This window comes from Muntiacus reevesi, chromosome 2, assembly GCF_963930625.1.
Source record: "Muntiacus reevesi chromosome 2, mMunRee1.1, whole genome shotgun sequence".
In the NCBI taxonomy this organism is placed as follows: domain Eukaryota; kingdom Metazoa; phylum Chordata; class Mammalia; order Artiodactyla; family Cervidae; genus Muntiacus; species Muntiacus reevesi.
The window spans coordinates 262,106,625-262,174,631 of record NC_089250.1 but is presented as its reverse complement, the minus strand read 5'-3'; the positions used below and the strand labels follow the sequence as shown (position 1 = coordinate 262,174,631).

Sequence of the window (68,007 nt, the reverse complement as noted above, 5' to 3'; positions counted from 1 at the left end):
GGGACCCCCCCAGGGGTGCCAGGGCATCCCTGGGGATAGTCTATCTTCCAGTGTCCCCATTGGTCACAGGTTGGGCATGCTTTTGTGGGGAGCCGTGGGTTTGGGCATGCCTTTGCCCAGTGTCCTGACTGGTTGCATCGGAAGCAGGGTCCGGGGGGAGTCTTAAGCCCCGTTCTGGGATGACTCGGGCCAGGCTGATCTCTTTCTTTAATTGCTGCTGCCAAAAGGGCATATTTAGCTTTTCTCTCACGTTCTTTTTCTCTCTTAGCCTCCTCCTCTCTATTATTGAACACCTTGAAGGCTACTTCTAGAAGGTCTCTTTGGGGGGTCTCAGGGCCCTTTTCTAGTTGTCGAAGCTTGCGTCTGATGTCAGGGGCAGATTGGCTGATGAACTGAACGTGAAGGTACAGAAACCCAGCAGGGGTAGTGATATCTAGGTTGGTATACTTCTGGACTGCCTCTGTGAGGCGTGCCAAGAATAAGGCTGGATTTTCGTCTGCCCCTTGGGTGACTTCCCTGACTTTATCATAACTGACATGGTTATGAGTAATTTTCTGCATTCCTCCCAGAATGCAAGTGATCATATGATCGAGTCTCCTGATACCTGGGTCACCGGGCTGGTAAGTCCAGTGGGGATCTAACTGAGGCACCGCCTCATCAGCAGCTGGGCTGTCCCGGTTTTGGTTATATAAATGATCAGCCTGGGCTTTTGCCGCTTGCCAGAGGCGGTCTTTTTCGTCTGGGGTGAGAGTGGCATTTAGGATATAATATACGTCACTCCATGTGAGGTTATAGGCCTGGGAGAGTCTCAGGAATTCTTTTCTGTATCTGGTAGGATTTTCAGAAAATGATCCTAACTTTTCTTCTATCTGGCTCATATCTGACAGTGAAAATGGCACATGGACTCGGGTGGGGCCCTCTGGTCCTGCCATCTCTATGTGGCGGGGGGGGGGGGGGGGGGAGGAGGGGGGAAGGGGGAGTCGAGGAGATGGGGTAGCGGGGCTGAGGGGGAGTCAGGAGAGGTTTCAGTGCCAGTAGGTGAGTTGGATGAAGGGGAAGGAGAGGGGCGGTGGGGTGGCGGGTAAGGAGGGGGCTCGTCCATCCGCGGGGTCGAACTCTGGGGGTGCAGAAGGTTGCGGTCTGTGGTTAGTTGAGGAAGAAGAGCCCTTTTGCTTGGGAGGCAAGGTGCATAGAAGGACCTCGTGGGTGGAGCAGGCCTGGCATAGGGAGGGCCTGCTCCGAAGGGCCCAAAAGACTTGGGCATAGGGGATCTCCAACCACTTGCCATTCGGTTTAAGGAAGTCAGTGAGATTTTGGAGAATGGTAAAGTCAAATGTGCCAACCTCAGGCCAGCGGTCTTGATTGTCTAATTGGTATTGAGGCCAAATCTGTGTACAGAGTTGCTTTAAGCGGTTAGCTTTGAGTTCGGTGAGTGAGAGTGGTTTGAGATTTTTGAGAACACAGGCCAGAGGGGAATCTTTTAGGACAGATTGGCCAGACCCCATAATTGAAAGGCAAGCAGAGGCTCCTATTGGGAACTCGAGTCATCACCCATAGTCGCAATAGAAGTTATGAGAAAAGAGCTCTGTGTCGAGGTGGAGCGTCCCCTACCGTCGCCTACAGAGTGGCCCTGGGCCAGGGGTCCCTGGGACCCGGAGAGGACTGAATTCTAGGGCGCCTCTAGAACTCCGTCCAGATCGGATCTTACCTTAATCTAGGGGCCGGCTTGAGTGGAGTGTTGCATGTAGAGCGGTCGAATGGCAAGAGGTCCCTAATCTGGAGGTCGTCAGAGAGAGAAAAGGGGGGTAAAGTCGAAGCCTGGGGGTACGCAAATCATCAATAAAGCCTTAGCACAAGGCTTGCACCGCTCACGAAGGCACTAGGTGTCCCCGAGGGGAACTTAAGAGCCCTGGCGGAGAAGTGAGCTTGGAGGATGTTTGCACTCCCAGACTCCGGGGAAAAGGGGAAAACAATGAGAGGGAGGGAGAGAGAGAGAGAGTGAGACGAGTGCCTCGCCCCCTTCCCGGGTTTCGGCACCAAAAATGTAGGACATAGTTCTGGCGAGGTGGAAAAGGAAAGACGACCTCAACAGAAGTAGGTTAACTTTATTCAGGCAAGGAGGGGAGACAGTCGGCCTAACGACGAGGTTGAGCGCTGAAAGGGATCAGGGAGGCCTCATACTTATAGGGAGGTTTGTGGAAGCAATAAGGGAAACGTCAATCAGGCGGGATATTTTGAGTATTCTTTTGTTGAGATGACACTTGTAGTTGGGCAGGGGGTGATAAGTCTTCTGGGCGGGTGTAGGGGGTGGTAGGTTTCCGGACAGGTGGTGATAAGTCCCAGATAGATGCAACTGGCCTGGAGCATCAGGATGGAACTAAAGTTATGTTTTGTTTTCTCTGAAGTTAGATGATTCAGCAATGGGCCTTTGAGACTGTTGTTCTCTTTTCTAGGCCCAAAAGACTCCTTCACAATTGAGCGCATGAAGTACACACACGATGCTGTAAAACCATACCACTGTCTAGTTCCAGAACCTTCTCATCACCCCAAAGGAAAACCCTGTGTATATTAGGCAGGCACATCCCATTCTCCCCTCCCCTAGTCTCTGCCAACACCTGATCTTTCTGTGTCCACAGATTTGCCAGTTCTGGATATTTCATGGAAATGGAATCATGTGCAATGTGTGACTTTGTGTCATTGACTTCTTCTTTTTCTGGTTTGGCATTCATTTATGCTAAAAAAAAAAAAAAACCTTTGTAATGGTATACGAAGAATACTAGATATCTTAAAAATTGCCTTTTTTCCCCCTTTTGAACTTTATTTTGTATTGGGGTATAGACAACTAATCAGGAGGGCATGGCAACCCTTTCCAGTATTCTTCCCTGGAGAATCCCCATGAACAGAGGAGCCTGGCGGGCTACTGTCCCTGGGGTCGCAAAGAGTCGGACATGAGTGAACAACTAAGCGTCGCACACAGCCGATTAACAACGATGTTGTGATAACTTCAGGTGAACAGCAAAAGGACTCAGCCATCCCATGTGCTTGACTTCTTTAAGGAATTTAACCGGATGCAGTTAAAAGCATTATTCTGAAACCATTGTGCACCTTCAGGTGTGAATGGGCAAAAGAGGATTTGGAGCAAACCTCTCAATGTTTCAATTGACTTTCGAGGAAAACAAGTGTGTAATGGCTAATACATGCTAGAATCTACCCAAGTTGCTTTTTCTCTTGTTTAAATATTTCTAATTTTTATTTATTTGTCTGTGCTGGGTGTTAGTGGTGGCATGCAGAGTCTTTAGCTTGCAGCGTGGGGGATCATTAGTTGTGATATGTGGGATCTCGTTCCCTGGCCAGGGATGGAACCTGGTTCCCCTGGTTTGGCAGCGCAGAGTCTTAGCCACTGGACCACCAGGGTGTGACAAGTGTAGGTGTGATGCTGAACTCACAGCATCCCTGGGGAAGGGGTTGGACATTATCCCCAAACTTGACAGTGAGGGCAGAGAGGCACAGCCAGGTCTGAGAACCACACAGACAGTGCTGGTGGCAGTCGGACATGACTTAGCAACTAGACATCTACAACCACCAGGGCCAGGGAAGCCGCCCAGTCGTGTCCGACGCGTTGCGACCCCCCGGACTGTGGCCCACCAGGCTCCTCCATCCATGGGCTTCTCCAGGCAAGAGTACTGGAGTGGGTTGCCATTTCCTTCTCCAGGGCATCTTCCCGACCCGGGGATCAAACCCAGGTCCCGCACTGCAGGCAGATGCTTTACCATCTGAGCCACCGGGGACGGCCCTACACAAGTGCCTGTACTTCTCCTGTGTTCATGTCTGTCTTCTGTCCGTCTGTCTCGGGGTTTCTGGGTTTCCCTTGTCACGCGAGTGTATGTTCTTTGGCTCTTTGTCTTGTCACAACAAAAATTTGGAGTGACGGACATTAAAGCCCCTGGCGGGCCACAGTTCTCGGAGGACAGACTGTGTTATAGTTCTCAGGTCTCGGACAAACCGTGTTATAGCTCTTAAATAAATCAGTGTTACAGCTCAGTGTTACAGCTCTATTTATTTAGATAATAGCAGGAAAATCCATCTTTGAGGCGTGAGGGCACGTCGATTCAGAGACGCGAAGAGAAGATCGCCCCATCGCGCGGGGGAGAGAGAGGGAGCAAAAAAAAGGGGGAGAAGAGGGCTTTGGCTCCTCTTTTTATATGTTTGTCTGTCCCTGGGCCTGCCTTATGTAAATTGGGCTTAGGCAGGAGCATTGTTTGTTTTACCTGAGGTTCTCACTCTGGTCCTCGGACCTTCCTTTGTTCTATTTTCGCGGGCTTTCCTTTCCAGGTCTTTTAGCCACCGCCATTTTTGACTCTTTTTCCCTATTCTAACTACCTAACATTCACCCTTCAAGAGATGGGAGGCCCAATTCTTTGGGAATAGGGGCGTCAATGTCTCTCTAGCTACTTCCTGCTGAACTGGGATGGCGAGGGGCATTGGGCCTCCCCCTCTTGCTAGTCTCAGGCCTCAGAGTCCTTATAGCAGTGTCCATCTAAGGGTGAGTGATGTTTTTTGTGGTTGACTGTAATTTTATCTTTGTTGAACTGGTGCTGCATGTCGTAGCTTGACCTGGGCAGAGACAAGACAGGTTAGACCATTGACAGTACATGGAACAACCATTAGCAGCATCAGTATGGCATAACAAGGACTAGTAGGGGCATTAACCAATTTTAAATTCACATCGCCAGGATGGCTCAAGTCCCTCCTTGTTCAGAGATCAGAAGAACTATGTCCTGTCTGTTTTGGAGTATTATTTTTGCCAAGCTGTGTTGGCCCTTTAGAGCTGTCTTGAGAAATCTTATCCCTAGAGACCAGATTTTTGGGTTGTTTATTAGAAGGGCACTCATATGTAGTTTTGAATAGGTATCTGAGATCTCCCAGCGGCTCACAGGTGTATTGAGTGTCTTCTTCTGTTTTCTTCCACGGCTTGGCTCGTGAGTAGTGAATCCAGGAGTCATGTCCTGGCACCTTGACCGCTGTGGGAGTAGAAAGTATTACAGGATAGGGGCCCTTCCATGTGGGCTGGAGTTGAGCCTTTGGGGACCCGTCTTTCTAGGCTTTAATTAGGACTTGAGTCCCTGGAGCATATAGTGGCAAGTCCTTAGAGTCTTTTGGGTCCTGGCTCATACCCCACAAGCGTATATCCTGTTGGAATTGCCCAACGGCCATGGTATAAGACTGGAGGGTCTGAACCTCTGGATCTAGGAAGAGGTCATTGACATAAACAAAAGGTCTCCCATATAGCATCTCATAAGGACTAAAACCAACCTGTTCCTTAGGGGCAATACGGGTACGGAGGAGAGCTATTGGTAAAGCCTCCTTCCATCCCAGGGAGGTCTCTTGGGTTATCTTTTTATCGCTGATTTTAAGAATTGGTTGGCTCTTTCTACTTTTCCTGAGGCCTCCAGGCACAATGGAGATAATAAGTAATGCCCAATGCTTTAGAGATTCCTTGGGTGATCTTAGAAGTAAATGATGTCCCATTGTCACTTTGTAATGACCTGGGCAGACTAAACCTTGGAATGATTTCATGGAGCAGTCTTTTTACTACCTCCTCAGCCTTCTCAGTCCGGGTGGCAAAGCCTTCAATCCATCCTGTGAATGTGTCTATCATGACTAATAGGTATTTATACCCTTGAGAAACTGGCATCTGGGTGAAGTTCATCTGCCAGTCCTCTCCTGGATAAGCCCCACGTCGCTGGATGGGCTGGGCCAGCTGGGGTCTTCTAGCTGCTTGCGGGCTGTTTAATTGGCAAGTGGGACAAGAGGAGACCACTTGTCTTATAGTTGTTTGGAAGCCTGTTCCTCTGAAAGACCTTTCTAGTAATCTTTGGAGGGCCTTTTCTCCTAAATGGTGGCATGTAAGGAGTTAACCAACTTCCATTGGAGGTTCCCAGGCAGAAAAAGGAGCCCCTCTTTTTGGAACCATCCCATATGATCTTCTTGAAAGCCCTCACTCTTAGCTTTAAGAGTTTCACCTTCAGTATATGAAGGAGTTTCTGGCAAGTTAGTCTGTGGAACTAAGGTGGCAATCCCTATTAGGTCATGGTTCTGTAACGCTGCTCTCTTAGCTGCCTGATCAGCTGCTTGGTTCCCTCGTGCCACTTCAGTGCTCCCTTTTTGGTGTCCTTTACAGTGGGAGACTGAAACCTCAGTGGGCAGATGGACTGCCTCTAAGAGTCTAAGGATTTGATCACCATATTTGATTGGGGACCCTCGGGTGGTCAAATGGCCCCTTTCTTTCCAAATAGCTGCATGTGCATGAGGCACCAGAAAGGCATACTTGGAGTCAGTATAAATGGCTATTCTTTTTCCTTTTCCCAGCTCTAAAGCTCGAGTCAGGGCTATGAGCTCAGCTAATTGGGCTAAAGTACCTGGTGGCAGAGGCTTAGCCACTATGGTCTCAAAATTGGAGACTACTGCATATCCAGCTCTTCTTTTTCTTTCCAAGACAAAGCTGCTTCCGTCAGTGTACCAGATTTCTTCAGGATTGATCAGAGGATCTTCTGACAATCCCTCTCGGGGTTTTGTCCAGTGGCCCAAGGTTTCTAGAAAGGAGTGAAAGGGGAGAGAGCCTTCGGGGGTAGGCAGGAGGGTGGCTGGGTTAAGAACCTCACAAGGGGATATAGTGAGGCCTGGATTTTCCATCAATATTACTTGATATCTGATAATTCTTTGATCAGACATCCATAAATGGCCTCTCCCATTTAGGAGTTGTTTTATTTGGTGGTTGGTAAAAATAGTTTGCCCCCAAAGAAGAGTTTTAGTGCATCTTCTATCATGATTGCAATAGCTGCAAGATTTCGAAGACAGGAGGGCCAGCCTTGGACGGTTGGATCAAGTCTCTTGGATAAGTAAGCTACAGGCTGGGGCTCAGATCCCAACCTTTGAGTTAACACTCCCAAGGCTATTCCCCCTCTCTCATGGACATAAAGTTGGAATGCCTTTTTTGGATCTGACAACCTCAAGGCAGGTGCCTGAGTTAAGGCCTGTTTTAGTGTAGCCTCTGCCTCCTTTTGAGGAGTTCCCCACATTAGTGGGATTGAATCATCTCGTCCCTTTAAGCTTTTATATAAGGGCTGGGCAATTAGACCATAATTGGGTATCCAGATTCTACAGTACCCAGTTAGCCCCAGGAAAGCTCACAATTGTTTTCGAGTCGTGGTGGAGGGCAACTGGAGGATTCCTTGTACCTGATCAGAGGACAGCCTCCTGGACCCATGTGTAATCTGAACTCCCAGGTAAATGACCTTTGTCTTGACCATTTGTGCCTTAGCACGGGAGACTGTATATCCCCTTTCTGCCAAAAAGTTTAGAACCTGAATTGCATGTTGTTGGGCACTTTTTTCATCTGGAGAGCAGATTAGTAGGTCATCTACATATTGTAATATTTTCCCATTAGGTCCCAGGTCTAGATCTAGGAGATCCCAGCTAAGGGCCTGTCCAAACAAGTGGGGGCTGTCTCTGAACCCCTGAGGTAATACTGTCCAAGTCATCTGTTGATGTTTTTCTCCTGGGGCATCCACTCAAAGGCAAAAAGATATTGGGATTCTTTAGCCAGTGGAATGCAAAAAAAATGCATCTTTGAGATCCAAGACTGTAAACCACTTGGCACTGGGTGGGATTTCTCCCAAGATTACATAGGGATTGGGTACTGTGGGATGGAGGGGGACTACAGCTTCATTTATGATCCAGAGATCTTGAACCATTCGCCAGGTTCCATCCTTTTTCTTTATTGAGAGTATTGGGGTGTTACATGGAGAACTGGTGGGGACCAATAGCCCACAAGCAAGGAATTTATTTATTAAAGGCTGTAGTCCCTCCCGAGCCTCTCTTTTGAGAGGATATTGTTTACGGTTAGGAAACCGAGTGGGATCTCGGAGGACAATGACGACCGGTTCAGCTTGGTGGGCTCGTCCAGGAATCCCTTTGTCCCACACCTGGGGGTTAATTTTGTCCTCCCATAGTCTTTGCTCTCTCTCTATTGGAGGTGTGATGAGTTCCTCAGTAGTAATCAGAAGCTGTAGGGCCCTAGGGGCTGAAAAGCTTCCCATCACAAGGGTGGTCCCCAGTTTAGTGAGTATGTCTCTTCCCATTAAGGGAGTAGGACACTCAGCGACCACCAGAAACTGGTGGGAAAATATTTGTCCATCCCAGCAACAAAGAAGTGCTTGGGTGAATCTTATAGTAGTTGCTTTTCCTGTAGCACCCAAAATGGTACAGGTTTGGGAGGAGTAGGAGATCAAGACAGAGTAGGTAGCCCCTGTGTCAACCAAGAAATTCTCGGACCTACCTGCCACATCCAGTTGCACCCTTGGCTCCAGCCCCGTGATGGTTATCTGTGACAGGCGGGCTGGCTGGAGCGGGCTGCTTCAGTCCTCTTGAACCATCGTGAGGGAATGCTTGGCGCTTGACCTTGAGACTCTTGGGTCCCGAGGGCAGAGTGTCACCCAATGTCCCAGTTGATGGCATTTGTGGCAAGCTGTTCTAGGAGACTTGTCACAGTTAGGACACTCTTTGGCCCAATGCCCCGCCTGTCTACAGATTAGGCATTTGCCTCGTGCCTTGTCATTCAAGGGCTCGGGGTGTGCCATAGGGCTTCCCTGGAGGGCGGCCAGCATCTGGGCATGCCTTGTCTCTTTCCTTCTCTCCCTCTCCTGGGCCTTGGCCTCCTTCTCCTGTTCTCTGTTATAAAAGGTATTGGTGGCTATCTGGATCATCTCATCTAGAGAGGCAGCAGAGTCCTGTTGCTGTAGCTGTTATAACTTAATTCTGATATCTGATGCACACTGGGACAGGAATTTGTCTTTTAAAATCACCTGTCCTTCGTAAGAGTCTAAGTCCAAATTGGTAAACTTTTGGAGGGCCTCTTTTAGCCTTTCTAGAAAGGCAATGGGGTTCTCATTGTACTCCTGAGTTATTGCTGAGACCCGGGTATAGCTGATTACTTTTTGCTGGGCTGCTTTCAGTCTTGCCTTTATACAGATTAGAAAATGATTTCTTTCCCAGATGTGCTCAGGGTCATTATAATTCCAGTTAGAATCGGAGGAGGGGACTGCAGTTTCCCCTACTGGGTATCTATCGCTTGACATGTGAAGCCCTGTTGTATACCTCTGGGCTTCCTTTAAGACCCTAGTATGTTCAGGGTCATCTAGTTATCAAGGATGCATCTCAAGGGCGTCTGCCAGGAAGTGGACTGGTTATTTCACATCTAAAAAACACTCACGTTAGGGAGGAAAAGAAAAAGAAAACACTAACAGGCTTTTTGAAGCTTATCTTACCCAGTACTGTGGCAACCTGAGAGCCAGGCGTCCCCGGGTCAAGATGCAGATCTCCAGGCAGGCTGAGGCGTGACAACCTCCTAGAGATTGAATCCCCGGGCAGGTCGAGGCGTGACGACCTCCTGGGACCCTTGGGACTAGCGGATCCCCGAAAGGCTGAGACGTGACAACCTTTCAAGGACCAGATCCCTAGGCAGGTCAAGGCGTGATGACCTCCTGGGACCCCCGGGCTGGAGTTTGGGCGTCCCCAAGGTCTCCAGCATGACCAGTGCTGGGTAGAATTAAGGGGTTGTAACTCATTGCTAGTTTGTCCACTGTGGATGGGAAGATACCATGATGTAAGCTCATCCTACCTAGTACTGTCACAACCTGAGAACCAGGCGTCCCCGGGCCAGGATGCAGATCTCCAGGCAGACTGAGGCGTGACAGCCTCCTAGAGATCGAATCCCCGGGCAGGTCGAGGCGTGACAACCTCCTGGGACCCTTGGGACTAGTGGATCCCCGAAAGGCTGAGGCGTGACAACCTTTCAAGGACCAGATCCCTAGGCAGGTTAAGGCGTGATGACCTCCTGGGACCCCAGACTGGAGTTTGGGCGTCCCCAAGATCTCCAGTGTGACCAATGCTAAGCAGGACTAAGGTTGGATATTATACAGTTCTTCTCTCCCAAGGCCAGCTATTTTCTAGTAGATTGTAGAGGCAACATTGTGGGCCCCGATGGGACTGAGGAAAGGAGCATGAAACAAGAAGGAAGGGGGGCAGAGCACAACCTTTGGAAGAATGCCATAGCACCAGAGCATAACGTAAACCGATTCAAGTCAGTTGGGTCCAGTCGAACAAACTTTAATCCCCAATCTGTAAGCCAAAAGACACATCCAGAGGTGGCAGAACAGCCCTAAATCACTGTCAACAGAGGGAGGAGTGAGTGGTTTTTCAATGGCTGGGATGATCTTCTCATTCATTAGCATATGAATTCGCCCCGCTGGCAAAACTTAGGCCACATTCCAAGGCCGGTACGCTGTAGAATGGGTGCTTCTCTCTGAATCTTAGCAAATCTACCTCCCACTTATCGCTTTGTCTCTCACTGAATTTTTGCAATAAGACCTCAGAGCCTGAGCCGGGCATCTTGGGTTTTGGTCGGGCTCCAGTCCCGGGAGAAAGAACTGAAGGAAAACAGGAAAAAGTAGTGGGAAAAACGTGCCAAGAAATCCCCTTCATAGCCTACTGGAAAATTTGCTAGATATCTGACCGGTGCTCACAGTTTTTTATTGGCCTGATTCTTGGAACAGAGAGGAGTAGGGACAGAAGAATCCCCACCGGCTTGGGTAACAGCTACTGGGGCTCAGCAGAGAGTGCCTTTGGGACATCCTGAAGAATAGCCTCTCCAGAGTCCCTCTCTGGCGCCCACTGTCACCTGCCTGTTCGCTGGGGGTTAAAGGAAACGAGAAACGAGACATTGTAATTGCTAGGCATGTCCTTCCAGCCATAGGAGCGAGGACCTCCTACCTTAACCGGAGGTCTGATGGAATCTGAGGCTGAGCCGCGTGGGCTTTCTGCTGAGTTAGGTTTTCGCTGCCCCGGTTTCCAGCACGACGGGCCTTCCCCTGCGCTGGGTTTTCTTCGTGTTCCACTTGTACCGCGGGAGCTTCATTGAGTTCGGCTCCTGCTGCGCTTGGCCTCTTCCGTGGAGGTTGTTTCAGCCACATTTTATCTGAGTCATGGCACCATAGATGTCACGCGAGTGTATGTTCCTCGGCTCTTTGTCTCGTCACAACAAAAATTTGGAGTGACGGACATTAAAGCCCCCTGGCGGGTCACAGCTCTCGGAGGACAGACTGTGTTATAGCTCTCAGGTCTCGGGCACACCATGTTATAGCTCTTAAATAAATCAGTGTTACAGCTCAGTGTTACAGCTCTATTTATTTAGATAATAGCAGGAAAATCCATCTTTGAGGCGTGAGGGCACGTCGATTCAGAGACGCGAAGAGAAGATCGCCCCATCGCGCGGGGGAGAGAGAGGGAGAAGAAAAGGGGAGAAGAGGGCTTTGGCTCCTCTTTTTATATGTTTGTCTGTCCCTGGGCCTGCCTTATGTAAATTGGGCTTAGGCAGGAGCATTGTTTGTTTTACCTGAGGTTCTCACTCTGGTCCTCGGACCTTCCTTTGTTCTATTTTTGCGGGCTTTTCCTTCCAGGTCTTTTAGCCACCGCCATTTTTGACTCTTTTTCCCTATTCTAACTACCTAACACCCTCTTCGTGTCTCATCATCTCTCTGCCTGCCTCTTTGCCATACCTGTCCTCTCAGGTCTCAGGTATCACCATTTCCACCTTTGTGCCTCTTTCCCTGACAATAAAACGTGTCCCATTCCCAGGGTGATTAGCAAACCACCATGTACCCAGCACAGGTGGATGCTGATCAAACGAAATGCGTGCAGGTGATAGACAACCAGAAGGAAAACCCAGGGCTTGATGCCTGTATGTTACCTGTCACTGTGGGAATTCACTGAATGTATCACCGTTTATTGTTATCTGAACCTCCCGCTGGAATGTTAGCTCTGTGAGAGCGAAGATATTCACATTTTGTTACTGCTGTGTGCCCAGTGCCTAAAGCAGGGCCTGGCACACAGTAGGCACCCAATAATGGCTTATTGAATGAATGAGTAAATGTCTGCTGTGTCCTTTGAGGGCTCACCATTCCCTTGTCTTGGGTGTCTCTCTCAGTCATGTCTCAAGTCTCTCTTTCTGGGTCTCTCTGTCTCTCTGCCTTCCTCACTCTTGATCTCTGAGTCTCTGTGTCTCTCTCTGTGTCCACAGTGCATTCACAGACCACTTACTTTGGCCCAGGCCCCCTGCACATTGGGTCTCATATTCATTGTCATAGATATCCTATAGGGTAGGCACCCACATTTTCCTGATGAGCAAACCGGAAGCTCAAAGAGCAGCAGACACTTGCCCAAGAGATTGTGATGTGCCCTCCCAATAGACTGGGAGCTCCTGTCAAGTCCCCTCCCCTCTTGATGAGTGATTGACAGCTCAAGTTAGCAATCTAAGGGCTCAGAGAAGTCCTGGAAGAAAGAAAGCAGTTTGTTTACCCAAGTTTCTCCCTTGCTTACTCACCCAGAGAACTCTTTCCCTTAGAACTTACTGCCCTCTCTGCCTCTCACCCTTTCCATTTCTTTTTCCTTTTGCTTCTCTTTGTCTGTTATCTCTCTCTGCATCTTTCTCAGAAAGGCAGTCCAGTCAAGAGGTGGGAAGAACAGACTCTGGAGCTAGACTGTCTGGGCTTGACTCCTGATGCTACCTCTAGATGGCTGTGTGGCCTTGGGCAAGATCTTAACCTCTCTGTCATTCACTCCATTAACTGAGTGAGGATTTGGTGATTTCCTCTGTGTAAAGCACTTCATGTCTCCCCATCGGTGATTCCTGGGCCTGGAATAAGATCCAAGTTCAGTGCCAGTTCACACAGCACAGTGGATCCCAGGGCCTGGGTTAAGGAAAGTTCATGGTGGCCTCTCTCCAAGGTCAGGAAAGTACAGGTCCCACCCCTTCAAGAGATCAAGGGACACTGGGTTGGAGGAATCTTACTCAACTGCTGAGATCAGAGTTTTGGGTCCTCAAGAGGTTTGTGTAACATTGCAAGAAAGAGACTGCCACCCTCCTTCTAAAGAGGAGAGACAGAGGGAGGTGGAAAACCAGACTCAGGCCACGACACGTGGACAGAGACAGAATCATTAGCATATTTGGTAAGTACAAATTGAGCTGCCAACAGCGCAGGGGAGGCTGGAGACAGGCCAGCTGAGTGGACATTGATCTAACTGCACACAGTCTCTGCTCCTGGAGCTCAGAATTTAAGGAGTGAAACAGACACAGAGACCCAGAGAGATAGCAGGAGGGAGACACACACACACGGATTGTCATTGGGGGATGGAGGAAAGTCCGGCAGCTGTGAAGATGGAGCAGGAGGCAGGGAGAAAACTCAGGGCATCAGAGATCTGAAGACCCCAGCGCTGTGTCTCTCACCCCGATTGTTTCGTTTCTCCTGCCTCTCCCATCTGTGACTCTCACAGGAGGGAGGGCAAAGGAGGTGGGGCTGGAGACATAAATGCTGAGTGTCTGCAAGCTCTGTAGTGACAGGGACTGTCTGATGCGCGAGCACACACACACACACACACACACACACACACGCACACACAGACTCACACACAGACCCATCCCACCACCACCACCACGAAAACACAACACAACTTCACGTGTGAGACACCACATAAATACATAGATCTACATACTTGCAGAGACATATGCGTAAGCACACTCACACTCATGTGCAGAAATAGACATGGGCATGTTCACATAAACACAAGCCCTCTTTCATGTGTAAGAATCACGCAAGCACACACATGCAAGAAAGTATGCACAAAAGTATTAAACACAAACCCACGGACACAGCTAAAGCCAGGAGACAACGGGTGCTCCCCATACCCACAAAAGTCAACAGACTCATGGGCTCCTTGTTATGGCTACCGAGGTGTCTCTGCCAGCATCTGGGGGGAGCGGGACTGTAGAGGTATCAGGGGAGCAGGTCAGCTGACTGTGGGAGCAGGAAGTATGTGCTTCTTCTGTTCTGAGTTCACACTCTCAGAGGATGCCAAGTTATGGGTGATGTTACATAACTGGGTGTGGAGGCAGGCTTAGCATAAAAGGTTCAGCCAGAAGTCCAGCAGGTTGGGAGACCGTCAGACAGCGGCCATGGAGCTCAGCGTGCTCCTTCTCCTTGCTCTGCTCATCGGACTCTGGGTCCTCCTGGCCAGAGGCCACCCAAAGGCCCATGGCCGCCTCCCACCTGGCCCCCGTCCCCTGCCCTTCCTGGGGAACCTTCTGCAGATGGACAGAAAAGGCCTGCTCAAATCCTTCCTGAGGGTGAGACTCAGATGTGCAGGGTCTGAGGGTGGCTCCTTGCCTCCGTCCTCGGGGACCATTCATCAGGAAATGTGAGGCATCCTTCCAGGCTCAAGTGTGGGCTGTGGGAAGTTCCGGGAGGAAGGGATGTGGAGCTGAAGTGTGGTGGATGGCAGTCAGGCAGTCAGGGGCGTCCCTTGCTCAGTTGGAAGTGTGTGGGCAGTGTCCCTGGAGAGGGCGGGTGGGCGAGAAGTGGTATCTGGGTGTGAGCCGGGGGTATAGAAATCCCTGCTCCTCTGTCCCCCTCTCCCGAGTCCCTGCCTGCCGCAGGGCAAGAGAAGGAAAGGCCAACAAAAGCTGTGAAAGATTGACCCCAGCCAGTGCCAGACAAAAGGGAGGAGGAGGGTGGAACAGAGGAGACCAGGTCCAAAGTTCTTACCAATGGTTAACATTAATGTGCAATGAGTAGCTGACCCTGGAGTGTTTACTAGGCCCTGTATCACGGCTCATGATTTCATGATGGATGATCTCTTTATGCATCAATAATGGAATCCATGTGCTTCCCAGGTGGTGCAATGATAAAGAATCTGCCTGTCAGTGGGTTCGAATCCTTGGTCGGGAATATCCCTTGGAGTAGGAAATGGCAACCCACTCCAGTAGTCTTGCCTGGAAAATTCCATGAACAGAGGAGGCTGGGGGGCTACAGTCCATGGGGCTGCAAGGTGTCAGACATGACTGAGCAACCGAGCACACGCACCATGTCATCTGCACCCGCGAGCCCGCTGCCCAGCAGGTCAGGCTCAGGGAACACTCGACAGTAACCCCAGCAGCCCCAGGGCTCTGTCCCCTCCCCCCAGCCCCTGCAGGGACCACGATCCCGAGTCTCGGGCTTGTGATCTGTCTTGTGTGGTTTTATTTTTTTGAGCTCTGCTGGTCCTTTGCTGTGTTGTGTGAACTTCCTCTAGTTGTGATGTGCCAGCTTCACTTGTAGGGCATGGGCTCTAGAGCGCGCAGGCTCAGTAGTTGTGACTCGAGAGCTCTCTAGTTGTGGCAGTCTGGTTAAGTTTTTTGTGGCATGTGGGATCTTAGTTCCCCGACCAGGGTTCAAACCTGTGTCCCCTGCATAGGAAAGTGGGTTTTTAACCCCTGGACCACCCTTGATTTTAAGGGAGAGTGTTTTGTCACAGATGTGGAGGCCCTGAGTGCGTATTATTTAGTTTTCATCACAAGGGTGGACACTATGGACTTTGGTGGAAATACCTGGACTTAGTTTCTTCACTCAGAATTAAGTGGCTAAGATTTATCTGTATTGTGTAGTGAATTCATTAGGCCTTGGTTACAACACCTTGTGGGCTAGAAGAGGAGTCATCCTCACCTTAGAGAAATAGAGAGTGAGGTCAGCCCGGGGAAGGCACTGGGCCGTAGTTACACCCTGGGACTTCAGAGATGGGATGTGCGAGTCCAGCATGGAGGCCTTTTCATCTCCTTCATAGATGGAAGCTGCCTAATAATTTGTTATTTTATTTGTTGTTATCACATGCACACTGAGTTATGTCCGACTCTTTGTGACCCCATGGACTGTAGCCTGGGAGGCTGCTCTGTCCATGACATTCTCCAGGCAAGAATACTGGTGTGGGTTGCCATGTTCTACTCCAGGGGATCTTCCCAACCCAGGGATCACAACACCTTCTCCTGGGTCTCCTGACAACTTGGGGATCACTAAATCCTTTGGGAGTTTAAGGCACAGTGGATACCCTCATCTGTAAATATTCACATGCATTTGGCATAACTTTTTGCTAGTTACAGACCCCCTAAATCTCTTCTATAGCTCTTGCAAGGATCCTCTGTGTGTCTGTGATCCTCTTTTTTTCCTGTCGTGCCACGGGGCATGTGGGATCTTAATTCCGCAACCAGGGATTGAACTTGTGCCCCCTACCCTGGGGGCTTGGAATTCCAACCACTGGACCACCAGGGAATTCCCCATGATCCTCCATTCTCATTGTGTCTTTGGAGAGATAGAGAGAGGTTGAGAGAGATAGAGAGAGGGAGGGAAAGAGAGGTCATAGGTTAGTAGGTGTCATGATTTACTTTCAAATCATTCTGGAGTCAGATGGATGAGGGTTTGTGTTCCAGATTCAACTCTTACTCATTGAATCTTAGCTTCTCTTCAGCAAGATGAGGTCGTGATGATAAGAATGCCTGCCTCATAAGAGACTTGGGAGTACTAGATAGTGTCTAGAGCTTGGTATACAGTAAGTGCTCATTAAAAGAAGTTACTCGATCTATTCATTCATTCAATGGTAACATACTGGGCACCTTCTGTGTGCCAGGAAACATTCTAGGCATTATGATGTGGCATTAGACAGGGTACACAAACAGAGGAGGAAACATTAGGTTGGTAAGACCTATGATTAAAATCAAACAAGGTGATATTTTCAAGAGTGGTGGGAGCCAGAAACCAGTGTTCTGTGACAATCTGGAGCAGTGGGATGGGGTGGGAGGTGGGAGGGAGGTTCAAGAGGGAGGGGACGTAGGTATACCTACGACTGATTCATGTTGACATATGGCAGAAACCAACATAATGCTGTAAAGTCATTATCCTCTAATTAAAAATAAATAATTGTTTACAAAAGTGACAGGAGCTACTGGAAGCTACTTTAGAATGAGTCGTGAAGGAAAGGTTCCATCTTACCTTGTTGCTGATCAGACACCCTGAAAGATGCCTGTGGATGGCATCAATGAGCAACAGGTGTCAGTGGCAGAACTCAGAAGCAGGAGCAAGCTCAGCATGTTTGGGGAACCACAGGGAGCCTGGAGCTGTGTGATCGCAGGGTCTGTGTGAGTGGGTGCAGATGTCAGAGGGGTGATGGGGCAACATCGTGTAGGGCTCTGTCCACCATGGGGAAACTTCAGGTCTCAGCCTCAGGGTAGTCGGAGTGCTGGATGGTTTGAAACAGGTTAGGTATATTAATTAATGTACATTTTAATGAGGTAGCTCTGGTTTCAAGATAGGGTGGGGTGTGTAGTGAAAGTATTGTGTGTAGCACAGGAAAGGCAGTAAGGAGACCAGCAAAGAGGGTTTGCAGAGATCACGGTGAGAGAGTTTTCAATAAACTTAACCTTCTTATAATTTTAAGTCCACTTTTTAATCAAGTTTTGAAATTGCGGTATCGTTGATTTACCAAGTTTTGCTGATTTTTGCTGTACAGAAAAGTGATTCCGTTGTACATATATATGCATTCTTTTTAAAAAATCTTCTTTTCCATCATGGTTTATCTCAGGATATTGAATGTAGTTTCCTGTGCTACACAATAGGACTTCATTGTCTATCCTTTCCATGTCTAAAAGCTTACATCTGCTATGCCCAGTCTCCCACTCCATCCCCATGTCTTCCCGTTGACAACAACCTGTCTCTTCTCTATGTCCGCGATTCTGTTTCTGTTTCTTAGGTATGTTAATTTGTATCATATTTGTTTCATTTGTGTCACTTTTTAAATTAATTTTTTTACACTGTGTTACCTTAATTTAATTATTATTTCTTTGGCCACGTTGTGCAGCATGCAGAATCTTCGTTCCCTGATGTATCATACTTTAGATTCCACGTATAAGTGATATCATATGGTGTTTGTCTTTCTTCTTCTGTAAGTCAACATGTAATTGAAGTTTAACCTTTAGGGTAAAGTACACAAATCCTAAGTGCTCAGTTCAGTGAATTTTTTCAAAGGAACATACTAATGGAGTTGACATACAGATATGTAACAACTTGGCTCATGCCCAGAAACCTCCTTAAGTCCCCCTTCCAGTCATCACCTCCTATTATTATCACACCATATGTTCCTGTTATCTGTTTCTGAATTTCATATAAATAGAATTATGACTTATGAGCTCTTCTGGATCTGGTTGCTTTCACTCAACATTACATCTGTGAGTTTTATTCTTATTTTTGGATGTAGCAGTGGTTTGTTTTTTTACCATGGCTGCATATTAGCCCACATTATGAATTCATCACTAGTTGTTTATTCCCTATGTTGCAGAGTATTTTATTATAATGCATCTATGAATCTCCTTGCTTTTTATTTTGCTGAGCACATGTATGCATTTTAGTGGAGTGTATTTCTGGGAATGAAGTGGCTGAGTTACTTTGTATTGATGCCTCCAACTTCAATAAATACTGTTGAGCTGTTGCCCCAGTGGCAAAACTTGATTTTATGATTTTTCAAATTTCATGATAACCCCCAGAAGGCTATCACTTTAGCTTCATGCCTCCCAAGTAGGTGGTTGGATCTCTGGGGAAATTGCCAGGAGGCAGGTGGGGGTTGAATGTGGGTCACAAGATAGTTTTTTAGAAATATATTTTATTTATTTATTTTTCCTGTGCTAGGTATTAGTTGCTCTTCACTGTGCAATGCAAATGCTTAGTTGCGGCATGTGGGATCTAGTTCCCTGAGCAGGGGTTGAATATGGGCCCCTGCATTGGGAGCTCAGAGTCTGAGGCAGTGGACCACCACGGAAGTTCCAAAAAGGATGATTTTTCAATTGAGATGCCAGTGATCTAACCAGACTCAACTAATATCACCTGGGCTGGGGTGAAATTCTTAATAGAAATATTTAAGCATCTGTGCTTCTTAGGGTGCTTTCCAGGTGGTGACAGTGGTAAAGAACCCACCTGCCAATGCAGAAGATGTCAGAGTTGTTGGTTTGATCCCTGGGTCAGAAAGATCCCCTGGAGGAGGGGATGGCAACCCACACCAGTCTTCTTGCCTGGAGAATCCTATGCATACAGGAGCCTGGCAGACTACGGTCCATTAGATCGTAAAGAGTTGGACACGACTGAAGTGACTTAGCACACACACACACTGCTTAAGACACCAACCAAGCCAACCAGTGTGGACTGGGCTGGGTCACGGGTTAATCTTTTTGTTGCTGGGTTCTGGGAAACAAAACGGCAGGCTGGGGTGTAAGGTTTTCTGTCAGTGGGTAGTTATCAATCTATATGTAAGTGTTTGATTACCAATCTATATGTAAGTGTTTTAGGGCTTCCCTGGTGGCTTGGATGGTAAAGAGTTTGCTTGTAATACAGGAGACCCAGGTTTAAATCCTCATTTGGGAAGATCCCCTGGAGAAGGGGATGGCAACCCACTCCAGTATCCTTGCCTGGAGACTTCCATGGAACGAGAAGTCCGGCGGGCTACAATCTATGGGGTCGCAAAGAGTCAGACACAACTGAGCGACTAACACACACACACAAGTGTTTTCCTGGTTTAAAAATGGAGATGGGGACAGCGGTGCATGCTGACTAACAGCAGCCCTGGCTGTGGGTGTGCTTGGCAGTTCCAACAGAAATATGGGGATGTCTTCACGGTGTACCTGGGACCAAGGCCAGTGGTCATCATATGGGGGACAGAGGCCATTCGGGAGGCCCTGGTGGACCAGGCCGAGGCCTTCTCTGGGCGAGCGAAGATCGCCGTTGTTGACCCAGTTTTCCAGGGATACGGTAAGGGCCTCAGGGCCACCGGGAGGGGACACAGGGGATGAGGATGGGGATGGGGGAGGGTGAGTCTGAGAAGGGAAGATAAGGGGTGGAGCGGGACCCGGAGACTCCTTGAACATTCCTCTGCCACCCAAGCCTCTCCTAAACCCTAGGTGTTGTCTTTGCCAACGGGGAACGTTGGAAGGCCCTTCGGCGGTTCTCTCTGGCCACCATGAGGGACTTCGGGATGGGAAAGCGGAGCGTGGAGGAGCGGATTCAGGAGGAGGCTCAGTGTTTGGTGGAGGAGCTGCGGAAATCCCAGGGTGAGCCCTGGGGCGGGTGTGGGCAGGAGAGGAACACGGGTAAGCTGTGTGATCACAGTAGCCCAAAGACAGAGGGTACAGGTGGGCAGAGAGAGAGAGATGTCGAGACAAAGAGGAGACAGAACTTGAGAGGCCAGCAGAGGAGCAGGGACCAAGAGAGGGGCAAAGAGATGGGGCAGAGGAGGGTAGGTGAGAAATGCGAGGGGCAGGAGCGATATAGCAGTGGAGTGTCAAGAGGAGCTCAAAGACGACTCAGGCAAACGTTGCCTGTGTTCAAGGGAAACAGTTCGTGATTTGACTGTATCTGTCAAGGGCCAAAATGTGATTATAATAAAAAGAAAGTAAAGAGAAAAAAAGAGAAAACAGAATTTCAAAAAAATGAACAAACTGTGTTTTCCTTTCTTTGGATGAACAACTGGCAGTGAGCAAGGGGGGCAGTCGGGGTTTTCTGCTCTTAGAAAGTCAGGTGGGCACTTCTGGGGGCTTCAGGATTCCTCAGAAATGTCTTGTCTGAGACAGAGAGGTGACAAGATGCTTTCTTAAGAGATTTTGAGACATAAATGGAGAGGCTGGGAGGAAGAGGCATAGCCACGGGCAGCTATAGAGGTATAAGGATGGAAGAACTCAGAATAAGACAAGAGGAGACAGAGTGATTCAGATGGAGACACAGAGAGGAAGAAAGAGACAGAGATGGAGGGATCGAGGCAAAACGAGAAGAGACTCAGAGAGGCAGGAAGGAACAATGGCAGGGAGAAACTGAGGCATGAAGATTGGAGAGAGACAGGCAGGCTCAGGAAAGGTTGTGCAACGGAAAAAGAGACAGTGGACAGGAGAGACCCAGGGAGAGGCCGCACTGACCTGACACTCTCCTGGGTGCACAGCCGCCCTCCCTCTGCCTGGGGTGAGCTTGGCACATCCAGACAAACAATCAAGCGCAGAGCAGTTCCCAGAGGACCAGAGAGCTCTAGGGGTGGATGAAAAAGATGGGGGGGGGGGGAGCGGACAGGTAAGGGACCAGGAGAACAGAGCTTTGTCAATGGCACCTGCAATTGATTGAACATGTGGTCCACACCTTCTTCACAGGACTGAGATGAGAATTTAATAAAATAATATGTGAAGTGCTTAGAATAGGGCCTGCACAACTTCCAGGCTAGCTAGTTGGCTGTGATGAGGCTTTTTTTTTTTTTTTTTTGTGACTGAGTGATAGAGGAGAGTCACACAGAGACAGCTCACCTGGCACTAGAGTCTTTGTCCTGCGACCCACCCCTTTCCCACTAGGAGCCCTCCAGGATCCCGTCTTCTACTTCCACTCCATCACCGCCAACATCATCTGCTCCATTGTCTTTGGAAAACGCTTTGACTACAGAGATCCTGAGTTCCTGAGGCTGCTGGACTTGTTCTTCCAATCGTTCCTGCTCATCAGCTCTCTGTCCAGCCAGGTCTGGGAGGGCAGAGCTCGGGTGACATCCAGGCATGGGAGAGGGGTGATTTGCTTTTGGGAACCAGAAATGCAGCTTCCAGCCAGAAGAGGGACAAAGACAACAGAGAGAGAGAGAGAGAGAGACAGGGACACAGAGGCCTGGGGGAAGGGAGAGATGGTGAGACAAGGACTGAGAGAGAAAGAGGAAGAAAGGGGAGTGATGGAGGAGGGAGAAACAGAAAGAGGAATCAAAGACACACACATGAACCTGCTCCTCTCTTCAAACAAAAAGATAAAGTGTGTCTTTCTCAATTAACCTAGAAATACCCCTATTGCAAAAAGTGAAAGTGTTGGTCCCTCAGTTGTGTCTGACTCTTTGTGATCGCAGGGATTGTAGCCAGCCAGGCTCCTCCTCTGTCCATGCAGTTCTCCAGGCACAAATGCTGGAAGGGGTTGCCGTTTCCTCCTCCAGGAGATCTTCTGGACCCCTGGCATTGCAGACAGATTCTTTACCTTCAGAGCCACCAGGGAAGCCCCACCCCTATTGTATGTTCAGTTGAAAAGTGAAACTTCAGGAAGGTCTGCCTGGCTGTTGCTCTCAACCGAGAGTGCAGGTCAGAGTCACAGGAATGAATATCACAAATCCAAATTCCCATGACCTCCTAGTGGAGAGTCAGGCCTGGAAAATCTGGAAAGTGGTTCAGATGAGTACTTGCACAAGTCCAACAAGGGGTTTCAATTTTCTTCTCTCACAGAGAACCACAGAGAGGGGAAAAGTCTGGAAGGAGTTCTGCCAAACAGTTAACCATGTTATCTCTTGAAGGACATGTGAAGGAGGAATTCCACATCATAGTTTATACTATGCTGCATTTTTTGCAGTTGTTGGCAACAAGTTAGAAGTTATATTTCTCATTAGGCAAAGAAATAGACATATGCTCCCAGACAGTCAGCAGATTCATTTTTTGTAGGCATCGTGTTATCAACGCCTCACACAGCAAGGATGATGCAACAGGAGGAAAGAGGCAGAGAGAGGTTTGAGTAGAAGAGAGAATCTGGCTGGGATAGGCAGGGACAGGGCAGAGTGTAGACCAGCAGGAGACCCATGGAGATGAGGAGAGGTGGAAGAAGAGAGAGACGGGTGGGCCAGAGACTAACAAGAAGACACAAGAAGAGGGGCAAAGATGCAGAAAGAGAAAATGTGATCTCTTACACAAAAGACACACAGAAGCAGTGAGTGAGAGGCTCAGATACAGAGTGAGAGCCGAAGGGAGACAGAGCCTGAGAGGTGGAGAGAGAGACAGAGGGAGACAGAGACAGAGAGATGGAGAGAGAGACAGAGGGAGACAGAGACAGAGAGATGGAGAGAGAGACAGAGACAGGGAGACCAAGACACTCCAGAGAGGCAGAGAGATGGAGAGAGTGACAGGAGAACAGAGATCCCCTGTGAGGGTACTGGGCAGAAGGACTGTCCCTCCCTGTGACCCGCTAGCTCAACCCTGCAAGGGCCTCACAGTCCCTTCTCTCCTGCAGCTGTTCGAGCTCTACCCCAGCTTCCTGAAGTACTTTCCTGGCTCACACAGGCAAATCTACAAAAACCTGCAGGAAATCAACGTCTTCATTGGCCGCAGTGTGGAGAAGCACCGTGATACCCTCGACCCCAATGCCCCCCGGGATTTCATTGACTGCTACCTGCTCCGCATGGAAAAAGTAGGATTTGGAAGAGGCAATGGGGTGGAAGGGAGGAGACCAAAAGATGTAGAGTGAAAAGGGAGGGGAAAGGACTAGAGCAGTGGGTGGAAGGGAGGGGAGGAAGGGAGATTTGGAAGGGAGAAGAGGGAGAGAGGAAAGAGGGGGGATTTGCAGGGAGGAGACAGAGGTATGGGAAATACAGGACAAGGGGGGAAATGCAGCAGCTGGTGAAAAGAGTCACAGAGGCAGAGAGACTGGGAGAGGAAGGGGGACAAACACACCAAAGAGATGAAAGATGATTGAAACAGAGCAAGACAGAGCAAAGGGAGATTGAGACCGAGATAGAGAGACCGTGGGACACACAGAGCATAGAGGAAAGGGGAAAGGACCAGAAACAGGTGGAGGGACCCGGAGAGAAGAGGTGTGGGCAGCAGGCCCCCGGCCTCCCCTGATGTGAACCCCACCCGTCTGGATTCAGGATAAGTCCGACCCCCAAAGCCAGTTCGATCATCGGAACCTCATCATGTCTGTTCTGTCGCTCTTCTTTGCTGGCACGGAGACAACCAGCACCACGCTCCGTTACGGGTTCCTGCTCATGCTCAAGTACCCGCACATTGCAGGTGGGCAGGCTGGGGACGGACACTGGGAGGGGCTTCTGACCCCTCTGCAGGTCCAGAAATGGGGCTAGAGGTCTTTGGTGAAGGCGAGAGGCAGTTTTCCCCTCTTACACCAGGAGCCTTAGGTTGTTTTTGTTTTTCTGTTTCACTTGGCCCCTGATCAGGCATGGCTTTGCACCCCATGCTGTGGCAGTGAGCAGCCTTAACCACTGGACCACCAGGGAAGTCCTCTGAGCAGTGCAGGTTTTGAATGATCTACTCAAATAAACCAGGCCTGTTGGTGGATGGATGAATGAAGAATCTGTCAATCTGCGGAGTTCCCAGGAGGTCCAGTGGTTAGGACTCAGTACTTTCACTACCATGGCCCTGGGTTCAATCCTTGGTCAGGAAACTAAGATACGGTAAGTAGTGCAGCATGGCCACAAAAACAAAATCTGTCAATCTGTTTTCCCACTGTTTCTTCTATCACTTAAATATCGACCCACTCATTTATCCATCTGTCCTTTCAACTCATCAATTAACCTGTGCACTCAGATTCTTTCATCTCTGATTCATCTAGGATATATACATCCATGCTTTATTTGGACAAACTGATTCATCTATTGATCGTTCGAAACAGTAGTTCATTGAATGTAGTGTTTTTCACTGATTCATCTGTTTCTTCATTTATTCATGCATCCATCTGTTTTTCTAAAACTAGGTTATATACTTTAATCCTTCCACTGCTCGTTTTTCACTTCATCCTTCATCCATCTCTCTTTTCATTTATTTATTTAATAATACACTCATTTATTCACCCTTGATTTATATATCTATCATTCAATCCACCCAACCACCCATTTATTCCTCTGTTTACCTGTTCCTTTAATGTATTCGCTCACAAGTTCTTCCATAAATTTAGCCATCCAACCATTCATATGAGTTATTGGTTCATCAAGTTCATTTATATTTGTCTATGGATCATTTAGTAATAAATTACTCTTTGATAATTTAAGAATACATCCATTCATTAGCATTCTTCCATTTACCAGTCTTTCCATTCATGAATTGGAGAAGGAAATGGCAACCCACTGCAGTATTCTTGCCTGGAGAATCCTGCGGACAGCGGAGCCTGGTGGGCTGTCATCTGTGGGGTCGCACAGAGTCAGACACGACTGAAGTGACTTAGCATGCATGCATTCATTGGAGAAGGAAATGGCAACCCACTCCAGTATTCTAGCCTGGAGAATCCCAGGGACAGAGGAGCCTGGTGGGCTGTCATCTATGAGGTCGCACAGAGTCGGACACGACTGAAGCGACTTAGCAGCAACAGCAGCAGCAGCCGCTCATGAATTGATCCACTAATTGATCAAATGATTGATGTGCTCATTTATTTCTCCAGTTGTTCATGGGTTAATCCACTGATGTGTTTTACTATTCTATTCCTGAGGACCTCGCACAATGCCTGATCTATAATATACACACGATAAATATTAGTTCATTTTCTGCTCATCTTAGAGGAGGAACTTTGATAGGTTCATAGCCTTGAGTTCTTAGTCTGAAATTCTGAGCAAAACTGGGGTTCACATGTGTGTGTGTGTTTGCATGTGTATGTTGGGAGAGAATCCATAATGTTCGTTAGATATTAAAGAGTGAAAATTCTTGTAGTTTTCCCATTTCTCCTCCCACCCCAAGCTGGTTACTCAGAGGGGTGTCAATGATCTACCCATTTCCTATGGGTTTTCCAGGCTTATTGGCCTGGAAATGAATGGACCAATGTTCACAGAACATTGAACTGTGTTCCAACATAGAAAGCAGTGTTCCTGGTGAAATGTCTCTATTATGAGGTTCACTCGTCCCATGCTTCTGTGCAGAGAAAATCCACAAGGAGATCGACCAGGTGATTGGCTCACATCGCCCTCCAGCCCTGGATGACAGAGCCCAAATGCCATACACGGACGCAGTCATCCTTGAGATTCAGAGATTTTCGGACCTCATCCCCATTGGCGTGCCCCACATGGTCACTAAAGACACTCATTTCCGAGGGTACATCCTCCCCAAGGTACAGCACCTCACTGGGCTGCCATATCTCCCTCATGTGGTTCTCCTGGGTTCCCTTTCATCTCCCAACCTTGACCTCTTTTTGGTTTTATCACTCACTCTTGGCTCATGATGTGTAGGAGTGGGTTGGGGGAGGAAATGGAGATATCTTTCAATCTTGTAACCCTCCCTCAGGGCACAGAAGTCTATCCCATCCTGAGCTCTGCTCTCCACGACTCGCATTACTTTGAGAAACCAGATGACTTCAACCCCAACCACTTTCTGGATGCCAGTGGGGCGGTGAAGAAAAATGACGCTTTTATGCCCTTCTCCATAGGTAAGCTGGGCCCGCATTCCAGAGTGCAGGTGCCATGACCTCTTGAGGACAATCAAAGACAGGTCTTTGTTCATTGACCAGTTTATCTGTGCCAGTTGCTTTACCTGTATTAACTCATCTCATCTTCACACCAATCCTAGAGGGGGCTTGAGAACCAAGATCACATCCCAAAGGCACAACCCTGTAAGGGGGACAATTATACCTCTCTACACACAGGTATTAAATCTGTTGACCACCACTATGAGCCAAACATTTTATCAGAGTTTGAAGATAATGCATCAGACAAGTCACAAAGAGACACAGTTTGGCTTTGGTTAGTGAAGAGGCAAAGTGTATGCATCCACTCCCGGTGCACACCGTGATCCAAAATTCTGTGCCTTGTGTCCACATTGTGAACCTTTTTTCTGTCCCCACAGGGAAGCGCATCTGTCTCGGCGAAGGCATCGCCCGCACCGAATTATTCCTCTTCTTCACCACCATCCTCCAGAACTTCTCCGTGGCCACCCCTGTGGCCCCTGACGACATTGACCTTACTCCCCGGGAGAGTGGGGTAGGCAAAGTGCCCCCCAGCTACCAGATCCAGTTTCTGCCCCGCCAAAGAGGCTGAGGGAAGGCGATCAAGGATACCAGGGTCATGTGTGTCCCCACCTCTGCTGAGAATGGCCCCCGAACTCTCTCTGTGTCTTCCTAACTCTGACCAGGCTGTGCTGTAAGCCAGTATCCCTCCCCTCCATGGATGCCACCTCCTTGGGAAAGTCCCATCTGCATCTCACTTCCTTCCGTCCTTCTGCAGCTCTTTTAAACTCAACGAGGTGTCTCCTTTCACCTATTAATAGATTTCTACAAGTGATGTATACATATATACATAAATATGTGTATATATGTCTATGTATATATATGTACATGCATATGTATATGTATATACTTGGTTGAATAAATGAAGCAAAGAATGAAAACTTGCCTCAGTATCTCTCAGCCTTTCTGCTTTTGAGGCCAGAGCTTACCCAAGTGACTAGTCCCCTCTTGAAAATAACCACAGCCTCCCTTTCCCCACACCTTGGGCTCCATGATCTGTGCATCCATGAGCTCACCTGAGTCCTTCCAGTAGCCCTATGCAGTGAGTACTATGATCATGCCCATTGTACAGATGAGTAAACAGAGGCCATGCAATGGCCAGCATGGTCTGAGGTGACCTGGCTAGTGAGTGGAGAAGCAAGATTCACACTCTGGGTCCCTGGCTCTTGAACCCAAACTCTTCACACAGCTCTTTATGTCCCCAAGATAGATTTTAAAGTGAAGATGAAGATGAAGATCATATCTTGTAACTAACCAGTCTCAAGTGTATACTGAGGTAGCACTTAGTTCATTCACAATCCTGGCCATCACCAGCACTATCTAGTTTCAAACATTTTCATCAGCCAGAAGAAAACCTGATACCCTTATTAGACCTTCCGCATTTTCCCTTGTGCTCAGCCCCTGGCAAAACCAAATGCTTGATGTCTCCATGGATTTGTTATTCTGCACATTTCATATAAACGGATCATACAATGTGTGTTCTTTCATGTCTGGATTCTTTCACGTAGAGTGATGCTTTTGAGGTACATCCATGTTGTAGACTGTGGGTTACACAGAGTGGTCCTCCTTATTTATCTTCCTGCTTCTCCTGCCTCCCTCCTCCCATGAAGGACCTCGGCCCATGGCCCTGAGTTGTGTGGCTCTATACAGGGGTCTTGGATTCCCTGACATCCCCCCTCCAATGCCCCGAGTGGCAAATAAACATCAGAAACCTGACATCCCTGGGTCCAGTGGTGATCCCTGCCAGCTTATATATGACTCATTGATTGTCAGGTCACTGGAGATCATTCCAGAAGATGAGAACTGCTTCATCTCAATGCCTGTTCCTTGAGGGAAAACCTATTGTCTTGTTTAATACTCTACCATCAGCATCTGAGGCAGTGTGTGGTAGGTGACAGGTATCTAAAATATTTGCTGCTGGATGAATGAACAAAGCAATGAACCCCTAAGCCCAGACCACATGGAGTTAGGTCTTCCATCAGACCCCGTCTCCTCCTCTACACCTCACTCTCCACAGATGTGCAGACAAACCCCTGTCCCCAGTGGGCACAGGACGCCCACTTCTGCTGGCCTGCTAATCTTAATCTCTTAGTTGCGATGCCACTCACTGATAAAATGTCTGAGAGTCGCCCTTGCAAGGCCACCACACTAAGTGCAGCCTCCACAAGTTCCTTCATCTGATACCATTCCTCTTCCTTGGAGGATGTGCTCTCTGTTCAATGGCATCGCCCACCAAGACAACTCTAGCCCATCAGGGACCTGTGGGGAGCTGGCTTGGGATCTGCTGAGATGATAAAACTTTGTGGCCTCTGCAACCCCTGCAAATTTCGGGCTCTCTCTTGTCTCTGGAGAGTTAACAGGAGCTCTGCCAGGGCAGGATCCTGGCACAACCTCCACACCCATCGGGCAAAATAACAAAGAACAGAGACACCTACATTTTTAGAGGAACGTCAGATGAAAGGCAGGCATGGACCATGGCTCTCTCTGCCATCCTGCTCCTCATTCTTTTCATTGGCCTCCTGATCCTCTGGGACTGCCCTGCCTCCCAGGGCCACCTCACCCCTGAACTCCAGCCTCTACCCTTCCTGGAAAATGTTTGCAGATGAACCCCAAAGATTTACTCAAGTCATTGCAGGCAGTGAGATGGAAAGGGCACCAGGGGGTGGAAAGCAAGAAGTGGGTGAAAGGGAAACAGCTCCCAGTTAGCAAGGGAGCTGGGGGAGGCGGGTCAAATTTGGATGGGATTTCCCAGACTCCCTTGGGAACTGTCTTCTTCCAGCTATGATCTGGCCCTAGATATGCAACAGAGAAGCTGCCAGAATTCCTATGAGAAGGAGTGGAGGATGGGTTGAGTGAAGAGAGAAGTACCTTTTTTTTTTAAATTAAAATAGTTTATTGGAGTATAGTTGATTTATACTCTTGTGTTAGTTTCAGATGTACAGAGAAGTGATTCAATTAAACATATACATATATTCATTCTTTTCAAATTCTTTGCCCATATAGGTTATTACATAATATTGAGTAGAGTTCCCTGCTATATAGAGGTCCTTGTTGATTATCTGTTTTATATTAATACATAGATGGGTGTGTATGTTAATCCCAAACTCCTAATTTATCCTGTCCCGCCTCCCTGCCTTATGTTTTCTCTTCAGTAACCATAAATTTGATTTTTACATCTGTGACTCTGTTTCTGTTTTGGAAATAAGTTCATCTGTATCATTTTAAAAAATTGTATTCCACATATTAACAACATCATAAGATACTTGTTCTCTTTCTTACTTCACTTCGTTTGATTATCTAGGTCCATCCATGTTGCTGCAAATGGCATTACTTTGTTCTTTTTTATGGCTAAGTAATATTTCACTGTATACGTACACCATATCTTCTTATCCAAGCCTCTGTCAATGGACACATACATTGCTTCTGTTTCTTCCTTATTGTGAATAGTGCTGCAATCAACATTAGGGTGCAAGAATCTTTTCCTTTTTAAAAAAAAGACTTTTAACACAGTTCCCAGTACAGTTTAATAACAAGTGCCTAATGGGTTTTCAAAAAGTAGTTTTCAAAGTAAGGATAGATAATGATCATTAGTACTTTGGAAGGTGCAGTGAAAGAGTTGCTCCTTAAGGGTTTCTTTTTTTAAAAATTTTTTATTTTTGGTCGAGCTGAGTCTCTGAGGCTGCTTGTGGGCTCTCTTTAGTTTCAGAGAGCAGGGGCTACTCTCTAGCTGAGGCGTGTGGGCTTCGCAATGTGGTGGCTCCTCTTGTTCAGGAGAACAGGCTCTAGGCACACGGACTTCAGTAGTTGTGGTACATGGACTTAGCTGCTCTGCAGCATGTGGAATCCTCCCGGGCCAGGGATCAAACCTGTGTCCCCTGCAGTGGCAGGAGGATTCTTATCCATTGTACCATAGGGAAGCCCTGCATTATTTTTCTAATTCACTTTATATTGGAGTATAGTTGATTTAGAATGTTTTGTTAGTTTCTGCTGTATAGCAAAGTGAATCAATGATGCATATAGATATATCCACTTTTTTTATGGTCTTCCCTAATGGCTCAGACAATAAAGAATCTGCCTGCAATACGGGAACCCAGGTTCAATCTCTGGGTTGGGAGATCCCCTGGAGAAGGGAATGGTAATCCACTCCAGTATTCTTGCCTGAAAAATCCCACAGACAGAGAGCCTGGTGGGCTACAGTTCATGGGATCACAAATAGTTGGACATGACTGAGTGACTAGCACACACACACTCTTTTTAAGATTCTTTTCTCATATAAGTCACTATAGAGTATTGAGACGAGTCCCCTGTGCTGTATGGTAAGTTCTTATCAGTTATTTATTTTATATATATTAATGTATATATGTTAATCCCAATCTCCCTTCTTTTACCCTTGGTTACTGTAAGTTTTCTTTTTGTATTTGTGACTATTTCTGTTTCACAATTTTAGTTAATTTTTTACTGGAGTATATTTGGTTTCTAATGGCATGCTGGTTTTTGGTGCACAGCACAGTGAATCAGCCACACACACACATATATGTATATCCATTCTCCTTTAGACTCCATTCCCATACTGGTCATTGCAGAGAACTGAGTAGAAGAATTCTCTGTTACGCAGTAAGCTCTTATCAGTTACCTATTTTGCATATAATCCTGAGTATATGTCAAACCAGTCTCCCAAGTTATCCTCCCCCACTTTCCCTCTAGGTAACCATAAGTTTGCTTTCTACATCTGTGACTCAATTACTGTTTCTAGATAGGTTTTTTGGTACCATTTTTTTTTAGATTCCACATATATGTGATACCATATATTTGCCTTTTCTATCTGCCTTACTTCACTCAGTTTGACAATCCCAGGTTCATCTGTGTCAGTGCAAATGGCATTATTTCATTCTCTTTTATGGCTGAGTAACTGTCCATTGTATATATGTACCGTATCCTTTTTATCCACTTCTCTATTGGTGGACATTTAGGTTGCTTCCATGTCCTGGCTATTGTAAATAGTGCTACAATAAACACTGGGGTGCATGTATCTTTTTGAATAATGGTTTTTCTCCAGACATATGCATAGGAGAGGGATGGCTGGGTCATATGGAAACTCTATTTTTAGTACTTTTTAAGAACATCCACTCTATTCTCTATATTGGCTGCATCATAGCAGCTACACCAATAGCGTAGGAAGGTTTCCTTTGGAGAGAGAGATTCTGATAGACTTGAGACTTTGAGCTGTGGTCCTGTGTGGGTTGGAGAGGAGAGATTCTATAGCTTGGATGTGGGAGTCTCTGTAATTCTTAAAAGCAAAGCTGGGAGGAATCTTAGAAAAGCCAAGAGAGGAGGATGCTTGGGGTCAGGTGATATATGTGAGGCTAGGAGGAGACCACAGAGTTCCAGTCTCTGCTCTTCCCTGACGGGGCTGCAGCCTTCAGGGTAGGCTAACTGGGAGGTGTGACCCAGGGGTGAGGTGGAGATCCTTCTCTTGAGTCAGTGAGTGAGACCTGGACTGTGCCCCCACAGCTGTGGGAGAAATACGGGGATGTCTTTATCTTCTACCTGGGGTTTTGGCCTGTTGTCATCCTGTGGGGGTACGAGGCAATGAGGGAGGCCCTGGTGGATCAGGCCGAGGCATTCTCTGGCCGAGGGCACATCGCCATCACTGACCCTGTCTTTCAGGGAACAGATGAGTGGGGGACGAGGGTGAGGATTATGGAAGGGAGGAGGGACCATCCCATGTGCCTTCAAAACCTTTCCTCCACGCCCCACCATCAGGTGTGGATTTTGCCAGTGGAAAGTCTTAGAAGGTTCTACAGAAATTCTCTGTGACCACCATGAAGGACTTTGGGATGGGGAAGTGGAGTATTGAGGAATGACTCAAGGAGGAACCTCAGTGCCTGGTGGAGGAGCTTCAGAAATCCCAAGGTGAGTGTGGGCTGGGTGGAGGTGGGGATGAGATGGAGACAGGGAAGAGAGAGAGAGATGCAGAGACAGGTTCAGGAATAGAGAGAAGGGGACATAGACAGAAAAACAGACAATGGTAGAGAGAGAGAGAGAGACGAAGTGAGACTAGCAGAGACACAGAGAAACAGGCAGAGAAAGCAGCCAGAAGCACCAGAGACAAGAGACAGAGAGAAAACAAAAGACAGAGATACTGAGGACACTGGCAAAATGAACCCAGGAGCAGAAACTGCAAGAAAAAGCCGTACAAAGATAAAGGAAAAGAGAGACATAGAGTCAGAGGAACACAGAATGTCAGTGAGGTCAAGGAGAGAGGTCATAAAGGTAGATGGGGAGATGGAGAGAGAACAAAGAAGGGGTGAGTCTGAAATAAAGAGTCAAAGATAAGACCAGAGAAAGTCAACCCAAGACAGACAGCAAGAAAAACAACAAGAGACACAGATGTGGACATTCCTGAAGAGAAAAGGGGAGACCGAGAGGAACAATGAAAGCAAAGAAAAATGGAGGAAAACCATCAAACAAGCTAGGCTGGCACCAGTCAGGTCAGTCTCCCAGAAAGGCAATGCAGGGGACCCCCATGACAGACCTCTCCTCCTCAGGGGCCTACCTGGATCCCTACTTCCTCTTTAACTCCATCACTGTGAACATCATCTCCTCCATCGTTTTCAGCGAGCACTTACCAGGACCCTCAATTATTACAGCTCCTACATTTAATGAATGAGGGCTCTGTCATTATCAGCTCCTTCTATACCAAGGTGAGGCTAAAGATTCCATGGTGGGCCAGGAATCAGGGTGGGTAGACCCTGGGAAGAGGTCAGGTGCTTTCTGTCCTGATCACCAAAGGCAGAAGACATTGAGAGATTAGTTTTATGTGCTCACTCCAACTCCTGACCCCTCCCAGGTGAAGTCATCCGTCAGTTTCGGTGTCAGAATCAGGCCTTGGACAGGATGGGCTTCGAGAGAAGAAACCTCAGCAGATGAGACAGTGACTGGAGCTGGATGCAGAGGTCCATGCAGCACTCTGTGTGTGTGTGTGTGTGTGTGTTCAGGTGGGAGGCACACCCTCCAAGTCTGCAGGGTAAATAATTGCCTTTGGATGTTGCTACGTGTGTAGCTCAGAACATCAACACTCACAGAACCAGCCCAGTGAATGCAATGGGTTCTGTGCCTTGTCTGCTGCCCTGTAGGTGTTTGAAATCTTCCCGGGCATCTTGAAACACTTTCCTAGCACACACACCCGCTTGTACAGCATGCTTCAAGAAGTGAAAGATTTTATCACTGAGAACATGGAGAGGCACCAGAGGATGCTGGATCCCAGTGGCCCTAAGGACTTCATTGATTCCTTCCTGCTTCGCATGGACAAGGCAAGGCCTGCCCCGGATGGGCGTTGGGGGTGGGAAACGGAGTGATGGAAACCGTATTGACATTAAACTAATATCTTTGGGTGTGACTACATGTTTTTTAAATGTTGAAATATTTCCTTAAGGATTAGCAAGAAAGCCAAGATCCACAGTCCCCCACTATTTTTTCCTATGCCTCCCCAAGCCTTCCTCCCAGCAGCCTTTAAAGAGATGGTAATTAAGCAGTTAACATGTGTCCAGTAAGCTTTCTCTGAGACACAGCTCACTTCTTCCCCTGTTCTGACGGAGTCAAGTCTGTTCTGATTAGTCAGGCTCCGCGTATATTCAGATTGATAGAGACCAATGTCTATTCTGATTGGTGCAGGCCAATGTCTGTTCTGATTGGTGCAGGCCAATGTCTGTTCTGATTGGTGCAGGCCAACGTCTGTTCTGATTGGTGCAGGCCAACGTTTGTTCTGATTGGTGCAGGCCAATATCTGTTCTGATTGGTATGGGGCACGTGCCATGTGCTGTGCTGTGTTTTGTGGCTCAGTCGTGTCCGACTCTTTGTGACTCCAAGGAGCAGCCCACCAGGCTCCTCTGTCCATGGGGATTCTCCAAGCTAAAATACTGGAGTGGGATGCCATGCCCTCCTCCAGAGGGAATCTTCCCAACCCAGGTCTCCAGCATTGCAGGCGGATTCTTTACTGACTGAGCCACCGTGAAAGTCCAAGAATACTGGAGTGGGGAGCCTATCCCTTCTCCAGGGAATCTTCCTTACCCAGGAATCCAAGTGGGGTCTCCTGCATTGCAGGCAGATTCTTTACCAGCTGAGCTACCAGGGAAGCTTAGCAAGTGCCATACCAGTTGTAAAATGTCTTTATTCGCATCCCTGGAATGTCAGCTGCAAGGGCCAAACAGGAGTGGATGACACCCAAAGACAGAAAAACAACAACACAAGAACAACAATATCAACAATTTAAACTCCACATTCATTGAACTTGAAAGTAAAAGTGTTAGTCGTTGAGTTGTGTCCAACTCTGTGATCCCATGGACTGTAGCCTGCCAGGCTCCTCAGATTGGAATTCTCCAGACAAGAATACTGGAGTGGGTTGCCATTTCTTTCTGCAGAGGATCTTCCTGACCCAGGTATCAAACCTGGGTCTCCCGCATTGCAGGCAGATTTTTTTTTTTTTTTTTTTTTTTTAACCATCTGAGCTACTAGGGAAGCCCATTGAGCTTATTATACATTATATCACGACAACCCACATGATGAACTAAGCACATAGAATTTGTATTTCTTGCACAAAGACACACAGTTAATACATGGTAGGACCTGAGTTTGAAATCCAGAGCTTTGGCTCCAGAGCTCACCCTTTTAGTATCTTATTGGCCTTGGCTAGAGAAAAACAGATCAGGAAAAAGAATGACGGGCACAAAGGAAGATGGTGCTGTTAGAGAGGGAAGAAGACTCTGAAAAGTGAAATCTGCACAAGGCGAGACATTAAGAGGCATCCATCCCTGTCTCTAGGAGCGCTCAGATCCTGAGAGTGACTTTTACCAGAAAAATCTTAACACGGTGCTCTCACTGTTCATTGCTGGCACAGAGACCTCCAGCGCCACTCTCAGCTATGGGTTTCTACTCCTTCTTAAGATTCCCGATGTCTTTAAGTGAGCTGCGCTTATGGGAGGTGGGGACGATGGAGGGGTGAGTGTCCCTGAGGCCATATGGGAAGGTGGTCGTCTGATAGACTAAGACAGATAACTTTTGTCCTGAGTAGTCTGAAAAATAAAAAAATCACCGGTATTGGGACTTACAATAAAACACAAAGCATTTGAAGTGGATTTTGCCAGTCTACGAAAGTACATGGTTCTTGACAGCTACTCTTTGAGGTTGTCTCTTTGAGTTTGATAAAAAAAAAAAACTTGACTTTTTGCTTTTATTAAGTATACTGCCCATTTACAGCTAATTAAAGAGCCCCTCCATTCAAGTTAGTGGTCTGTAGATCAGACTTGGAGATGCTCTCATCTAGTCAGACACCGTTATTTCACAAGAATGAATTTAAGGCCAGAGTGGGGAATGACGTATATAAAATTACATAGCATGTGAGTGGGACAAAAAGAGAAGACACCAGTTTTACCTGCAACTCATTTTTAGCTGAAAAGAAAAAATTACATCCTGAAGTGTTGAATGAATTTCCACCCACCCATCTTTATCCAAGTTATCCTCATGTTGTAACAAGAGTGGAAACATTACACAAGTCTTCACTCAAAGAAGCCTCTAACTTCCTTTTTGATGCTTTTTCATTAAGAAGGAATGGTAGCCTACCATCTTTAGTAAAGAATTTACAAGATCCTCCCATCAGTCAGCAGGTCATTTTTAGGTCACTTGGTTGAGTCCACTGTTAGGGATATTTATCGACATACCCTCCTCACACCCTAACTATTCTCAGAGGAAGTCCAGGCAGAAATCGACAGAGTAATTGGTGCACACCATCTCCCAGCACTGGAAGATCAGCCAAATATGCCTTATCCAGATGCCATCATCCATGAGATTCAGAGATTCAGTGACTCTGTCCCACTTGGCCTACTCCACTCTGTCATCAGGGACACTCACTTCCGGGGACATTATCTCCGAAAGGCGAGACCAGAAGGGCCACAGAATGTTGGTTGGAAGGTGTTGGTCACCTCCAGTCTTATGGTTCATGTCTGGTTCATGACTATAAGAAGAATTCTTATTTCCAGATTTTTGTGGGAGGGATGGAGATTTTAGAAATAGAAAAGTCCTCTCCCTTTTGCTGTGTTGTGTTTTTTTTTTAACCTTCACAAGATGTTATGTTTGCTGAAAAAAGTACCATGTACTTATTGAAACTTGCTATACAGTTGACTGGTTTTATAATCTGTGTTATAATCTCTCCTTTATATGAACCCATATGTTTATATATACCTATATACACAATGATTGGTCCCTACTGCATCTGTTACTGTGCAATTTATGTGTCCAGCATTCATGTAACCTTCACCTCTGGTCTTTATGTCCATGTCAATACAATTTGCAATTTGTGTGTGTGGCTTTCATTTTGAAATATAACCGTACTTTGTAGATATATTTTTCAGGTCAATGCCTATGTTCTAACTCTTATCTTTGTCCTTGATTATGTTGCTGTGTATTGGTGTTTCTAGGTGTATCACCTAGATATCTAGGTGATCAGGTGCCTCTAGATACACCTGATATTGGTGTATCAAGTTGATATAATGTATCAATTTGCCCAATGACCAGCATCTATCCAATTATATTCGGGCCCCAGTCCTAGAGTCAGCTTCTTATAGGGCTCTGTTGAGTCAGATGTGAACCTTTCAGTCGACAGATGATAAAGAAGACCCAGGGGTCTTGGGGATGAGGAATCAGGGTGGTTGGTGAGGATACCTGGAGGGATGGGACACTATTGACCAAGTAGGGCAGAATTATTTCAACATTCCTGCCACCAACTGTAGAGCCACACAGTAGCTGAAGCTCCTTATCTGCTGAGGATTCAGCCACTCTTTGTTGATGGCCATTTGGGCCCATTTGTCTTTGATGTCCTCTTAGGGCATTAATGTGTACCCCATCCTGAGCTCTGCCCTCCATGACCCACGCCGCTTTGAGAAGCCAGATGCCTTATACCCTGGCCACTTCCTGGATGCGCAGGGCAAGTCCAAGAAGCCACAAGTCTTCATTCCATTCTCCATAAGTAAGTCATGCTCTTTCTCCCCCATGGGAATGTCTGCTCACTCCCACTCTGTATGTGACTCTCTCTCTTGATCCAACTCCAAACCCTGTGTGAACAGTTTGGGAAAAGATAAGGAGTCTAAAGGAAAAAGAAAGCAAGACATCTTCAGAGATAAGAATAGTGTGAGGGGGGAGGATAGGGATGAGGTGTGATGGGGAAGGAAAACAGAGACTCAGTCAGTGACAGAGATAAACTGAGATACAGAAAAACATACTTGCACCCAGAGACAAATAAATGACCCAGTATTATTGAGCACCTGTTATGTGGCAAGAATGGGGAATGTTTTTACATTACAATTTACAATTTTTCTTTCAAAATTAAATAAAGACATTTCTCTCATTTTTATACAAAAAATGAAGTATGAAGTAAAAGTGAAAATTGTAATTCACCACTAAACCTGACCTATTATTAGTACTACAGAGGATGTCCTTTAATGGTTTTATTAATATTTGCTCACACACAAAGGTAGGTGGTGGATAGGTAAATAGATAATAGGTAGGTAACTTAATTAAAAGCAACAAGAAAGGAAGAGAACAGAAAGGAAGAAAAAGAACGAAAATTCCTTAATTTGTTTCTTGTTAGCTGATTTCATATTTAAAAATACAAGTAAGACTAGAGTGAGATATGAGACACTTACGGCACAGAAATGTAAGGATTATTCAGTCCTAGGTTAACCCTGATTCAATATGCATTCCTAGGGTTATTCTGTTATCATCACTTATGAAATAATTCAGTTTTAGCCACTGACTTGAAATTCATCATATGTGAAGGGGCTATTCTCCTCAGATCTATTTCTGTTTTGGGTTGGTTTGTTTTTTTTTTTTTTTTGTAATAATCCATATCCACACTGATTCTCTAATCTGTCTTTTTCAGCTATATAATTCTTTGAATTATTAATATTATACCTATACATATATTTTAATATTTTCCAGGGGACATTACTCTTCCTTTATTTTTTGTAACACATTTTATTTTTCTTGAGTGTATCTTAGAATTATTTTGTCAAAGTCCCAAAATATCCCACTGGGATTCTACTTGGATTAACCTAAATTTGTATTTTGATTCTAATGCTTTGCCAAATCTCCATTTTTGATAGTAATGGTTTAGTCGCTAAATCATGTCTGACTCTTGCAACCCTATGGACTGTAGCCTGCAAGGCTCCTCTGTCCATGGGATTCTCCAGGCAAGAAGACCAGAGTGGATTGCCATGCCATTCTCCAGATCTTCCCGACCCAGGACCCAGGGATCTAACAGGTGTCTCTTATGTTTCCTGCATTGGCAGACGGATTCTTTTTTTTTTTTTTTGGTTTTTTTTTTTTTTTTTGGTATCATGGGCAGTTGCTTTATTCCAATAGCTCAGGCCATCTGTACAAACACCTGGGGGGAGGGGGCAGTCAGCTCTCCGTGTCGCGGATGGGGAAACAAACTCAGAGAAGCAGCACTTTTATCTGGCCCCCGAGGCTTGGCAGAGAGGTATAGGAAGGACAGCATATTAAAAAACAGAGACACCACTTTGCCAACAAAGGTCCATCTAGTCAAAGCCATGGTCTCTCCAGTAGTCATACATGGATGTGAGAGCTGGACTATAAAGAACTGATGCTTTTTGGAGAAGGAAATGGCAACCCACTCCAGTATTCTTGCCTGGAAAAGTCCATGGACAGAGGAGCCTGGCGGGCTGCAGTCCATGGGGTTACATGACTGAGCATGTGTGCACGAGGGTGGAGGGAGATGGGTTGGTAGCAATAAAGTGGTAGAACTGAAAAAAAAAAAAAGAATTGATGCTTTTGAACTGTGGTGTTAGAGAAGACTCCCTAGAGTCCCCTGGACTGCAAGGAGATCCAACCAGTCCATCCCAAGGGAAATCAGTCCTGAATATTCATTGGAAGGACCGAGGCTGAAGCCGAAACTCCAACACTTTGGCCACCTGATGGGAAGAACTGACTCAGTGGAAAAGACCCCGATGCCGGGGAAGACTGAAGGTAGGAGAAGAAGAGGATGAGATGGCTGGATGGCACCACCAACTCCATGGACATGAGTTTGAGCAAACTCCCGGATGGACAGGGAGGCCTGGTGCGCTGTAGTCCATGGGGTCGCAAAGAGTCGGACACCACTGAGCAACCGAACTGAACCGATAGGAAGGAAAGTAGGCTGAGCTCCCATCAGACCCCAGCTCGGACCAGGATTAGAGAAGAGCCTGGGAAGGGCAAGGAAGGAGGAAGCCCAGTCCTCATTTGAGGTCACAGATCCAATCACAGACAGATTCCAAAGTCAGGTCTCTGGGGCAGCTGAGACCCCAGACAAAGATGTTCACTGAGAGCACAGCAGGACCCGTCAGGAGTCGGGGGCTGTTGGGCTGCCCACTGGCTCTAGGTGGGGTGGCTGCGGGGTCTCCTCTCCTCCCTGTAGCTGACTGGGAGCCACACTGCTGGTCTCAGTCCCAGGGGCCTCTGCTTCACCCCGATACCACTGGCCAAAGAAACTCCTTATTCTGGACTCAGGGGCTGGGGATTCAGAATGGTCTCCCTTATCACTGGAGAGCAGGAGCCATGAGCCATCCTCATTGTCACTGCTCTCAGCTTCCTCTGGAGTCCCTAACATTTTGGCCTTGATCTTCTTCCGCTGCTTCTTGACACCTACCTTCATGGCTTCAAGCAGAAGCCCAGGGACCCGGTGGTCTGTGAGCAGCTCCCGCTGGAAGTAGGCCAGCTCCTCCTTCAGCAGGAACACGTTGGCTTTGAGCTCATTCCGCTCCTGAAGGATCTGCTGAACCTCCTCTCGACCCAAGGCGCACTGCCCTGCCTTGGCGGGGAGCCCTGGCGGCGGCGGGGCATCCGCCGGGTCCTCGGGGGTCCCCGGGGCTCTTGTGCCCGCGGCCGCCCGCTCGGACCCCAGCCTCTGCTCGCACCCGGGCCCCGCGGCCTGGCCCTGCACCGGCTCCGGAGGCGGTTCCACGACTGCTTCGGCAGACGGATTCTTTACCACGAGCACCACCTGAAGCCCATTTTTGATATGTCCTAGATCAAAGATAGTGTGTTCATTTAGTCCTTGTACCACTGGTGGCATCTTGAGCTTTTTTAAAAGTAGATTTTGCATATTTTTTGCTAAATTTATTCCTAAGAAACACAGGAGAAGATTGTGGCTATTGTTTGTAGGACCTCTTTGTCAGCTCAACTGTGGGCTGCAGTAACAAAATGCCATAGACTGGGTGGCTTAAACAAAAGAAATTTATTTTCTCACAGTTCTGGAAGCCACAAGTCTGCAATCAGGGAGCCAGCATGGTCAGGTTCTTGTGAGGTCTCTCCTCCTGGTTTGCACATGGCCGCTATCTTGCTGTGGACTCACATGCAGCCTAGGGACCATGGTCTCACTTCGTCTTCTAAGAACACTCTCCTCTCAGGGAGACCCCACCCTAATGAGCTAATTTAAACCTAATTACCTCCCAGATTCCTTCTTAAAATACCACCGTGGGCATTAGGACTGCAACATATAAATTTTGGGAGGACAGGTTTCGGTCCAGAGCACTCTTCTAAAGTCATTTCAAATTGCTTTACCAAGTATGTCAGAAGTCCACTCATCTTTTGGGGCATGTATTTCTGTCATAATTGAACAAATTCCCTATATTACTTTTATACCTAACAATGTTTCATTTATTCTCTTGGATTTTCCTAATAACTGATGTTAGCAGCTGTAAATGATGATGTTTTGACTTAATTGTTTCTTATGTTAAAGTCACATGTCATGTTTTCCCTAATATCAAGGACTAGCACTTCTGGAATCATGTGAAGCAATAGCACTGATAGTGAGCAATCTTGTCCATGTCCTAACTTTAAGGAAAATAATTTTATTTTCTCTATGAAGCTGAATGCTGGCTATTGCCTATTCCAGATATTTTATGGCTACTCTACCATATATTTTTCTCAACTGTAAATCACACTAAGGAAATTTGTTTCCTCCATATTTTACAGTAAATTCTTTTAAAATTTTTAACCAAGATATTTCACTGAGTAGTCTCAATAATCTTTTCAGCTCTTGTCAAGAGGATCAAATTGTCTTCCTCCTTTGATTGATTAAAAAATAATCGATGTCTCAGTGTTGAATCATTCTCTGTTGTAGAAGCAGAGCAAGAGAGGCTGTGGGAGTGGGCAGGTTACTTGCTCAAGGCGCGGTAGGAAGTCATGTTCTGTGGAGGTCAGGGTGGGGCTAAGCTGTGATAAACAGTCTGAACATCTCAACAACTTAAAATTAAAAGGTTATTATTTTCCTGTTCATGCAACATGCCCACCCCTGACCTTAACAGTCATGTAGAAATGAAGGCTAATGGGTACTCTCTCCTGACATATGAAGAAACAGGGAAAAATGCATGACATGCCTAAGTTTAGACCTCATTTCACCAGATAAAGAAAATCCCAGCCAAGTTCAATGTGGCAGAGAAGTTTATGCACCAAGAGATGTACTGTGAATACTGAATGAATGAACAGTAATGAACTTTGCCACACACACAAGGCTGCTCTCTGGGCTCCTTTCCTTCCCATGAGACTGCGGGTCAACAAGATGCAGTTGAAACCCTTGCTCAACCCAGGAACATGCTGGTCCCTCTCTTGGTTACTCCAGTGGACACAGCCTGTGCTGAAGTTGGTCGAGGATATTCAGGGTTCCACCTAGATGGACCCATTGGTGATAGTTGACCCCACGTGGCAGGATGATGTAAGGAGTGGTCATGAGAGTCAGAAAAATGGGTGCAGAGGTGGGCAGGGTGTTATTTAAAATCTCTATCAAGCATGATGTGGGCATGACTAGACAGTACCTCCACGGATTGGGGTGTGGGGATTGGGTCTGGGAGGCTGACTCTGTTGCCTGCTGATGGTGGGCAGGACCAGGGGGCTGGGAGGAGGGTCGAAGTGACCAGAAGAGTGCAGACACTCAGAAGCTTACAGCAAAGACCATGTATCCAACTGATTAGAAGTAGGTCTGTATTTGATCAGCTAAGTCCCCACCTATATCAGGATGGGCCAGAGGTTTCAGCTCCCCTCTACCCATCTCTGGGAAGACCCTCTGGAGGAGGAAATGGCAACCCACTCCAGTATTCTTCCTGGAAAATCCCATGGAGAGAGGACTGTGGGGTTGTGAAGAGCTGTACACAACTTAGCAACTAACCACCACCAGCGTAGAATCAGAAGTACTTGACATGTAAATCTATGTAAATGAGCACGCAAATATCCTTAGACTTTTGGGGTGGGGCCTGCAAGTGCTCTGCAGGGCTCCCCTCACTGACACCCTTTCCCTTACATCCGCAGGAAAATGCCTCTGTCTGGGTGAGAGTTTGGCCTGCTCCCGGCTCTTCCTCATCTTGACCTCCTTGCTGCAGAACTTCTCTTTGGGGTCTCCCAAGGCCACTGAGGACATTGACCTCATGCCAAGGGTGAATGGGCTGGGGAGACTGCCCCTTGTGTTCCAGGTCAGCTTCCTGCTCCATAGGGGAGGGGGAAGGCAAGAAGAGGCTCAGATCCCCTCTGAGTCCTTGCATGCACCCCCCCTCTCTGTCCAGAATTAACGTGTGCAGGTTCCTGACTCCTCCCTGCTCACTCTCTCCTATGGAAAGTCCCTTCTGTGGTCTCTCCATCATCCAGCCTGCTGTAGTCACCACTCATCCCCAGATAGCCTGTATTGTTGACTGAGGATATTTCAGGGTCAAGAAATACCTGCAATATATTAGTGTTACCACCCCACTAGCACAGTCTGGATAACTGAAGCCCCAAAGGAGGACAAGATTTAGACCCAAGCTTACCCAGGGCAGCAGCAGCAGCACCAGGTTCCCTGTATCCCCTCCTGTCTCATTTACTCTGCTCACCCCTGCCCTCCTCCTCCCCCCTTGAATTGAAATGGCTAGTTCATCCCTCAATGCTATTTTCCTGTGTGACTTCAAAATTTCCCCCTCCCCTCTCTGATTTTATCCTTTAAAACCAGTGAGACCAAAATAAAGTTCTGTTCTCTCTGGCCAGTGGCTGTCTGTGCTACCTTTGCTCTCTCTCTCTCTTTTAGGTAAATTCACATATCTTAAATTTAACCATAACAATTTTAAGGTGTACACTTCAATGGTAGTTAGTACAATCATGTTGTGTAACCATCAATTCTATCTATTCTGAAACATTTTCATCACCCCATAAAAAACTCCATGCCATTAAGATGTCAGTCCCCAGTTCTCGCCTCCAATTCACTCCCGACAACCATGACTATGTTTTTGGCTGTTATTTTTCAGATGAATTGATCAATTCTGGAAATCTCATATAAATGGCATCATACATGAAGTGATTGTTTCGGCTTTTTCATTTAGCTTAATGTTTTCAAGGTTCATTCACATTTTAACAGGTATCAGTACTTCATTTCCTTCATGGTTGAATAGTATTGTGTTATGTGGAAATACTAGCTTTATGTATCCCTTCATCAGTGGATTAATGTTTGTTTCCACATTTTGGCTATTGTGAATAGAGTTGCTAGAAACATTTGTGTTTCACTCTGTATTGGGGTAATAGAAGGGAGATGTTCTTCCATTTTTTTTCCAGCAAGGCTTTACTGGGGCTCCTCCTGCATTATGGGGGACTGGGAATAAGTAACAGGTTCCCTTGCTGAACTGCTGACTAAGGGGGGCAAGTTTGTTCCTTATATGGGGTGAGGGTAGGGGTGTGTCCAGGGGTTAGGTTGTAGGGTTGGTTTAGGTGGTTTGCCAACTCCTCTGGTGAGAGTTGGATCATAAAGAAGGCTGAGAGCTGAAGAATTGATTCTTTTGAATTCTGGCACTAGAGAAGATGCTTGAGAGTCCCTTGGACAGCAAGGAGATCAAACCAGTCAATCCTAAGGGAGTGAAGTGAAAGTCACTCAGTTGTGTCTGACTCTTTGCGACCCCATGGACTATACAGTCCATGGAATTCTCCAGCCCAGAATACTGGAGTGGGTAGCCTTTCCCTTCTCCAGGGGATCTTCCCAACTCAGGGATCGAAAACAGGTCTCCTGCATTACAGGGGATTCTTTATTGGCTAAGCCACAAGGGAAGCCCAAGAATACTGGAACGGGTAGCCTATCCCTTCTCCAGCGGATCTTCCTGACCCAGGAATCAAACTGGGGTCTCCTGCATTGCAGGTGGATTCTTTACCAACTGAGCTATCATGGAAGCCCAATCCTAAGGGAAATCAACCCTCAATATTCATTGGAAGGACTGATGCTGAAGCTCCAATACTTTGGCCACTTGATGCAAAGAGCCAACTCATTGAAAAAGACCCTGATGCTGGGAAAGATGGAGGGCAAGAGGAGAAGGGGGTGTAAGAGGATGAGGTGGTGAGATAGTATCATTAACTCAATAGACATGAGTTTGAGCAAATTTCCAGAGATAGTGAATGACAGGGAAACCTGGTGTGGTGAAGTTCATAGCGTTGCAAAGAGTCAGACATGACTTGGTGACTGAACAACAGATAGCTACTTTGTATTTTGTTGCAGGAGGAGAGGTGTGCCCAGGTGCCCAGGCGAAGCATCCCAGATCCCGGGTCGTCCTCACTTCCCCTGAAACACTCTAAACTGTTGTTCTTAAGGGGTCAGAGGCTGACAGTCTCCTCTTCTGAAGTTTCTTCCTACTGGACAGACCCTAGCCTTTCCTAGCTGTGTAGAATCCCTCACTGAGTGTTCTAGGACCTATAGGGACCTGGACCACTCTGCTGGAATGGGTTGATTTCCTTGAGTAATCATGAGGTTTAGTTCCAACTATTGGAACCTAGAAGACACAAATTTAACCAAACCTTTAAACAAACAGGGGCGGAAAAGGAGAGGAACATCAATAGCCTTAAAGGGTCTAGAAAGGAAAGGCACCACATTAATGTTAGAAGGGCTTCCTTAACTGTGGACCAGACAGGGAGGTGATGTCACCCCTTTCAAGAAGCCACTCTGCTTTGGTATATATTTTTGTTAATCTTGAGGTTCAAGTTTAATAGTTTCTCTATTTTTATAATGGAAGTTCTGGACCTATTGGTCCCAGGTGTCCTTCTTGGATCAAAAATTCTTAGTCAAAAGTTGACCACAGTAGGTTATACAACAGACCACGAGACATACATAGTATAAGTCTGTATGACTGGGAAAAAAAGGGTTATAAGGAAATAAAAATCTCCTGCCAGCAAGTTTGTTAAACCTTGTAGGATCCTAGAGAGCAAAGTAGAGAATCAGTTTTTAATTTTCTCTCCTATATTAAATAAAAGGATTGGTGGTTATTTGTCTGCTGAAGTCTAGCAGCTTGTTGTCAAATTTTCTCCATGTTTGTTTCCATTGATACCTGGGTTGGGAAGATCCCCTGGAGAAGGATACGGCAACCACTCCAGTATGCTTGCCTGGGAAATCCCATGGATAGAGAAGCCTGGAAGGCTACAGTCCATGGGGTCTCAAAGAGTTGGACATGACTCAGCAAGTAACACACACACACACACACACACACACACACACACACCCCTTTAATGGTCATCAGGTCTGTGGCTGTTTTCTTTGTTTCCTGACCTGCCCTGTTTTTTGTTCCCCTGGGTAATTTGTGAATTTTTCCTTTTGGTGCCCACAGCAGGGAATAACTACTACTAGTTTTGGCTTTTGAACCCTTTCTATGAGCTGTAAAACCACAGGTCTATATTTTACAGGGGAATTTTTTGCATATAAAAAGTCTTCTTTCTTTTCAGATAGTAGCATGGGCATGTAAGACAAGGAAGGCATATTTTGAGTCTCTGTATATATTTATAATCTTTCCTTCCCCTGAGGTTAAGGCTCAACTTGGGGCTATTAGCTCAGTCCTTTGGGATGAAGTATTACTGATAAAGGCTTTGGTTTTATGAAGTATAAGGGTTCATAATAGCATGGCCTGCCTTCCTAACTCCATCTTTAAAGCAACTACTGACATAAGTAAATCATTTCTCCTCAGGTTTTTCTATGGCCTGGTCAGTAAGATCAGACCCACAGGTGTAAACCTAGACAAGGGTTTCAAGGCAGGAATGTGTTAGTTCTGGGGCCTGAGCAGGTGTTAGCGTTGCTGGGTTGAGGGTGTGGCAAGTTTTGAAGGTTACATACATCTGGGAAGTCAAGGAGTAAAGCCTGGTTTAGTGTTTAGTGAGGTGGCCTCCAGCTAATAAATGGTGGCCTTTAATTTCCAGAATCTGGAAATAGAACTGCCATATGACCCAGCAATCCCACTCCTGGGCATACACACCAAGGAAACCAGATCTGAAAGAGACACGTGTACCCTAATGTTCATCGCAGCACTGTTTATAACAGCCAGGACATGGAAGCAACCTAGATGCCCATCAGCAGACGAATGGATAAGGAAGCTGTGGTACATATACACCATGGAATATTACTCAGCCATTAAAAAGAATTCATTTGAATCAGTTCTAATGAGATGGATGAAATTGGAGCCCATTATACAGAGTGAAGTAAGCCAGAAAGACAAAGACCAATACAGTATACTAACGCATATATATGGAATTTAAAAAGATGGTAACGATAACCCTATATGCAAAACAGAAAAAGAGACATAGATGTACAGAACAGACTTTTAGACTCTGTGGGAGAAGGCGAGGGTGGGATGTTCAGAGAGAACAGCATTGAAATAAGTATACTATCAAGGGTGAAACAGATCACCAGCCCAGGTTGGATGCATGAGACGGATGCTCAGGGCTGGTGCACTGGGAAGACCCAGAGGGATGGGATGAAGAGGGAGGTGGGAGGTGGGGATCAGGATGGGGAGCACATGTAAATCCATGGCTGGTTCATGTCAGTGTATGGCAAAAATCACTACAATATTGTAAAGTAATTAGCCTCCAATGAATAAAAATAAATGGAAAAAAAATAATTTCCAGAATCCCTTGTACTTGATGAGGATCTGGACTTCCAGTGGCTGTCCAAAGGTGGGCTTGTTTGCTTCTTCCACTAATAAAGCAGTGTTAGCTATCACCCAGATGGCAGCCAGGCCATGGAATCTAGTTGTTTGGAAAAAACAGCCAATAGGCTTAGGAACTTCTAGCTTTCGTAAAAGGACCCCTAGAGCAGTGCCCTGTTTTTCAGCTTCATACAAGATAAATGGTTTTTTAAATTGGGGAGTGCTATGTCTTTAAAAAAAAAAAAAAAATTCTCCTGGGGACTTCCCTAGTGGTCCAGTGGTTAAGACTCTGTGCTTCCACTGCAGGGTGCAGGTTCAATCCATGGTCAGGGAACTAACATCCCATACAAAATTTTCTCCTAGATTAAAAAGTAACATGCTCCTCTTTTAAGGACTTCCCTGGTGGTCCAGTGGTTTAGACTCCACCTGCCAATGCAGGAGACATGGGTTCGATTCCTATTCTGGGAAGATCCATATGCCTTGGGGCAACGAAGGCGGTGTGCCACAACTATGGAGCTCTTGAGCTGCAACTACTGAGGTCAAGTTCCTGGAACCCATGTTGCACAACAAGAGAGGCCAGCACAATGAGAAGCCTGAGCACTGCAACCAGAGAGTAGCCTCAACTTCCTGAAACTAGAGAAAAGTTGGCCCACAGCATGGAAGACCCAGCACCACCAAAAATAAATAAATAAATAATAAAAATAAAACAAAGTAATAAACTTCTCTTTCTCAACTAACCTGGAAATACCTCTATAGTACATTAAGCTAAAAGGTAAACTTGAGAAAAGTCTGCCTGGATGTTGTTCTCAACTGGGAGTGCGGGTCAGAGTCACATGAATGAATGTCACAAATACAAATTCCCATGACCTCCTAGCAGAGAGTCATATCTGGAAAAGCTGGAAGGAGGTTCAGGTGAGTATTTGCACAAGGCCAACACATGGTTTCATTTTTCTCCTCTCACAGGGAATCACAGAGAGGGGAAAAGTCTGGGAGGATATCTGCCAAATAGTTAACCATGGTTATCTCTAGAAGGACAAGTGAAGGAGGGATTTTACATCAGGCTTTATACAATTTTGCATATTTTTTTGCAATTGCAATTCTTGACAAGTTAGGTATTACATTTCTCTGTAAGCCAAGCACAGAAATATGCTCTTAAGTACATAAATCGTCTTAAGTAGTCAGCAAATTTATCCTGTGTAACCACTATGCTATCAACATCTGACACAGCAAAGAAGATGCGAGAGACAGAGAGAGGGGCAGGACAGAGGGTGGATGAGAAGGAGACACAGGGAGATGAGGAGAGGTGGGAAGGAGAGGGAGAGAGGTGGGTCAGAGACCAACAAAAAGACAGAGGAGAGGGGGAAAGATGCGGAAAGAGAAAAATGTGAGAATAAGAGATCAAAGGAGACACAGAAGCAGTGAGTGAGGGCTCAGATACACAGAGACACAGAGGGAAACACAGACTCAGGGAGATGGAGACAGAGGCAGAGAGATGGAGAGGGAGACAGAGATCTCTTGTGAAGGTTCTGGGGTCCAGGAGGGCTGCCCCCCTCCCTGTGACCTGCTAGCTCAGGCCCAGGAGGACCTCACGGCCCCTTCTCTCCCGCAGCGGTTCAAGCTCTACTCCGGCTTCTTGAAGCACCTTCCTGGTGCTCACGGGCAAGTCTACAAAAACCTGCAGGAAGTCAATGCCTTCATCGGCCACAGTGTGGGGAAGACCTGTGAAACCCTGGGCCCCAACTCACCCCCACTGCTTCACCCTGCTCCTCTCAGACTTCATCAACTCCTACCTGTTCTGCTTGGGTACTGTGGGATTCCAGAGAGGCAATGGTGCGCGGGAGGGGAGGAGAAAAAGACGCGGGGTGAGAAGGGAGGAGAAAGGAGTAGAAGAATCGGGTGAGGGGAGATTCTGAAGGGGAAAAACATTAGCAACTAGTGAAAAGAGCCACAGAGGCAGAAAGAAGCTGGGAGAGGAAGGGGGACAAAAACACCAAAGAGGTGGAGAGACGAATTGAAACCAAGCAAGGGTGAGGCGGGAGAGAGATGGTTGAGCACAGAGGAAAGGAAAAAGGGCCAGACAGTTTGAGACCCAGAAAGAGGTGGAGGAACCCAGAGATACATATGTGCAGCAGGGCCCCAGCCTCTCCTGATGAGAACCCTGCCCTCAGGACCCAGGAGAAGTCCAACCCCATCAGCAAGTGCCACAAGCGCAACCTCATTGTCTCTGCTCTGTCGCTCTTTTTCCCTGGCCCTGAGACCACCAGCACCACACCCCGCTATGGATTCCTGTTCACACTCATATACCTGCAGTTGCAGGTGGGCGGACTGGGGACAGCCACTTGGGGGAGGGTTGTTCTGATCCCTCTGGGGGCTGCAGAAGTGGGTCTAGTGGTCTTCTGTGAACCAGAAAGGCAGTGTTCCTCTCATATACCAGGAGCACTGTAGGGTTTCTTTCCCCCTTTGGCCATGCCCTATAGCAAGAGGATCATATCTCCCTCACCAGGGATTGAACCCATGCCCCCTGCATTGGAAGCTTGAAGTATTAACTACTGGACCACCAGGGAAGTCCTGGAGCACTGTAGGTTCTGAATGACTCCAAAAGTAAGCCAGCCTGGTTGGTGGATGGATGAATGAAGAATCTGCCAATGTGGGGAGTTCCTTGGTGGTCCAGTGGTTAGGACTCAGTTCTTTCACTATCTTGGCCGCAGGTTCAATCCCTGGCAGAGGAACTAAGATCCTGGAAGCAGAACAGCATGGCTAAAAAGAGAGAAAGAGAGAGAAGCTGTCAAGGTCTTTTCCTCCATCACTTAAGGATTGACCCATCCATTTATCCATCTGTCTATTCTTTCATTCATCAATTAAACTAATTCATCATCAGATTCTTTCATCTACAATTCATCTAAGGACATACACTTCCATTCTTTATTTGGATAAATTGCTTCCTCTGTTGATCTTTTAAAATAATTATTCACTGAATGAATTGTCATTGATACATTGGTCCCTTTATTCATTCATTCATCCACATACTTTTCTAAAACTAGGTAACATACCTTAATCTTTCCATCATCCAGTTTTTCAGTTCATCCCTCATCCAATCTATCTTTTGATTTATGTACTTAGTAGTTGACTCCTTTATTCACCCTTTGTTTATCTATCTATTATTCAATCCATCTAACCACCCACTTATTCCTCTATTTATTCTTTTAAAACAATTCATTAACTTTATTCTTCCATAAATTTAACCATCCACCATTCATGTGGTTTACTGGTTAATCATGTTCATTTATTTATTTGTCTATGGATCATTTAGTAATAAATTATTAATTAATTGATCTTTGATAAGGAAATAATATACCCATTCATTAACAGTCTTCTATTCATCAGTCTTTCCATTCACGAATTGACCCACTGCTTGCTTGATTGATGTATTCATTTATTTTTCCAGTTGTTTGTGGGTTATTTCACTGATCTGTTTTATTATTATATTCCTGAGGACCTAGCACATTGCTACACCTATAATACACACACAGTAAATATTAGTTCATCTTAGAGGAGAAGTTTCAACAGGTTCATACCTTGAGTTCTCAGTCTGAAATTCTGAGCAAAACTGGGGTGCACATGTGTGTGCATACTTGCCTGTGCATGTTGGGACAGTATTCATAACATTCATTATATACCAGCAGGTGAGAAATCTTACAGTTTTCCCATTTCGCCTCCTGCCACAAGCTGGTTACTCAGAGGGGTGTCAATGATCTAACCATTTCCTATAGGTTTTTCCAGTTTCATTGACCCAGAAATGAATGGGCCAATGTTCACAGAACACTGAACTGTGTTCCAACATAGAAAGCAGTGTTCCTGGAGAAATGTCTCTATAAACAAGGTTCACTGATCCCAAGCTTCTGTGCAGAGAGAATCCACAAGGAAAGTGACCCGGTGATTGGCTCATATCGCCCTCCAGCCCTGGATGGCAGAGCTCAAAGGCCGTATACTGACACAGTCATCCATGAGATTCAGAGATTTGCAGACCTCATCCCCGTTGGCGTGTCCCACATGGTCACTAAGGACGCTTATTTCTGAGGGTACATCCTCCCGAAGGTACAACACCTCACTGGGCCCCCATATATTTGTGTGAGCCTCCTACAACAACTCTTTTGGTTGGATCACTCACTCTTGTTTCATTATGTCTCGTGGTGGGTTGGAGAGGGAATGGAAGTATCTTTCAATCTTGTGACCCTCCCCTCAGGGCACAGCAGTCTATCCCATCCTGAGCTCTGCTCTCCATGATCCGGGTTACTTTGAAAACCCAGATACCTTCAACCCTGATGACTTTCTGTTTGCTTGTGTTTGTTTCTTAAATTTTGGGGCCACTCTGTGGGGCATGTGGGATCTTGGTTCCCTGACTAGGGATTGAACTGGCACCCCCTGCATTGGAAGTATAGAGTCTTAACCACTGGACTGCCAACATGGTCCCCCTGACCACATTCTGGATACCAATAAAAGTAGTCTGGACCTGCATTCCAGAGTACAGGTGCCATGGCCTCCTTGAGACAAACAGAGGTCTTAGTTCATGGGGCAGTTAGCTTACACCATTTGCTTTACCTGTATTCAACCATCTCATCTTCACTCCAAGCCTAGAAGGGGCTAGAAAAGTGAGATCACATTCAAAGGCACATCTTGGGAAGCTAGACCTTGGGCAATTATTTTTAACCTCTTGACTGGTGGGTTGCCATTTTTTCCTCCAGGGTATCTTCCAGACACAAGGATCTAACCTGCGTCTCTTCTGCATTGGGCAGGCAAATTCTTTATCACTGAGCCACCTGGGAAGCTCCACACACATTGGTGTCAAATATCTGTTGAGCACTATGCTGATCCCGAATATTTTATTGGGGTTTGAAGGTAGTGCAGCAGGTAAGCCACATCGAAACACAGTTTTTGCCCCAGGAAATTTACAGTCCAGTAGGAAGATGAACATAAGTTATGATCACAAAACAACCTATAATTAAATGACTGCTTACAATATGCTTAAAACTGCTTGGCTAAAGTACATGCTCAGAGAGCAACTCTTTTTTTTTTTTTAACTTTTCATTTTTTTAATGATAATTTTCTTTCTTTCTTTCTTTCTTTTTTGGCCATACTGGGTCTTCGTTGATGCACAGGCTTTTCTCCAGTTGCGGCGAGCAGGGATAGCTGCAGTACTCGAGCTTCTCATTGTGCCGGCCTGTCTTGTTGCAGACCACGGGCTCTAAAGAGCACGGGCTTCAGTAGTTGCAGCACTGTGGGCTCAGTAACTGCGGCTCCTGGGCCCTAGAGCACCAGCTCAGCAGTTGTGGTGCATGGGCTTCACTGCTCCGAGGCATGTGGGATTGTCCCAGATCAAGGAGCGAACCCATGTCTCCTGGGCTGGCAGGCAGATTCTTTACCAGTGAGCCACAAGGAAAGCCCAAGGGCAACTCTTATTCAGATAATTAATTGTAATTATGATAAGTGCTCTAAAGCCAGCTTTGGGAACATAAAATAACAAGTACTAAATTCCCCTGGTGGGTCGGTGAGGAAAAACTTACCTGAAGCAGGGGCTTCTAAGCTATGACATCATGGACGAGTATCAGCCAGCCACTGGAAGGCATGTTCCCTCAGAGGGAGAAGCAAGGGCAGAGCCTGAAGGTGGAGATGGCATGGCTCATCTTAGAAAGTAGAACTGTGGAAGACCCGGTTACAGAAGTCGTGTCCGACTCTTTGCGACCCCATGGACTATAGGCTACCAGGCTCCTCCATCCATTCATGGAATTTCCAGGCAAGAATACTGGAGTGGGTTGTCATTTCCTTCTCCAGAAGATAGCAGTGAAGAGCTCAGCTGGGCAGGGCCTTAACATGGGAAGGAATCTGGATTTGTCCCGCCTGCCAGGGCAGGGCTGGATGGGGGTGGTGGTGGGGATTGTGGGGGGAAGTTGAGAGGATCTTGACCTGCTCTGGCTTCTCTCTCTCCCCATTCTCCACTCTTTGACCCCATCCAGAGAAAATCCCTATCCCCAGAGTCCTTCTCCCTGGGAAGAAAGGTAGACCCCAGCATCACGTCCCTAGTCTTGAATTGCACGGGTGACTTTAGTGACCCAGGACTCTTAGCTCCTTGCAGTGCAATGACTTCTTCCCTCATTTCCTCTTCATGAGAGTCAGGCGACACATGGGGTGGGGGAGCTGAGGGTCAGTTTCTCCATCCATGAGTTCTGTCTGAATTTAGAGAGGGGCAGAGATGTGGCAAATAAACAGACAAATAAGGACAGAGGAGTGAGGAACACAGAGAAAGACAGGCGAGATGATGGCAGAAAGAGAGTGAATGTGAGATAACAGAAGAAGGTAGAGTGTGAAGTGAAGTGAAGTGAAAGTCGCTCAGTCGTGTCTAAGTCTTTGTGATCCCATGGACTGTATAGTCCATGGAATTCTCCAGGCCAGAATACTGGAGTGGGTAACCTTTCCTTCCTCCAGGGGATCTTCCCAACTGAGGGATCGAACCCAGGTCTCCTGCATTGCAGGTGGATTCTTTACCAGCTGAGCCGCAAGGGGAGCCCAAGGTGGTAGGTGGAGGAGGGATAAAAGGTAGAGAAACAGAGTAAGACAGAGAGAGGAAAAGAGAAAGTGACATCAGGAGCAATGAAGAAACATTGAGAGAGAGAAGAGAGAATCGCACAGGGACATTGAAAAATGAGAGAGCACTGCAGAGAGAATCGGACCCACACAGACAGACAACGGGAGTGAAATTGATGGGAAAGGACAAGGAGAGGAACAAGGAAGAGAAAAAGAGAAGACAGACAGAGGAACGGTGCCTGGCAGGAATTAGAGCCATATGAAAATACTGAGATGGCCAAGGGCAGAGAGAAAGAGCCAAAGGGTGTCCAGTTGCAAAGCCCCAGGAATGGGGAGGACCAATGGGGAGGAAGCAGAAGTCAGGCTGTTTTGGAAGAGCCTGGTTGCAGAACCAGTTACTGTAGATGAATCATCTAGGAGCTCCATTCCAAATATTCGTAAGCTTACGTATCCTAACTTGTAAATGTGCATAGAAGATGTGGGTTAAGTGTTACTCAAAAAATTTTAACAAACACTAACCTCTTTACCTTCATAATAGCCCTACAAGATAGGTGCTGTCTTCCCACATTAGACATGACAGGCATCAAAAATGTCAAGTCAGAAATATGCACCTGCCTATATGTGGAGGCTTCCCAGGTGGCAGAGTGGTAAAGAATCAGTCTGCAAATGCAGGAGATACAAGGGATGTGGGTTTGATCCCTGGGTTGGGAAGATCCCCTAGAGTAGAAAATGCAACCTGCCATTTTCTTTTTTTTTTAATTAATTTTTAAAAAATTAATTAATTTATTTTCATTGGAGGCTAATTACTTTACAATATTGTAGTGGTTTTTGACATACATTGACATGAATCAGTCATGGGTGTTCATGTGTTCCCCATCCTGAACTCCCCTCCCACCTCGCTCCCCATCCCATCCCTCAGGGTCATCCCAGTGCACCAGCTCTGAGCACCCTGTCTTATGCATCAAACCTGGACTGGCGATCTGTTTCACATATGATAATACACATGTTTCAATGCTATTCTCTCGGGTCATACCACCTTCACCTTCTCTCACAGAGTCCAAAAGTCAGTTCTTTACATCTGTGTCTCTTTTGTTGTCTCACATATAGGGTCATTGTTACTATGTTTCTAAATTCCATATATATGTGTTAATACGCTATATTGGTGTTTTTCTTTCTGACTTACTTCACTCTGTATAATAGGCTCCAGTTTCATCCACCTCATTAGAGCTGATTCAAATGTATTCTTTTTAATAGCTGAGTAATATTCCATTGTGTATATGTACAACAGCTTTCTTATCCATTTGTCTGCTGATGGACATCTAGGTTGCTTCCATGTCCTAACTATTGTAAACAGCACTGTGATGAACATTGGGGTACACATGTCTCTTTCAATTCTGGTTTCCTCAGTGTGTATGCCCAGCAGTGGGATTGCTGGGTCATATGGCATTTCTATTTCCAGTTTTTTAAGGAATCTCCACACTGTTCTCCATAGTGGCTGTACTAGTTTGCATTCCCACCAACAATGAAAGAGGGTTCCCTTTTCTCCACATCCTCTCCAGCATTTACTCTTTGTAGATTTCTGGATAGCAGCCATTCTGATCCGTGTGAGATGGTACTTCATTGTGGTTTTGATTTGCATTTCTCTGATACTGAGTGATGTTAAGCATCTTTTCATGTGTTTATTAACCATCTGTATGTCTTCTTTGGAGAAATGCCTGTTTAGTTCTTTGGCCCATTTTTTGATTGGGTCGCTTATTTTTGTGGAATTGAGCTGCATGAGCTGCTTGTATATTTTTGAGATTAATTCTTTGTAAGTTGCTTTGTTTGCTATTATTTTCTCCCATTCTGAAGGCTGTCTTTTCACCTTGCTTATAGTTTCCTTCGTTGTGTGAAAGCTTTTAAGTTTAATTAGGTCCCATTTGTTTATTTTTGCTTTTATTTCCATTACTCTGGGAGGTAGGTCATAGAGGATCCTGCTGTGATTTATGTCGGAGAGTGTTTTGCCTATGTTTTCCTCTAGGAGTTTTATAGTTTCTGGTCTTACATTTAGATCTTGAATCCATTTTGAGTTTATTTTTGTGTATGGTGTTAGAAAGTGTTCTAGTTTCATTCTTTTACAAGTGGTTGACCAGTTTTCCCAACACCACTTGTTAAAGAGATTGTCTTTTCTCCACTGTATATTCTTGCCTCCTTTGTCAAAAATAAGGTGTCCATAGGTGTGTGGATTTATCTCTGGGCTTCCTATTTTGTTCCTTTGATCTATATTTCTGTCTTTGTCCCAGTACCATACTGTCTTGATGACTATAGCTTTGTAGTATAGTCTGAAGTCAGGCAGCAACCTGCCATTTTCTAATGGTATTCATGCCTGGAAATGAAATGGCATTCATGCCTGGAAAATCCCATAGAGAGAGGAGCTTAGTGGGCTACAGTTCATGGGGTCGTGAAGAGTTGGACATGACAGAGAACCCACACACACACCTATGTGCAGGCAGGTGCGTGTGCATGTGTACGCATGCATGTGCACATGCGCGCGCGCACACACACACACACACACACACACATCCAAGCAGCAATATCTTCTTACATTCTGTGGGGCCACAGAACTCTTTGGAAATTGAAAAAAAGCTACAAACTCTGTCCTGGAAAAATGAGCAAGGAACATCACCCAATGATTTGCAACTGCTTTCAGAGGATTTAGGAGTCCTCTACAAGTCTACTGTAACTTCAAGTTAAAGGCTAATCCCATAAAAATCTATTGCAATGGACAGAGGTGTCTGGGCTTTGGAGTGTGACAGGGCAAAGAATGTGCATGCATCCTGTGCCCACATTGTGAACCTCTATTCTGTGCTAGTGAAGGCATCGCCTGCATGGATTTATTCCTCTTCTTCACCATCACCCTCCAGAACTTCTCCATGGCCGGCCCCATGACCTCTGAGGAGATCGACCAGACTCCCCAGGAGAGTGGAGTGGGCAAAGTGTCCCCAATCTACCAGATCCAGTTCCTGCCCTGTCAAAGAGGCTAAGGGAAGGTGATTAAGGATACCAGGGTCATGTGTGTCCCCACCTCTGCAGAGAATGGCTGCTGGACTCTTTCCCTGTCTTCCTGCCTCTGAGGAGCCTGTGCTGTGATTCAGCATCCCTCCCCTCCATGGATGACACCTCCATGGCAAAGTCCCATCTGCATCTCCCCTCCTTCCATCCTTCTGCAACTTGGCTCAGGATCTCTCTGCACTTCTGTCTCCAAGGCCACAGCTCATCCTGAGTGACTTCTCGCCTCTTGAGAATAGCCACAGCCTCCCTTTCTCAACTCCTTGGGCTCCATGATCTGTGCATCCATGAGCTCACTTGAGTCCTTTCAGTACCCCCTGCAGTGATCATGCTCATCATACAGATGAGTAAACAGAGGCCATGCAATGGCCAGCTTGGTCCAAGGTCACCTGGCTAGTGAGTGGAGAAGCGAGATTCACACTCTGGTTCCCTGGCTCTCGAACTCAAACTCTTCACACAGCTCCTTTCTGTCCCTGAGATAGAGTTTAAAATGAAGATGAAGTTCACATCTGGTAACAAACCAGTTTAAAGTGTATAATGAGGTGGCACTTAGTTCATTCACAATCCTGGCCATCACCAGCACTATTTAGTTCCAAACATTTTCATCACCCAGAAGACCTAGTACCCATAGTAGTCAATCCCCATTTGCCATTGCACTCAGCCGCTGGCAACACCAAATGCTTGCTATCTCCATGGACTTGTTATTCTGTACATTTCATATAAATAGATCATAAAATGTGTGGTCTTTCGTGTCTGGCTTCTTTCACTTAGTGTGGTGTTTTTGAGGTACATTGACACTGTAGACCATAGGTGTACACAGAGTGGACCCCTGACTTATTCATCTTCCTGCTTCTCCCACCTCCTTCCATCCATGAAGGCCCATCAGCCCATGCCCCCTGAGCTGTGTAGCTCTATATGGGGATCTTGAGTCCCTGTCGGTTCAGTTCAGTCACTCAGTCGTGTCTGACTCTTTGGCAACCCCATGGACTGCAGCATGCCAAGCTTCCCTGTCCATCACCAGCTCCCGTAGCTTACTCAAACTCACATCCATTGAGTCGGTGATGCCATCCAATGATCTCATCCTCTATTGTCCCCTTCTCCTCCTGCCTTCAATCTTTCTTAACATCAGGGTCTTTTCCAATGAGTCAGTTCTTCACATCAGGTGGCCAAAGTATTGGAGCTTCAGCTTCAGTATCAGTCCTTCCAATGAATATTTAGGACTGATTTCCTTTAGGATTGACTGGTTTGACCTCCTTGCCTATATTTCCCTTCTAATGCCCTGCCACCCAAATAATCTGAAGCCTGACATCCCTGGGGAAGGTGATGATCCCTGCCAACTTAGTTGCGAACCGTTTATTGTCGGGTCACTAAAGAGCTTCGAAAAAGTGAGAATTCTCTTTCACACCTCCATGCCTGTTCCTTGAGGGAAAACCTGTTGTCTTGGTCATCACTCTACACTCAGCACCTGGAGAAGTGTGTGACAGGTGACAGGCATCTAAAATATTTGCTGAGCGGGCTTCCCTGGTGATCCAGTGGTTAAGATTGTGTGCTTCCGCTATAGGGGATTGGGTTACACCCCTGGTTGGGGAAAATCCCGCATGCCATGATGTGCGGCAAAATAACATAAGGTAAAATAAAATAAAATTTTCCGCGGGGAAAAAATGAATGAGTCAAGAAACCCATTGGGGCTTCCCTGGTCCCTCAGTGGTAAAAGAATCTGCCTCCCAATGCAGGAGACATGGGTTCAATCCCTGGTCCAAGGAGATCCCACGTGCGGTGGGACCACAGCTACTGAGCCTGTGTTCTAGAGCCCAGGAGCTGTGACTACTGAACCCAGGTACTGCTGCTACTGAAGCCTGCATGCCTCAAACCCGAGCTCCCCAACAAGAGAGGGCACTGCAGTGAGAAGACCCCTGCACTGCCACCTCCGCCCCTCGACCCTTGCCCCTGCTCGCTGCAACTAGAGAAAAGAAGTGCAGCAACGGATCCAGCACAGCCAAAAATAAATAAATAAGTAAAACTATTTAAAAAAAAATACAACCCTCCAAACCCAGACCACACGGAGTTAGGTCTCCCATCAGACCCCACCTCCTCCTCCACATCTCACTTCTCACAGATGCCCATCCTCAGTGGGCACAGGACGCCCCACTTCTGCTGGCCAGCTAACCTCCGTTCCTCATGATGCAATGCCACAAACCCATAAAACTGTCTGAGAGCTGCCCTTGAGGTGCCACCACCCTGCACCCAGCCTCCACAAGTTCCTGGAGCTGACACCTCCTCCCACCACTTTGGGGGACGTACTCTCCGCTCAAGGGCATTGCCTACCAAGACACCTCCAGCCCGTCAGGGGCCCGTGGGGAGCTGGCTTGGGATCCACTGAGATGATAAACTTCATGGCCTCTGCAGCCCCTGCAAACTTTGGGCTCCCTCTTGTCTGTGGAGAGTTGTCAAGAGCTCTGCCAAGAGAGGATCCTGGCACACCTTCCCCACCTATAGGGCAAAATAACAAACAGTGGAGCAGACTACCTTTAAGAGAGACAGCAGGATCGAAGGCAGGCACGGACGACGGCTCTCTCCACCATCCTGCTCCTCATTCTCTTCATTGGCCTCCTGCTTCTCTGGGGCCACCTCCCCCCTGGACCCTACCCTCTGCCCTTCCTGGGAAACGTCTTGCAAATGGACCACAAGGGCTTCCTCAAGTCATTGTAGGAGGTGAGATGGAAAGGGTAGGTGGGAGGTGGGGGGAAAAGGAGGTGGGTAGATGGGAAACAGCTCAGAGGCTGCAAGGGAGCTGGGGGTCAAGTTTGGGTGTGACTTCCCAGGCTCCCTTGGAGACTATCTTCTTCCAGCCATGATCTGGCCCTAGATACACGATAGAGAAGCTACCAGAATTCTTATGAGAAGGAGTGGAGACAAGGTTGGATGGAGAGAGAAATTTAAAAAAATGTTTTTAATTATTTATTTTTGTTTGAAGGATAACTGGTTTACAGTATTGTACTGGTTTTATTTTAAAAATTTATTGGAGTATAGTTGATTTACAGTGTTGCATTAGTCAGGTGTATAGAAAAGTGATCCAGTTATATATATATATACACACACATATATTTATTCTTTTTCAGATTTGTAATCCATATAGGTTATTACAGAATACTGAGTCCAGTTCCCTGTATTATACAAGTAGATCTTTGTTGGTGATCTACTTTGTATATAGTAGTATGTATGAATGTATTTTTTTAGGGTGTGTATATTAATCCCAAACTCCTAATTTATCCCACCTCACCACCCATGTTTCCTCTTCAGTAACCATAAATTTGTTTTCTACATCTGTGACTCTGTTATTGTTTGTAAATAAGTTCATTTGTATGATTTGTTAAAAAAAAAAAAACTAGATTCTATATGAGTGCTATTATACGTTTGTCTTAATGTGTCTAACTTCACTTACTATGATAATCTCTAGGTTCAACCATGTTGTTGTAAATAGCATTATTTCTTTTTTTTAAATGGCTGGGTAATATTCCACTGTATATAAGTAACATATCTTCTTTACCAATCCTCCGTCAATGCACATTTAGGTTACTTCCCTTCTTGGCTATTGTAAATATTGCTACAATCACATTGGGGTGCGTGTATCTTGTTCTTTTTTTTAAAAAAAGACTTTCAATAGAGTCCCCAGTACAGTTTAATAGTATGTGACAAATGAGTGTTCAAAAGTAGTCATAATAAAGATAGATGATAATAATTATCAATACTTTGAATGGTCTGGTGAAAGAATTCATCCTTAATGCCTCTTGTGCCGTATTTTGTAATTGATTTTTATTGAAGTAAATTAGTTTACAACGTTGGGTTAGTTTCTGCTGTTCAGCAAAATGAATCACTTATGCATACACATATATCCACTCTTTCTAAGATTTTTTTTCCAAATAGGTTAGGTTATTATGGAGTATTGAGTAGAGTTCCCTGTGCTCTACAGTAGCTTCTTATCAGTTATCTATTTCTATATTAGTGTGTATATGTTAAATATATGTATTTTATTGAAGTATAGTTGACTTACAATGTTTCAGGGGCACAGCAAAGTGATTCAGTTATACAGATACACATATATTACTTTTGAAATTATTTTTCATCATTGGTTACTGCAAAATATTGACTATAGTTCCCTATGCTATACAGTAAACCTTTGTTGCTTCTTGCAATCTATTTTTTAATTAGAGATCTAGCATTCTATTCATACTAAGTCAAACAAGTGGAACTGAAATGCCATAATTGTTTAGCTTAGGCAAAAAGTCACAAGTTTTCAAAAATATATATATATTATACATACTATATATATATATATATATTTACACATAAAAAAACTTTTCTACTACACTTGATAAGCTTAGAGAAAAAAGATTTAAAAAGAGAGGGAGACATTGAAGAACATAAATGAAATTAAATGGGAGCGCTGGATATGAAATAGAAAATGTAAAACAAATTAGATAAAAGTTGAAGATCATCATATAGTCCAGTTGTTTTTAAACATGGCTGCTCATTAGAAGCATATCTAGAATAGTTATATGTTAATCCTAGTCTCAATTTATCCCTCCCACCCGTTGTTGCTTGGTAAACATATGTTTGTTTTCTATATCTGTGACTCTAGTTTTGTTTTTCAATTTTAATTAAATTTTTTTGAAGTACAGATGATTTGCAATGTTGTATTAGTTTCCTCTGTATAGCAAATTGAATCAGCCATATATACACATATATCCACTCTCTTTTAGACTACAATGCCATATAGGTCAATACCAAGTATTCAGTCGAGTTCCCTGTGCCATACAGTGAGTTCTTATAAGTTTTCTATTTTATATCTGTTGTTGTTGTTCAGTTGCCAAGCAGTGTCTCACTCTGCGACCCCATGGACTGCAGCACACCAGGCCTCCCTGTCCCTCATTATCTCCTGGAGTTTGCCTAAGTTCATGTTCATTGAATCAGTGATGCAATCACTGATTGCATCCAACCATCTCATCCTTTGCCACCCTCATCTCCTTTCGCCATTGATCTTTCCCATCATCAAGGTCTCTTCCAATGAATTGGCTCTTCGCATCAGGTGGCCAAAGTATTGGAGCTTTAGCTTCAGCATCAGTCCTTCCAATGAATGTTCAGGGTTGATTTCCCTTAGGATTGACTGGTTTCATCTCCTTGCAGTCCAAGGAACTCAAGAGTCTTCTCCAGCACCACAATTCAAAAGCATCAATTCTTTGATGCTCAGATTTTATTATGGTCCCAACCCTCACATCCATATATGACTACTGGAAAAATCATAGCTTTGACCATACAGACCTTTTTTGACAAAGTGATGTCTTTGCTTTTTAATATGCTATCTAGGCCTGTCATGGCTTTTCTTCCAAGAAATTTGGAAGAAATTCAAATTTCATGGCTGCGGAGGCCATCCACAGTAATTTTGGAGACCAAGAAGAGAAAATCTGTCACTGCTTCCACTTTCCCCCCATCTATCTATCTGGGACCAGATGCCATGATCTTAGATTTTTGAATATTGAGTTTTAAGCCTACTTTTTATTCTCCTATTTCACTTTCATCAAGAGGCTCTTTAGCTTCTCTTTGCTTTCTGCCATTAGGGTGGTATCATCAACATATCTGGGGTTATTGATATTGAAAGGTTGTTGTTGAATCATGAAAGATACTGGGATTCTTGGCCTCTGGAAGAGAGGAATTCAATCCGGGGCCAGGGACAAGTCTTGATCACTCAGAGCTTTTGTGTAATAAAGTTTTATTAAAGTATAAAAGAGATAGAGAAGGCTTGTGACATAGACATCAGAAGGGGGCAGAAAGAGTCCCTCCATGCTAGCCTTTAACAGGAAGTTATATACCTACTATGCTTCCCATGTGGCTCAGCTGGTAAAGAATCCACCTGCAATGTGGGAGACCTGGCTTCAATTCCTCTGTGGGGACCATCACCTGGAGAAGGAAAGGCTACCCACTCCAGTATTCTGGCCTAGAGAATTCCATGGACTGTAGTTTATGGGGTTGCAAAGAGTCAGACACAACTGAGTGACTTTCACTTCACTTCACTTCACTTCAATTCACTTATATACCTACTAGCAGGCTGCTAATTAGAGAAGGAAATAACTCATAACTCAGAGAGTGGCACCAAGCCCCTTACCCACAACATGCATTTTGAGATAACATTGGTGCAGGGTGAGTCATAAAATCACCATAAAATGATTGACATGAATCTTGAAGTAAGGCAGGTTTCCAAGCAAATAGGTAGTCTCATTAACATAGCTTAAGATAACATAATTATGTTCTCTTAAGGAAAATAAACTGGCTTGTTGAGTAAAATACGCTGGTATGTCAAGTCGGTTCTGAGTCTTAGGTGGAACTGACTTGAAGAAACACAGAATCTAAGGTAAATACATAGTTAATTAGCATAGCTTAAGAAAAACATTTCCATAAGAAAATGCATTGGTTAGCTCAAGGTTTGAAAAGTTAAGTTCAGGTGGAACCAAGTGTCATTATGGCAACACAGAATTTTAAAAGAAATCTTTTAATTTTGTACATAGAAGGAAAAAAAATCTGACACTTTTAGTTTGTTTCCCCCTGCCACTAAAGAGTGGAGAAGGCAATGGCACCCCACTCCAGTACTCTTGCCTGGAAAATCCCATGGATGGAGGAGCCTGGTAGGCTGCGGTCCATGGGGTCGCTAAGAGTCAGACACAACTGAGTGACTTCACTTTCACTTTTCACTTTCATGCATTGGAGAAGGAAATGGCAACCCACTCCAGTGTTCTTGCCTGGAGAATCCCAGGGATGGGGGAGCCTGGAGGGCTGCCATCTATGGGGTCGCACAGAGTCAGACATGGCTGAAGAGACTTAGCAGCAGCAGCAGCCACTTAAGAGAGAGATAAAAAACATCTGACACTTGCAGCCTGTTTCCTCCATTTGGAGACCTCCAGTCTTCTGCCTGTTACCCTCTCAGATATTTCTCCTGGCTCTTGATTTCTGCTTGTGATTCATCCAGTTTGGCATTTAGCATGATGTACTCTGCATAAAAGTTAAATAAACATGCTGACAACATATAACTTTTTCATACTCCTTCCCAATTGTGAAAAAGTCCGTTGTTTCATGTAAGGTTCTAACTGTTGTTTCTTGACCTGCATATGAGTTTCTCAGGAGACAGGCAAGATGGTCTGATATTCCCATTTCTTTAAGAATTTCCCGTAGTTTGTTATGATTCACACAATCAAACGCTTTTGCGTAGTCAATGAAGCAAAAGTAGATGCTTTTCTAAAATTCCCTTGCTTTTTCTATGATCCAATGAATGTTGGCAATTTGATGTCTCCTTCCTCTGCCTTTTCTAAACCCAGCTTGTACATCTGGAAGTTCTCAATCTTTCTGACTTATGTCTTTTCTGGACATATCGCCAAGAATGGAATTGTTGGGTCATATGGCAACTATATTTTTTGTTTTCTGAAGAACATCCATACTGTTCCCCATACTGGTTACACCAATTTACATTCTCACCAACAGTGTAGGAGGGTTCCCTTTGGAGAGAGACATTCGAATAGACTTGAGATTTTGAGCTGTGATCCTGTGTAGGTTAGGAGGGAGAGATTCTACAGCTTGGATGTGGGGAGTCTCTGTAATTTTTAAAAACAAAACTGGGAGGTCTCAGGATAAGACCAAGAGAGGAGGATGCTTGGGGTCAGGTGATATATGTGAGGCTAGGAGGAGACCACAGAGTTCCAGTCTCAGCTCTTCCCTGTTGGGGCTGCAGCCTGCAGGGTAGGCTAACTGGGAGGTGTGATCCTGGGGTGAAGTGGAGATACTTCTCTTGAGTCAGAGAGTGAGACCTGGACTCTGCCCCCACAGCTTCAGGAGAAATACGGGATGTCTTTACCATCTACCTTAGGTCTCGGCCCACTGTCATCCTGTGGGGGTAAAAGGCGATGAGGGAGGTCCTGGTGGATGAGGTCGAGGCGTTCTCTGGCCAAGGGCACGTCACCATCATTGACACTGTCCTCCAGGGAACAGGTGAGTGGGAGGATGAGGGTGAGGATTAGGGAGAGGAGGAGGGACCATCCCATGTGCCTTCAAAACCTTCCTTCCACGCCCCACCATCAGGTCCGGTCTTGCCACTGGGAAGTCATGGAAGGTTCTACGGCGATTCTCTGTGACCACCATGAAGGACTTTGGGATGGGGAAGCGGACTATTGAGGAACGAATCAAGAAGGAGGCTCAGTGTCTGGTGGAGGAGCTTCAGAAATCCCAGGGTGAGTGCAGGCTGGGTGGAGGTGGGGATGAGATGGGGTTAGAGAGAGAGGGAGAGGACATATGACTGATAAAGAGAGATCCAGGGACAAAGACAGAGAGAGGCAGAAACAGGTCCAGAAAAAGAGAGGAGAGGGAGATAGAGACAGAAAAAGAGAAAGAGAATGAGGAAAAACAGAGAGAGACAGAGACTAGCAAAGAGAGAGCGAGAGGCAGAGAAAGTGGACAGAAGCACAGAGAGCATAGACAGAGAGAAACACAGCAAAAGCAAGACAGATATGGAGAAGGTGACACAATAAATCTAGGAAGAGAAATTGCAAGGAAAAGTGAAAGAAAAAAGTAAAGGGAGTAGGGAGTTATTAAAGTCAGGGGACACAGAATGTCAGTGAGGTTAAGGAGAGGGGCTACAAGATGTGGCAAGAGAATGGAGAAGAAGGAGTGAGTCTGAAAGAAAGAGTGAATGAAAAGACTAGAGAAAGTCAGCCCAAGACACAGACCAAGTAAATCAACAAGAGACCCAGAGATGGAGACTTTCAGAAAGAAAATCTTAGAAACCAATGAAACCGGAGTCAGCCAAGAGAAAGACAAACTAATCAAAGAAGCTAGGATGAGATGGCACCAGCCAGGATGAGATGGCACCAGCCAGGTCAGAGCCAACCAGAAGGACTGTGCAGGGGACCCCTCCCCACTATGACAGACCTCTCTCCTCAGGGGCCTACTTGGATCCTCATTTCCTCTTTAACTCCATCAGTGCCAACGTCATCTGCTCCGTTGTCCTTGGTGAGCACTTTAATTACCAGGATCCTAGATTATTACGGCTGCTACATTTAATGAATGAAATATTCATCATTCTCTACTCCTCCTATACCCAGGTGAGGTGTCAAATGCATGGTGGGCCAGCAATCTGGGTGGGTGGACCCCAGGAAGAGATCAGATACTTTGTATCCTGAACACTAAACATGGAAGGTATAATCCCTGCCCCTGCCCAGGTGAGGCCATCTGTCAGTTTGGGGGTCAGGATCAGGCCTTGGACAAGGACGGGCTTTAAGAGAAGAAAGCTCAGCAGATGTGAGAGTGACTGAACCTGGGTACAGGGGTCTATGCACCATTGTTTGCATCTGTGTGTGTGTGTGTGTGTGTGTGTGTGTTGGAGTGTGTGTGAGTGTGAGTGTGTGTGTGTGCATGCTCAGGTGTGAGGTACACCCTCCAAGTCCACAGGGTGAATGATGCCCTTTAGATATTGCATGTACAGCTCAGAACATCAACACTCACAGAACCAGCCCAGTGAGTACAATCAGTTCTGTGCCTTGTCTACTGCCCTGTAGGTGTTTGAAATCTTCCCGGGCATCTTGAAACACTTTCCTGGCACACACACCTGCTTGTACAGCATGCTTCAAGAAGTGAAAGATTTTACCACCGAGAACAGGGAGAGGCACCAGAAGATGCTGGACCCCAGTGGCCCTAAGGACTTCATTGATTCCTTCCTGCTCCACATGGACAAGGCAAGGCCTGTCCCCAACGGGTGTTGGGGATGGGAAAGACAGCAATGGAAATACTGACATTGAACTAATATCTTTGGGTGTGATGTACATGTTCTTTAAATGTTGAAATACTTCCCTATGGATTAGCAAGAAAGCCAAAGATCCAACCTCTCAGCAAAGCCCCCCACCATTCCTTCCTATGCCTCCCCAAGCCTTCCTCCCAGCAGCCTTTAAAGAGATGGTAACTAAGCAGTTAACATGTGTCCAGTAAGCCTTCCCTGAGACACAGCTCTCTCCTTCCCCCAGCTGTGACAGAGTCAAGTCTGTCCTGATTGGTCAAGCTCCATGTATATTCAGACTGATAGAGGCCAATGTCTGTTCTTGGAGAAGGAAATGGCAACCCACTCCAGTACTCTTGCCTGGAAAAACCCATGGATAAAGGAGCCTGGTAGGCTACAGTCGATGGGGTCTCAGAGTCGGACACGACTGAGTGACTTCACTTTGTTTCACTTAATGTCTGTTCTCATTGGTCTGACAAGTGCCATACCAGTTGTTAAATATGGACAAGGCAAGGGCTGCCCCGTACTCGGGTGGAGTGGGAGCCAGAAAGAGAGTGATGGACACACTACTGACATTGAGCTAGTATCTTTGTGTGGGATGTATGTGTTCTTTAAATGTTGAAACACTTCCCTAAGGATTACCAAGCAGTTCATGGTCCAATCCCTCCCCTCTATTCCTCCCTAATCCTCTCAAAGCCTTTCTTTTGGAATGCCTTTAAAGAGATTATGACAAAGGAGTTAACATGTGGTCAAGTAAGCTTACTCTGAGATGGATCTCACTCCTTCCCCCAATTCTGACAGGCACAGATCTGAGTCTGTTCTGATTAGTGAGAGGCCCACATCTGTTCTAACTGATGGGGACCAACATCCGTTCTGGCAAGTGCCTACTAGTTGTTAAATATCTTCAGCAATATCCCTGGACTGTCAGCTGCAAAGGCCAATCAGGAGTGCAATCACACCCAAGGACAAAGAGAATCAACAACAGCAATGACATCAACAAATTAACCTTTAACTTTCATTGAGTTTATCATACATTATCAAAATAACTCCATGAGGATGTGCTAAGGCACTGAGAGGTTATATTCCTTGCCCAAATACACACTGATGGTAAATGTTAAGGTCCGAATTTGAAGTCCAGGCACTTTCACTCTGGAGCTCACCCTTTTGGTAGCTTTTTGGCCTTGATTAGAGAAAAAAAGGTTCAAGAAAAAGAATAACTGGCACAGAGGAACATGGTGTTGGTAAGGAGATGAGAAGACTCAGAAACTGGGAATTTCTGCAGAGGGAAATGTTATGAATCACCCATCCCCATCTCTAGGAGCACTCAGATCCTGAGAGTGAGTTTCACCAGGAGAACCTCGTTCACACAGTGCTCTCACTGTTCTTTGCTGGTACAGAGACCTCCAGCTCCACACTCTGCTTTGGGTTCCTACTCCTCCTTAAGAACCCT

The 68,007-nt window shown here is 46.1% G+C and overlaps 1 protein-coding gene and 3 pseudogenes across 1 annotated transcript; all 4 read left to right on the top strand.

Moving 5' to 3' along the window:
• Nucleotides 1–14,034: 14,034 nt before the first annotated feature.
• On the top strand, nucleotides 14,035–27,596 carry LOC136158786 (cytochrome P450 2B4-like). The gene is made up of 9 exons (XM_065920600.1): nucleotides 14,035–14,239; nucleotides 19,550–19,712; nucleotides 19,862–20,011; nucleotides 21,290–21,450; nucleotides 22,962–23,138; nucleotides 23,599–23,740; nucleotides 25,591–25,778; nucleotides 25,952–26,093; nucleotides 26,510–27,596. The coding sequence occupies exons 1-9, from the start codon at nucleotides 14,069–14,071 to the stop codon at nucleotides 26,698–26,700; spliced, it is 1,485 nt and encodes a 494-aa protein (XP_065776672.1). The 5' UTR covers nucleotides 14,035–14,068; the 3' UTR covers nucleotides 26,701–27,596.
• Nucleotides 27,597–31,502: 3,906 nt separating this feature from the next.
• On the top strand, nucleotides 31,503–43,270 carry LOC136157505 (cytochrome P450 2B4-like; annotated as a pseudogene).
• Nucleotides 43,271–48,614: 5,344 nt separating this feature from the next.
• Nucleotides 48,615–56,724, top strand: LOC136157504 (cytochrome P450 2B11-like; annotated as a pseudogene).
• A 390-nt stretch (nucleotides 56,725–57,114) lies between these two features.
• Nucleotides 57,115–68,007, top strand: part of LOC136157503 (cytochrome P450 2B4-like) — a 15,180-nt pseudogene continuing 4,287 nt past the window's right edge.

Bases quoted from the DNA above. Each gene is read 5' to 3' on its own strand.
- LOC136158786 (XM_065920600.1), top strand. From the start codon at position 14,069: ATGGAGCTCAGCGTGCTCCTTCTCCTTGCTCTGCTCATCGGACTCTGG. The intron at 20,012-21,289 runs GTGAGCCCTGGG...CTTTCCCACTAG, and splicing joins GGAGCTGCGGAAATCCCAGG to GAGCCCTCCAGGATCCCGTC. The intron at 25,779-25,951 runs GTACAGCACCTC...ACCCTCCCTCAG, and splicing joins GAGGGTACATCCTCCCCAAG to GGCACAGAAGTCTATCCCAT.